Below are 72,089 nucleotides of genomic sequence, written 5' to 3' on the forward strand. Positions count from 1 at the left end.
CAAATCTCATTGTCTTCATATACAAAACAGGAGAATCACACCACCCCTGCCAGACTATTATGAGGAGAACATAATTTAATGGATTCTTAAATGTCTACCACCGTGCCCAGCATGTAGTAGGAACTCAACAAATAGCTAAAATTAGCCTTTGTAGGAGGCTGACAAAGGCTTTTACATTGCAACATGGTACAAAGGAATGAAATAACACCCACCTTTTCCCTTTTAAGAACATTTTTGCTTTTAAAATCACTGTGGGCCACCAGGGGAACTAGTTAGTTGTGGTCTACTCTGTCACCAGGTAGCCAAGCACTGAGTTAATCTGATGGTCATCTTGGAATCTCAGAGAGTTTTCTCTGGAACATTCCACCCCAACCAGGAGAGTGTGTTGCTCAGTTGTGTCGGACTCTTTGTGACCCCCATGGACTACACCACACCAGGCATCCCTGTCGATCACGAACTCCCGGAACTTGCTCAAAGTCATGTCCATTGAATCAGTGATGCCATCCAACCTTCTAGACCTCTGTCACCCCCTTCTCTTCCTGCCTTCAATCTTTTCAAGCATCGGGTCTTTTCCAATGAGTCAGCTCTTCACATTAGGTAGCCAAAATATTAGAGCTTCAGCTTCAGCATCAGTCCTGCCAATGGGTATTCAAGGTATGCTTTGTTAGGACACATTCAAGTTGGACTTTCAATATAAAGTATTTATTCTTTCAATGTGGACCATTTTCTAAAAAGAAGACTTTCTTGAATTTGTTACAATATTGCTTTTGTTTTATGTTTTGGTTTTTTGACTGCGAGGCATATGGGATCTAGCTCCTGGACCAAGTGTTGAACTTACAACCCCTGCAATGAAAGTTGAATCTCCAACCACTGGACCACCAGGGAAGTCCCTCAAGTTGGACTTTTTATTTCTTCTAAATATTTACTGCACTTTGAATAGCATGATTGAATTTAAGAACAAAGACAGGGAGCAAAGAGATTTTTGTCGCCAAATCCTTTCTGCCTCAGAGAACTTAGCAGAGACATTTCTGAATCCTGACAACTCTCAAAATCTTAATTTGAGAGGCAAGCTTTCCGGCAAGGTTGATGCGGTCCCTTGTAGAAACAGTCAGAATGAGAAAAACCAGATACAAAACCTCCCTTTCCATCACCTCCCACCCGTCCCCAACTCCAAGTCAGTGACAAACATTGTTCTAATTTATGAAAATATCACTTCCTGACAGAAAGACTTTCAAAAGATTCAAGGAATTCATGATCTTCAACTGGACCTTATACAACATTTTAATATTTGTTATCTCTACTATAGAGCTTAAAGAGGTTAAATTTCTACCAAAACCCTGTGAGGATTCAAACATCTAAGCACAAGATGCGAGTGGGAGAATGTTGCTTCCTATGGAACCCAGAATAGTTTAATAGCTTTGTGGAGTTGAGGCACTCAGGCCCCCCTCTTTCTTAACCCAGAAGGATGCTTGGTTGTACCCACCCACTCCATTTTTCTTCATTTTCTCAAACCTGGCATAGGTCCACCTTAAATTAATGTTAAACAGTTTTATTAAGGCAAATTGACTTCAATTTCAAGGCTCTCCAGGAGCTGGCATGCATTAGTAGGCTTCAGTGGTTTCCAATAGGTTCCAAAAGCACTTTTTGTTGTTTTAAACATTGGGGAATATCGAGGCTAGGGATATTAATACACAGGATGATTAAGGTACTGTTTCCTTTGTCAGTGGTTTAATTGTTCACAGTAGGACTGCTGCTAACAGGTGTGTTTCAAGTCCCATCTCTTCCCTCACCACGCTTTGCTGCCAGCTCATTCTGAGAGGTAAAAATCATATCAGCACAGAACTTCTTGGTCTGCTCAAGAAGAAAGGAGTCTCTACTGCAGCAGGATGGTGGACCCCATAGTGTTCTAACAACTGCACATCCTCATTTTCTCTCCATGAACAGACTCAGGCCAAATTCTCTTTCCATATTGAGCGATTAAGCCACACACAGGATGGCAGGATTGCAGAGGATCAGTGAGCAAGAGTTTCAGGATCTCATGCTGCATTAGGAACAAAGCATCAAAGCCAGCCGAGAGGCCTCACGGTCTAATCGAAGTCATTTTCCCAATCAGCTCAGAGTCCTGCTGGCCAACCACCATGCTGCATAAGAGTTCACCAGTCTAGCTAGAAGTCTTCAGTGAAAAGGGTGTGTGTGTATGAGTGTATGTGTGTGTGTGTATGAATGTGTGTGTTTACATGGATGAATGGATGTATGTGAGAGTGTGTAATTGTGTCTAGGTGGATAACAGATGATGGATGGGTGGATGGATAGATGGTTCTCTTTGTGTGTATGTGTCTTGATGACTAGATGGATGGATGAACATGTTAGTGTGTGTGTGTGTGTGTGTGTGTGTGTGTGTAGCTATATAGATGAATGGAAGATGGATGGGCAAATGTGAGTGTGTGCATGTATATATGTATACAAGAATGAATGCATGGGGGAAGATGAATGGACATGTGTATGTGTGTGTCCATGTGTGTCTATCTATCTGTGTAGGTGAATGGATGGATATGTGAATATGTGTTTGTGTCTAGATGGATGGATGGGTGTGTGTGTGTGTGTGTGTGTGTGTGTGTGTCTGTTGTGTGCATATACAGGAATGGATAGAGAGTTGCACATGTGTGCATGCGTGCTCAGTTGTATCCAAGTCTTTGTGACTTCATGGACTGTAGCCTCTCAGGCTTCTCTGTCCATGGGATTCTTCAGGCAAGAATACTGGAGTGGGTTGTCATTTCCTCATCCAGGGGATCTCACTGACCCAAGGATGAAATCTGTCTCCTGTATCTCCTACATTGGCAGGTAGATTCTTTACCACTGAGCCACCTGGGAAGCCCAGATAGACAATCAAATACACATGAATGAATATGTATGTATCCCCAAACACACACACTAGCTTTCAACTTTATTAAAAACCCATCACGTATGGGCCCCCACAACAAGATTTGCACACTAACAGTCCTTAGAAAACTGAGAAAACTATCTGAGAACTGCAACACTCAAGTAAGCTACTGAAGATGCCCCTTGCCTATGTATAGCCCCTTGGTACCAGTTTCTAAGTAATATGCTTTCCAGAAGCTCACATCAGGCTGGGGTCAACATGAGGCCCAACTTCCTTTCTTAGTAAGTTGAGTGTTTTCTGTGGTCATTCTCAAATTTCCGTAACTTGTTATGCTAATGATATTTGGGGTATGAGATTCTTGGAAGCACTGGAAAAGGTTCAGAGGCACATCTCCCACCAGCAACAAGGGTTGCAGGTCTTTCATCACTTGCTGCTGTGTCTTTGACTGTAATCTGGTTCCCTCTGTATTCAGCCAACCAGTGGCTCAGGATGATTGCTGGGCTCCAGCCACACATAAGCATGCCATCAACCCCACCCCCAAAGGATGGCACTACCATGAGGGCTCACACATTCTCTGACAATGACCTGAGAGGGGGATCAGTAAGCTGGGCTGGCAGGGCTGGGGACTGCCCTCTGGCCAATCCCAGGGGCACTCCTGAAGGACACCCCTACTCAACTCCCTATCACACCTCAGGTAAGTGTCTAGGGGCATGGTCTTGATCATTTGTGGAGCAGGGTCTGCCTGGAATGCAGCAAAATTGGAGGGTCTACCATGTACGCACTGGATGAGCATCCTTAGAGCTCAGAGAAGTGTTACAAAAGATGGTGAAGCAGCTTCTGGACCCAATACGCTTACAGTCCAAATGGGGGCAGAGGCACCACATGACCACTCATGACAATATTGCCTGAGGGTACAGTTCTGGGGGTGCACGGTAACTTCAGCAAAGGAGGCAGAGGAGGCACAAAGAAGGTGGGGTCCTGCAGCAAGCATGCATGGAGAATCTGGCATAAAGGAATTGGACACGTTTTGAGCAGATGAAGAGGTGATAGGAAGGCACTCAAGAGCAGGCACAGGGAAGCCATCCCCACAACATCTTAGGGGAGCACGGAGGCTGTTTGCCTGAGCTCAGGGAACTGGAGGGGGAGGAGGAGGGAGAGGAAGAGGGGGAGGAGGAGAGGGGGAAGAGAAAGAGGAGGGAGAAGGAGGAGGGAGAGGAGGAGGGAGAAGAGGAGGGAGAAGAGAGGGGGAGGAAGAGGAGGAGGGAACAGGTGGGGGCTGCAGAATGAATGGGAAATGAAGACACAGAAAATGAGACTTTTCCATCAGCCTCATTTCAGACCTTTCTGCACATCAGCATGACAGCACTGAAGATGGGAATCATTCACTCATTCCTGGGTGAGTCCAGCTTTTGCTCAAACATATTTCAGTCACCCCCACAGTTCAGTTCAGTTCACTTCAGTTCAGTCGCTCAGTCGTGTCCGACTCTTTGCGACCCCATGAATCGTGGCACGCCAGGCCTCCCTGTCCATCACCAACTCCCAGAGTTTACCCAAACTCATGTCCATCGAGTCGGTGATGCCATCCACCCATCACATCCTCTGTCATCCCCTTCTCCTCCTGCACCCAATCCTTCCCAGCATCAGGGTCTTTTTCAATGAGTCAACTCTTCGCGTGAGGTGGCCAAAGTATTGGAGTTTCAGCTTCAACATCAGTCCTTCCAATGAACACCCAGGGCTGATCTCCTTTAGGATGGACTGGTTGGATCTCCTTGCAGTCCAAGGGACTCTCAAGAGTCTTCTCCAACACCACAGTTCAAAAGCATCAATTCTTCGGTGCTCAGCTTTCTTCATAGTCCAACTCACATCCATACATGACTACTGGAAAAACCATAGCCTTGACTAGACAGACCCTTGTTGGCAAAGTAATGTCTCTGCTTTTTAATATGCTATCTAGGTTGGCCATAACTTGCCTTCCAAGGAGTAAGTGTCTTTTAATTTCATGGCTGCAATCACCATCTGCAGTGATTTTGGAGCCCCAAAAAATAAAGTCTGACGCTGTTTCCACTTTTTCCCCATCTATTTGCCATGAAGTGATGGGACCAGATGCCATGATCTCAGTTTTCTGAATGCGGCAATAGACACAGGACTCTAAATTATCCTTTCATCATGAAAAGCTGCTTCCCTAAGGAGCCAAAGCTACACCCACAGGTTGCCCACAAGTGCCCTCTGTGTTTCCAAGGGCACAGCTTGTGGGGGAAAGACTTGGAAACAAATGAGCTCCAAGCAGATCCCCCCCTCCCGCTCCAGACCACTGGGCCCTCCTGCCAGCCTCCTGCCAGCTGTCCCCACCCTTGCCTGCCATCAGCCCTCTCCCAACCAGGTGTCTCTTTATAAGGAAACAAACCTGCTGACATTTCCCAGCTCATATTCACAGCTTCTGATTCATCATGCATCCCCTCCTTAGGATCTGGGGGCCTGCAACTGTGGGTTTCTCACCCAGATTCCTCTCTTTTCTCCTTTTGCTGGCTGGCTTATCAAGTTTCTGCACCTCTCCCCACCCATCACCCTTTCACCAACTCAGTTCATTGTCAACCACCCAGAAACTTCTGTAGGGAACTGTAATCTGAACACACAGAGTGCTAAATGTTATCTCGCTCTCTGCTCTGGGGATGGATGACTGATGGAAGCCAAGGGCTGTTTCTTCCAGAATGCTCTTCACGCAACCATAAAAATAGCCCAGCCCACTTTGAACCAATATCAGCTCCCTTTCTTACAGATTTTAGGCACCACCTGGAAAGATGTGATGTTTCTCCTCAGGAAGCTGATAGGCACCTGGAACTAAGACCCATGATTGCCTGAGATGAAATCTGAGGGTGAGAAGGAGACAGGACAGGGCAGCAAGCTTTGGACAAGCTCCTCAGATGAACCTTGCATGCAAGCTGTCAGATGTGGACTTTGGAAATGGCAACTCAGGGAAGCTCCCTGGATGCTCTGTTTTAATCCATCAGACAATGGGTAGCTGGTGAAGGATTTGTACCATACAAATTAATTTCCATTTCCTTCTCCAGGGGATATTCTCCAACCAGGGATCAAACCAGTGTCTCCTGTGTCTTGTGCATTGGTAGGTGGATTCTTTACCACTGAGCCACCTGAGAAGCCCTATTTCTATTAAAAGGATTGCTCAAAATCTCTAGTTAGGGGACTTCCCTGGTGGTTCAATAGCTAAGACTCTGCATTTCCAATGTAAGGGTCCTAAGTTTGATCCTTGGTCAGGGAACTAGATCCCACATGCTACTACTAAAGATCTTGCAAGCCACAACAAAGATCAAAGATCCTGCATGCCACAACTAAGACCCAGAAGAGATAAATACATAAATAAATAGATGTTTTTAAAAAGTCACTATTTATGCTGTATTTTTAAAGACTTATACCGGGTGAGAGCAGAAGATGGCGGAGGAATAGGACGGGGAGACCACTCTCTCCTCCACAAATTTATCGAAAGAACATCTGAACGCTGACCAAACTTCACAAAACTACTTCTGAAGGCTGGCTGAGGACGTCAGGCTTTCACAAAAACTGCGCATTATCTTCAAAAGAGGTAGGAGAAATTATAAAAGATAAAAAGAGAGACAAAAGAGTTAGGGACGGAGACCCGTCCCGGGGAGGGAGTCGTAAAAGAGGAGGAATTTCCAAGCACCAGGAAACCCTCTCACCGGCGGGTGTGGGGGAGGATTTTTTATCTCGGAGGGCAACGTAACTGGGAGGAAAAAATAAATAAAATCGACAGATTACGTGCCTAAAGCAACTCCCAGCAAAGAACCCCAGACGCTCGCATCATCCGCCACCAGCAAGTGGGGGCTGAACGGAGAGGAGCGGGCGGCATTGCCTAGGGTAAGGACCGGGCCCGAGTGCCCCGAGGGCAATCTGAGGGAGCTAACGTGAGATAGTAACCTAAACTGTGGGACAGCGAGAGAGAGAGAGAACTATCCCGCGAAAAGCCCAACTCTAAGGCACTGCCGGCCCGCTCACAGAACAAAGGACTGAGCGATACCAGAGGAGAGCTAGCCGGCTGCGGACTGCGCCATCCCCCGCCGGACACAGCGGGCAGGCGGGGCCCGCCAGAGCCGGAAAGGGGCAAACTCGGCTCCAGAGAGGGCACCCCCTACCAAACTGCAAACAGGCTCCCAGTTTTTAAGCAAAGACTGCCTGAGATCCCGGAGGGTCGACAGCAGCCGGGAGGGTCGCAGCCAGAGACCAGCTCCCCAGAACCGACACAAAGCACACCGGAGCCGGGCGCGCCCGTAAACCGAGGCGGGGACCAGGGAGGTGATAAGCCGCACCGCCCCAACAGGGGACAGCGCCCTCGCCAAACTCCTGGCCGCCTGGGCAGCTCCGACCGGGAACGGCACAAGCCGCGGGCAAAATCGAGTCTGCGCCTTTGTGGAGTAACCGGGAGCCTGAACCTGAGCGGCTTAGTCCTGGGAAGTGCACGCAGCTCAGGGCCCGCTCCCCGGCCGAGTAACCTGAAGCCTGAGCAGGGTAGACGGGGAAAGCACACACGCCGTGAGCGGGGGCGAACCCAGTGCGGCCGAGACACTGCGAGCTTACCACACACACGCCAGAATTGCAGTGTTCCTTCCTCCCCACAGCACGATTGAACAAGCGAACCTAAAGAGATCACCTCCACCGCTTTGTTGCAGGGCGGAAATTAGATACTGAAGAGATCTCCAAACAGAAGCCAAATAAACAGAGGGAAGTGCTTTGGAAGGGACAGGCCAACAGATTAAGATCCCTGTAGCTAATACCGACTGCATTAAAAAGGACCTACAGATCTTGAAAAGTATAAGCAGGAATAAGGATCTATCTAAAACTGAGCAGATCCCACACTGCTCACAACAGCTCCAGAGAAAGTCCGGGATATATATATTTTTTACTATTATTATTTTTTTTAATTTTTTTTTAATTAAAAAAATTTTTTTTTTCTCTTCTTTCCTTTTTCTTCAAGTCCTCTATTACACCTTTAACTTTCATTTTCATAACCCACTATTAACTTGCAAAAAAAAAAAAAAAACCCCTATTTTTGAAGCAAACTACATACATATATCTTATACCTTTTGTGTTTTTTTTTTTTTTAATGTTTTTTTCCTGTTCTACATTTTTTTACTGTTTCTTTTTTTACTGTTTTACTGTTTTTTTTTCTTTTTACACTGTTCCCTTTTTTCTTTCTTTTTTTTTTTTAGATTGTAAGTTTTATAAGAGTCTAACCTCTACTCTAGATTTTTAATCTGTGTTTTACATATTTGATATCAACTTTGTACATTTAAGAACCCAATCTTTAGGACCCATTTTTACTCAGGAGTGTGATCACTGGCCTGATCACTCTCTCCCCCTATTGATGCTCTTTCTTCTCCCCCAGGGAACCTCTATCTCCCACCCTCCTCCTTCTCTTCTCAACCCAATTCTGTGAATCTCTGAGGGTGTTCTGGGTACCGGAGAACACTTCAGGAACAGGATACTGCCCAGATCTCTCTCTCCCCTCTTAATTCCTCCCTTTCTACTCATGCTCACCTCTGTTACCTTCCTCCCCCCTCTCTATGTATCTCTGTGAATCACTCTGAGGGTTCCAAACTGTGGAAAGCACAGAGGGAAGTGCTTACTGGCTAGATTGCTCTCTCCACATTTGAATTCCCCTCTTCCCCTCCTGGTCACTTCAACCCACCCCCCCCACCTCATCTCTCCATGTAACTCAGTGAACCTTTCTGGGTATCCCTCACTGTGGAGAATCTTTTCACCATTAACCTAAAAGTTTTATTATTGAGGCTGTATGGAAGGAGAAGTCTTGAGGCTACTGCAAGAATAAGACTGAAAGCCAGGGGAAACATTAATTAATAAGAGACCATCCAATAGCCTCCATAAATTCACTGAAACCAAGCTCCACCCAAGAGATAATAAGTTCCAGAGCAAGACATACCACGCAAATTCTCCAGCAACGCAGGAACATAGACCTGAGCATCAATATACAGGCTGCCCAGAGGCACACCAAATCCATAGACATCTCAAAAATTAATACTGGTCACTCCATTACACTCAAGAGAGCAGAAATCCAGCTCCATCCACCAGAACACCGACACAAGCTCCCCCAACCAGGAAACCTTGACAAGCCACCTGTCCAACCCCAACCGCAGTGAGGAACCTCCACAACAAAGAGGAACTTCATACTACCAGAATACAGAAGGGCCACGCCTAACACAGCAATCTAAACAAGATGAAAAGGCAGAGAAATACTCAGCAAGTAAAGGAAAATGAGAAATGCCCACAAAGCCAAACAAAAGAGGAGGAGATAGGGAATCTATCCGAAAAAGAATTTAGAATAAGGATAATAAAAATGATCCAAAATCTTGAAAGCAAAATGGAGTTACAGATAAATAGCCTGGAGACAAAGATTGAGAAGATGCAAGAAATGTTTATCAAGGACTTAGAAGAAATAAAAAGGAATCAATATAGAATGAATAATGAAATAAAGGAGATAAAAGACACTCTGGAGGGAACCAACAGTAGAATAACGGAGGCAGAAGATAGGATAAGTGAGGTAGAAGATAGAATGATGGAAATAAACGAAGCAGAGAGGAAAAAAGAAAAAAGAATCAAAAGAAATGAGGAAAACCTCCGGGACCTCTGGGACAATATGAAACGCCCCAACATTCGAATCATAGGAGTCCCAGAAGAAGAAGATAAAAGGAAAGGCCATGAAAAAATACTCGAGGAGATAATAGTTGAGAATTTCCCTAAATTGAGGAAAGAAATAGTCACAGAAGTCCAAGAAACCCAGAGAGTTCCAAACAGGATAAACCCAAGGCGAAACACCCCAAGACACATATTAATCAAATTAACAAAGATCAAACACAAAGAACAAATATTAAAAGCAGCAAGGGAAAAACAACAAATAACACACAAGGGGATCCCCATAAGGATAACAGCTGATCTTTCAATAGAAACCCTTCAGGCTAGAAGGGAATGGCAGGACATACTTAAAGTAATGAAAGAGAATAATCTACAACCCAGATTACTGTACCCAGCAAGGATCTCATTCAGATATGAAGGAGAATTCAAAAGCTTTACAGACAAGCAAGAGCTGAGGGAATTCAGCACCACCAAACCAGCTCTCCAGCAAATGCTAAAGGATCTTCTCTAAACAGGAAACACAGAAAGGATGTTTCAACACGAACTCAAAACAACAAAGTAAATGGCAACGGGATCATACTTATCAATAATTACCTTAAATGTAAATGGGTTGAATGCTCCAACCAAAAGACAAAGGGTTGCTGAATGGATACAAAAACAAGACCCCTATATATGCTGTCTACAAGAGACCCACCTCAAAACTAGGGACACACACAGGCTGAAAGTGAAAGGATGGAAAAACATATTCCATGCAAACGGAGACCAAAAGAAAGCAGGAGTCGCAATACTCATTTCAGATAAAATAGACTTTAAAATAAAGGATGTGAAAAGGGACAAAGAAGGACACTACATAAAGATCAAAGGATCAATTCAAGAAGAAGACGTAACAATCATAAATATATATGCACCCAACATAGGAGCACCACAATATATAAGGCAAATACTAACAAGTATGAAAGGGGAAATTAACAATAACACAATAATAGTGGGAGACTTTAATACTCCACTCACGCATATGGATAGATCAACTAAACAGAAAATTAACAAGGAAACACAAACTTTAAATGATACAATAGACAAATTAGATTTAATTGATATTTACAGGAGTTTCCACCCCAAAACAATCAATTTTACCTTTTTCTCAAGTGCACATGGAACTTTCTCCAGGATAGATCACATCCTGGGCCATAAATCTAGCCTTGGTAAATTCAAAAAAATTGAAATCATCCCAGCCATCTTCTCTGACCACAATGCAGTAAGATTAGACCTCAATTACAGGAAAAAAACTATTAAAAGTTCCAACATATGGAGGCTAAACAACACGCTTCTGAATAACCAACAAATCACAGAAGAAATCAAAAAAGAAATAAAATTATGCATAGAAACGAATGAAAATGAAAACACAACAACCCAAAACCTATGGGACACTGTAAAAGCAATACTAAGGGGAAGGTTCATAGCAATACAGGCGTACCTCAAGAAACAAGAAAAAAATCAAATAAATCAACTAACTCTACACCTAAAGCAACTAGAGAAGGAAGAAATGAAAAACCCCAGGGTCAGTAGAAGGAAAGAAATCTTAAAAATTAGGGCAGAAATAAATGCAAAAGAAACAAAAGAGACCATAGCAAAAATCAACAAAACTAAAAGCTGGTTTTTCGAGAAGATAAACAAAATTGATAAGCCATTAGCCAGACTCATCAAGAAACAAAGGGAGAAGAATCAGATCAACAAAATTAGAAATGAAAATGGAGAGATCACAACAGATTCCACAGAAATACAAAGGATCATAAGAGACTACTACCAACAGCTATATGCCAATAAAATGGACAACTTGGAAGAAATGGACAAATTCTTAGAAAAGTATAACTTTCCAAAACTGAACCAGGAAGAAATAGAAGATCTTAACAGACCCATCACAAGCACGGAAATCGAAAGTGTAATCAGAAATCTTCCAGCAAACAAAAGCCCAGGACCAGACGGCTTCACAGCGGAATTCTACCAAAAATTTAGAGAAGAGCTAACACCTATCCTGCTCAAACTCTTCCAGAAAATTGCAGAAGATGGTAAACTTCCAAACTCATTCTATGAGGCCACCATCACCCTAATTCCAAAACTAGACAAAGATGTCACAAAAAAGGAAAACTACAGGCCAATATCACTGATGAACATAGATGCAAAAATCCTTAATAAAATTCTAGCAAACAGAATCCAACATCATATTAAAAAGATCATACATCATGACCAAGTGGGCTTTATCCCAGGAATGCAAGGTTTTTTTAACATCCGCAAATCAATCAATGTAATACACCACATTAACAAATTGAAAGAAAAAAACCATATGGTTATCTCAATAGATGCAGAAAAAGCCTTTGACAAAATTCAGCATCCATTTATGATTAAAACCCTCCAGAAAGCAGGAATAGAAGGAACATATCTCAACATAATAAAAGCTATATATGACAAACCCACAGCAAACATTATCCTCAATGGTGAAAAATTGAAAGCATTTCCCCTAAAGTCAGGAACAAGGCAAGGATGCCCACTTTCACCACTACTATTCAACATAGTTTTGGAAGTTTTGGCCACAGCAATCAGAGCTGAAAAAGAAATAAAAGGAATACAGATAGGAAAAGAAGAAGTAAAACTCTCACTGTTTGCAGATGACATGATCCTCTACATAGAAAACCCTAAAGACTCTACTAGAAAATTACTAGAGTTGATCAATGAATATAGTAAAGTTGCAGGATATAAAATTAACACACAGAAATCCCTTGCATTCCTATACTCCAATAATGAGAAAACAGAAAGAGAAATTAAGGAAACAATACCATTCACCATTGCATCAAAAAGAATAAAATACTTAGGAATATATCTACCTAAAGAAACAAAAGACTTATATATAGAAAACTATAAAACACTGATGAAAGAAATCAAAGAGGACACAAACAGATGGAGAAATATACCGTGTTCATGGATTGGAAGAATTAATATAGTGAAAATGAGTATTCTACCCAAAGCAATCTACAGATTCAATGCAATCCCTATCAAGCTACCAATGGTATTTTTCACAGAACTAGAACAAATCATCTCACAATTTGTATGGAAATATAAGAAACCTCGAATAGCCAAAGCAATCTTGAGGAAGAAGAATGGAACTGGAGGAATCAACCTGCCTGACTTCAGACTCTACTACAAAGCCACAGTCATCAAGACAGTATGGTACTGGCACAAAGATAGAAATATAGATCAATGGAACAAAATAGAAAGCCCAGAGATAAACCCACGCACATATGGACACCTTATCTTCGACAAAGGAGGCAAGAATATACAATGGAGAAAAGACAACCTCTTTAACAAGTGGTGCTGGGAAAACTGGTCAACCACTTGTAAAAGAATGAAACTAGAACACTTCCTAACACCGTACACAAAAATAAACTCAAAATGGATTAAAGATCTAAACGTAAGACCAGAAACAATAAAACTCCTAGAGGAAAACATAGGCAAAACACTCTCCGACATAAATCACAGCAGGATCCTCCATGACCCACCTCCCAGAATATTGGAAATAAAAGCAAAAATAAACAAATGGGACCTAATTAAAATTAAAAGCTTTTGCACAACAAAGGAAACTATAAACAAGGTGAAAAGACAGCCTTCAGAATGGGAGAAAATAATAACAAATGAAGCAACAGACAAACAATTAATCTCAAAAATATACAAGCAACTTCTGCAGCTGAATTCCCGAAAAATAAATGACCCAATCAAAAAATGGGCCAAAGAACTAAACAGACATTTCTCCAAAGAAGACATACAGATGGCTAACAAACACATGAAAAGATGCTCAACATCACTCATTATTAGAGAAATGCAAATCAAAACCACAATGAGGTATCATTTCACACCAGTCAGAATGGCTGCTATCCAAAAGTCTACAAGCAATAAATGCTGGAGAGGGTGTGGAGAAAAGGGAACCCTCTTACACTGTTGGTGGGAATGCAAACTAGTACAGCCACTATGGAGAACAGTGTGGAGATTCCTTAAAAAACTGGGAATAGAACTGCCATATGACCCAGCAATCCCACTGCTGGGCATATACACCGAGGAAACCAGAATTGAAAGAGACGCGTGTACCCCAATGTTCATCGCAGCACTGTTTACAATAGCCAGGACATGGAAGCAACCTAGATGTCCATCAGCAGATGAATGGATAAGGAAGCTGTGGTACATATACACAATGGAATATTACTCAGCCATTAAAAAAAATACATTTGAACCGGTTCTACTGAGATGGATGAAACTGGAGCCCATTATACAGAGTGAAGTAAGCCAGAAAGAAAAACAACAATACAGTATACTAATGCATATATATGGAATCTGAAAGATGGTAACGATAACCCTATATGCGGGACAGAATGAGAGACACAGATGCATGGAACAATTTTATGGACTCTGAGGGAGAAGGTGAGGGTGGGACGTTCTGGGAGAATGGCATTGAGACATGTGTATTGTCATATGTGAAACAGAGCACCATTCCATGTTCGATGCATGTGACAAGGGCTCGGGGCCGGGGCAGTGGGATGATCCAGAGGGATGGGAGGGGGAGGGAGGTGGGTGGGGGGTTCGGGAAGGGGAACACATGTAAACCCATGGCTGATTCTTGTCAATGTATGGCAAAAACTATTACAATATTGTAAAGCAATTAGCCCCCAAGTAAAATAAATAAATTTATAAAAAAAAAAAAAAAAAAAAAGACTTATACCACGCTTAGCACTATAATGATTTTACTTCTTGAGTCTCTTTTAATTCTCAGAGAAACACACTCATCCTACGATGAAAATCCACTCAAAGGTACAAAGTTGTACAAATAGAGTCAACTGCATGCTAAGTCGCTTCAGTCATGTCCAATTCCATGCAACCCTATGGACTGTAGCCCGAAAGTCTCCTCTGTCCATTGGATTCTCCAGGCAAGACTACTGGAGTGGGTTGTCATGCCCTCCTCCAGGGGGAATCTTCCCAACTCAGGGACTGGACCCCTGTCTCTTGTGTCTTCTGTATTGGCATATGGGTTCTTTACCTGGGAAAAGAAAAATGTCAGCTGGGAAGCCCATGAACATGAATGTCATGCTCATGAATGTCCAGGTGGAGGTCAATTTCTCAGATGTTTCCTCCACCTCCAGAGATGAGTCTACTTGTTTACAGAACAAGGAGCCCAAAGGAGGAGACCATCACCAGACCTGTCCCTGGTGTCATCTTTTCTCCTGTACTCCAGCCTCTGTCTCCCAGCAGTTAAGACTGACAATTACCGTTTAAGAATTTAACTAGTTCAATGAATCCGTTGGTACTCAGCAACCGTCTCCTTCCCACTTTAGACTTCACTTTCCCATGACAAATACTCTGAGTTGATAAAATGGATTCTCAGAGGCTATATTTTAATCTCCATGTTTGTGCTTTAAATCAATAGCCTATACCCAATTTAAGCTCATTGCCTTATTAGCTGCCATGTAATATTGGTATGCAGCCCAGTGTTAGAGCTGACAGCTGATGTTAAAGAATGCTCAGAGGTTTTAGCTTTCTTTTTTTTTTTTAAGTTCTACAGCTGTCTGTCATGTGACTGGAGAGCTAATAACTTTGAGTCGCAGTATCATCCTCTCCAAGTTCATTTCAATACCGAACACCAAAATGCACTATTAAAACTCATTTCCATTTCTATCTCTAATGGTGCAGATTCCATTTCCTATGATTTTATTCTCATCTAAAAGCAAATCGTATTTGCATAAGGAAAGGGAAAACTCAGATTTTTTCTTTCTTTTAATTAAGAAAAAATATACATAATGGTTTCTAGGGGGAAAAAGTGCCACCCAAACACATCCGTTGAGCAAATCAAAATCCCCAAATCCTGATGTTATGGACTGAATTATGTCTCCACCAAAATCATATGTTGGAGCCCTAAATACCTGTACTTTCAAAGGTAACCATATTTGGAGATCAGGTCTTTATAGAGATAATCAAGTTAAAATGAAGTCATTAGGGTGGGTTCCAATTCAATGCGACTGGTGTCCTTATGAGGAGATCAGGACACAGACACACACAGAAGGACGACCACGTGAGGATACAGGGAGAAGATGGCTATCTACCCACTGAGGAGAGATGCCTTGGGAGGAACCAGCCCTGCTGACACCTGAATCCTGGACTTCCAGCCTTCAGGACTCTAGACAACACATTTCTGTTATGTAAGCCACTCTGTGTTACTTAGTTACAGCAGAGGTTACTGAAGTATGTGAAATTTCCTGATTGTGATAGTAACAGTGAAAAGTGAAGTGAAAGTGTTAGTCCCTCAATCGTGTCCAACTCTTTGAGACCCCATGGACTGTAGCCCTCCAGGCTCCTCTGTTCATGGGATTCTCCAGGCAAGAATACTGGAGTGGGTTGCCATTCCCTTCTCCAGGGGATCTTCCCAACCCAGGGATCAAACTAGGGTCTCATGCATTGCAGGCAGATTCTTTACTGTTTGAGCCACCAGGGAAGCCTGATGGTAACAGTAGGTAATATTCATTTATCACTTACTATATCCCAGAAAATATCCTAAGTGTTTTCATGTGTCATCTCATTTAATCCTAACCCCATGAAGTAAGTGTCACTATTTTCCTCAGTCTTGCAGATGAGGAAACTCATCCCTGGGATGCTGAGTCATTTGTTTAAGGCCATCCCATTACTGGACGGAACCAGGTGGCTAATCCAGAGCCCTTAACCAGGAAGCACTACCAAGTCACTCTGGAATCTTGAATCTTGCTGGATATGAAATAAAATCATGAAGCCAAGAGCCTGGCTCCATTAAAGCTCCATATCTGAGCCCAGGGCTTTTACTAATGACTAGCCACCCCAATACACACACACACACGCACGCATGCACACACACATTTCATCCAGAACAGAGATGAGCTGAGAGATAAGCTGCCAGAAGAAGGAGGGACACCTTGAATTGCCATCAGCTGCCCCAGGGCTGGCCTGCCCATTTTTCAGAAGAGCAGGAGAGCAAGGGGCTTGGACAGAGAGATAAGGACCTAAGAGAAGTCAGGGCCTCCAGGAACCTCAGAGATGCAGCAAGGAACAGATCACAGTTCAAGGGCAGGATGCCCAAGGCAGCAAGAGATAGGCAGAAACCTGGAGAGGGGCAAGTTCCAACTTCCCTGAAACTGAGTTTGGGGAGCCCTGTTGTTGTTCAGTCTCTAAGTCATGTCTGACTCTTTATGACCCCGTGGACTGCAGCATGTCAGGCTCCTCTGTCCTTCACTGTCTCTCAGAGTATGCTCAAATTCATGTCCATTGACTCAGTGATGCTATCTAACCATCTCATCCTCTGCCAGCCCCTTCTTTTGCCCTCAATATTTCCTGGTAACAGGGTGTTTTGCAATGAATCAGCTCTTCGCATCAGGTGGCCAAAGTATTGGAGCTTCAGCTTCAGCATCAGTCTTTTTAATGAATATTCAGGGTTGATTTCCTTTAGGATCGACTGGTTTGATCTCCTTGCTGTCCAAGTAAATATTCCTGATAAAATTAAGAAGGTAGAAGAATAGAGAGACCCATTCAAAAAGCAGACCACTTCTATGATGGAGAGTCAATTGTTCCACTCAACAGATGAGGCAACCAGGGAGTCAAGGTTGGACCATGTGCCCAAAGCCTGTGTCTGGGAAACAGCAGAGCTAGGGAGTGAGACTACATGTCTCCTCCTAGAGTTCACAGACGACAGGTCTGCTGCCTCCTTAACCAGCCAGAGGACAAGCATAGAATCTGGATAGGTAGAAGACAAGGAACCCTTGTGTTCTCTGTCATGGCAGGTCTGCACTCCGTTCCTCTCATCCAGAATAATAGTGTACATCCTGGAATACGGCCCCCTGGCTGGTTATCTCTCCAGCCTCCCATGCCTTTGGGAGCAGCCGTGTATAGTGTGATGCATCCGGATTCCAAATTGTGCCTTCAAGGAATCTCCTGCTCCTTGCTTCTCTCCCTGCCACCAATTGAGGACCAGAGTATCACAGTGACATTGGATGGATGCCCGGTAACAGAAGAGAGGTTTGAGTCCTGCACTTTGTGGGAAGGAAATGTATGAACTGTTATTTTGGCCAATATTATTTGACATCTCTTGTCTACAGCAGTCAAGTCAATATCCAAATGCATCTATAAAGACATCGGGGACACCCTCCATCACTTTTCCTTTTCCACTTTTGAAAGTTGTGAGGCTCTCCTGTGCACTTATAAAACAGCATATCACTTTCCAAAGCTAAAATGATTTGGAGCAGAAAATGCTTCCCCAGTTTGTCTCTCCAGCCAGTGAATAAATCTGGCAGATGTCTCTGAATTATAGTAAAAATGCTGGATCTACAGAGTAAAACCATCTTGGCATCATTCCTCAGAAGGAATGCATGTGTCTCCTGGAAACCCAGAACTCAAACGATTTCTCTGCAGGTTCTCTATCACATGTCAGCTTCACTCTTTATGCCATAAACTGCCATGATGAGGCTGTAAAAGGAGAAGGTGGGAGGTGTTTTCTGAGAGCAAACAGGGATGAAGAGAACTTGACTGGAAAGAGGGAATGGCTCCCCAAAGAGGCAAACTCAGTGAGCGGAATTGATGGAGACAATTGAAGATGCCAGGGGGCAAGATAATTGCAAAATGCATTGTGGCTCTGATAACAAACAATTTTTAGCAGGGAGGGTTCAGGAGTCCTGAGTGGCTTGGGGAAATCAAACTTAAGAAAACCGAAAGCCTTGGAAACCATCATGATGAACCATGGAGTCTGCCCTCCCCTGAAGGTCGAAAAGGGGCTGAAGGACAATCCAGCCCAGGCAGCCCCAGGCCTTGACACTTGGCTTTTAAGGCTAGCTTGGACTTTTTCAGAACAAAAAGATGCTCATCAAGGTCAAGGCACAGCACTTAGAATTAATACTACAGCCCAGGCAGAAGTAAGGAAGATGAAGTCACACAATATCTGCCAGACAATAAGTTCAGCAGAAGTGTAGATTAAAATAGACTCAGAGAGGAATGTCCTGGAGACTCTTGCATATGTTCACTGGGAGAAACAAACAAAAATATATTGGGCTATAATATACAAACTATATATATATATATATATATTCTTAGTTTTAGAGACAATGGGAACTCCTGAAATGAGGATGGTGGATCCATATTTGTGTCATGTCCACACAGTAGAATACACACAGCCATGGAAATGAAAGGAGTACAGACACGCAGATCAGCAAAGATGATTTGTGCTAAGCTCCTCCCTGTCCCCCAAAAACACCCCCCCAAAACCACAAGTTACAGAAGGATGCATACAGGTCGTTCTTGGTAAATATTTATCTGTGGATGGAGGGTCTATTATGTGTCAGGCACTCTTCTAAAGCAAGGTGTATAGATACACAGTAGACACAAAAACACACACAGCAGACACCCACACATGATCTTTGCATCCTGAAAGCTGGTGGAAATAAATACATATCACCACATTCTGGACAAAATAAATATGCACATGATTAAATATATAGTTGTTAGATGGAGATGGTGCCGTGGAGCCAGGAGTCAGGAAGGCAGACAGGGAAGGCCATCACCTAAAGTTCAAGTTGAAAGGTCTCATGGAGAAGGCAAGATTGAACCAAGAAGATGCCAGTTTGGGCCCCAAGATGTGGAGGAAAGACACAAAACAGCATGAGCAAAAGCCCAGAGATGGAGGTGTGCTGGGAATGCTGAAGGAACAGCAAGAGGCCTGCAGGTGGGAGCAGAGTGAACAATTTAGAAAGTGTCAAGACGCTGAGGTCTATGGATGGAAACCTGGGAGCTTGGAAGGCAGAGGAGGCAGATGGTGCTTGGAGACCTGCCACCTCAAGTAACTTGGCTTTAACTCTGTTGTAAAAGGGTCTTTGGGCTTCCGAGGTGACTCAGGGGTAAAGAATCTGCCTGCCAATTCACGAGACACAGGTTTGATCCCTGTGTCAGGAAGATCCCCTGGAGAAGGAAATGGTAACCCACTCCAGTATTCTTGTCTGGAGAATCCCATGGACCAAGAAGCTTGGCGGGCTACGTACGGTCTAAGGGGTCTCAAAGAGCTGGAAACGACTTGGTGACTAAACAATAGCAACAACAAAAAAGGGTCTTCAGTAGAGAGAATGCATGAACAGAAGGAGAGAAACGTAGATGTTTATCATGAAGACCCAAGGGAGAAGTGATGCAGGGGCACCATATGCGGTGTGAGGGTAACTGGCTCAAAATATTAAAAACTGGACTTCCCTGGTGGTCAAGTGGTTAAGACTCTGAGCTTCCACTGCAGTGGGCACAGGTTCAAGTCCTGGTCTGGGAACTAAGATCCCAGATGCCACACAGCTTAGTCAAAGAAATAGATTCTTAAAAAATATGCAGTACTAAGTGTATTGTTTATGGACACGTGGCTATTTAGTAATTCTCTAAAGAAAAGCAAGGGGCCAATAAGCGTCATGGAAGAAATTCATCTGGGAGGTAAGGCTGGGGTAAACGAAGGATCACCCATGCGGTGGGGGAGTATTCATCCTGCTTTGGGGAAATTTCTTTCACTATTTTTAACATGTCAGGTATACTGCACACTGTATAACATGTATGAGATTTCATAATTAAAAATGACAGTGCCATTAGTTGAAATCTCTAAGTACCTAATGTCTCTTTTAACGTAAGAACATAAAGCTCAAAAAATAAAACTAGAAAGTGTATGAATTCATGCTTTGGACATAAAATCAAGGAGTCAGAAAATATAAAAATCACTCAGTTTGACTATATGAGCATTAAAAGCCACATGCAGAGTCAAATGATGAGAATGAAACAAAAAAGACCAGAACTCCTGGGAGTGGTGAGCCCCTTTCTGTGGCGGGCGAGTACCCCCTCTTCGCAGCTCAGGAGCAGCACACATGGCCACCTTGTTTGCCCCTGTACTGTGCTCAGTTGCTCAGTTGTGTCCAGCTCTTTGCAACCCCGTAGACTGTAGTCCGACAGGCTCCTCTGTCCACGGGAATTTTCAGGCAAAAATACTAGAGTGGGCAGCCATTTCCTGCTCCAGGGGATCTTCCTGACTCAGGGGTCAAATCCACGTCTCCTTTGTCTCTTGCATTGCAGTCATCCTCAGGCATCTTTACCCACTGAGCCACTGGGGAAGCCCTGTTTGCCCCTGGTGTCTTGGCAAATCCTGGGATGAAGTGTAGTCATTGCTACTCAGGTTTTTGAAGGCATAGGAAGATGGGCTTGTCAAGAGATAGGTCTTGCGAGGGACGCTTAAAAATTACCAAGAACCAGCTTTCAGCAAAATTCCAGTTCCATAGAATTCACTCTGGATTCAGCTTATCTTTTTATAATTATTTCAATGCCTTTTTGGAGACTCATATGAAGGAATGGAAGATGAGAAAATATATTAAGCTGATAGATACTGTCAATGCTTTATTGATATACAATGCTTGCTTTAGACTGAACTCTCTCCAGGGTAAAAATCTTTATTTTAGAGCACGTATATTTGGAGTATTAGGACAGCGCATCAAAGTGGAGTGGACATTCACAGGGTTTGGACATTCACAGGGTTTGAAATTCCTTTAGCTCATGTTGTTCCAAGATATGGGTACTTTCCCGGCTCTTCTGTAACGTAAGCCAATAAGTGATGATTTCTCCCAAGTCCAGACTCCTCTTGAACTGGAGAAAGGGGTTGCTATAAATATTATTTGATAAATGATGTCAAGTTTTAATAAAAACAGATGTCACAAACTTTTAAGTGCTTTCATTTCTGGGTCCCTGGGATTTGCTCCAGTTTCATGTTGCCAACTCCAGAATGCTATTACCTTATACGATAAAGTGAGGTCTCGATTGAAGAAAGGACCTGATTGGGGATTTTCCCCACAGCAGAGAACTGCCTGCTCAGGGAAATTTTGCAAGATGTGGTTGTGGTCCACAAAATCTTTTCAGAAAAAAAAAAAATTGATTCAATTCAGGAGCACCATTGCCTTTGTTTTGGGTTTCCCTATTGCCTCAGATGGTAAAGAACCTGCCTGCTAGGCAGGAGACCCGAGTTTGTTCCCAAGATCAGGAAGATCTCCTGAAGAATGGAATGGCTACCCACTCTAGTATTCTTGCCTGGAGAATTCCATGGAGAGAGGAGCCTGGCAGGCTATAGTCCATGGGGTCACAAAGAGTTAGGCACAACTGAGCGATTAACACTTGCCTTTGTTTTGCAATATTAGCAAAGATTTTCTGGCCAAACACTCCTGAAATATTTATTCATAAAATATCATGAGTTTCATAAATAACTTTGTTTTCACTGGTTCTATTTTGTAAGATGCTAAAGATAATCTTGGTAAGTAAATAAAACACAGTTTGGAAATTTTTGCCTCTTTCAAACCAGATGCACTAAGCCTATTCAAGAAGCTGAAGAGAGAAACATTTGATGTACACCTTGGCTTATTTTCATATAGTTTCATACTCACAGCGTATGCTCCACATCCGGTCATGGTGGCCTCGGGCCAGCTACATAACCTGTCTGAGCCTTAATTTCCTCATCTGTAAGTAGCTGTGTAATAGTGGTGCCTCCACATAAGATGATGGAAATGCCAGATGATCCAGGGGGGTTTGTGAAGTGCCTGCCAAGGGGTCCGTTGATGATAGCCCTTGACCCAGCAAGCAGGTACTGGGTCTGAAGACTCTTTAGGTTGGCTGCCAAGTGACCACTGCCAGTCTCATCAGGTAGGCTTAGTGGGGCACTGGAACAAATCAGAACTTGCAAAAGCACAAGCTTTATCTGACATTTTGTTACTAAACAGCTCCCCTTCCCTCTCCTCCACATGTTTAGCTGTTGTTTTCATAAGAGGGAGACATTTATCAATCTTTCTTTCACTCAAGAAAATACAACCAACAGGTCTTATGGCATCCTGCTTTGGATATTCTCAATCTACTGGCAGTTATTGTTCCTCTTTTTCCTTTAAAAAAATGGAATGAAAGAGACTCCTCTACATGATGTCTTTGCGTTATTTCATTTTACAGAATTGTCATAAAGTTCCTAGTTTTTAATATGTGTGGTGACAATTCTTTTATACATTTCTACACACACACACACACACGTTTCTACATAACTGCAAGCTTATCTTTCACTTTTTTATCTAAATTCTTAATTTTTAAAATTTCTACACATCAACCTCCGTTCCCCACAGGTAACTTGGTGTACATTCATTCACACCTTTTTTGTGTGCTAATGTGATCATATCTGTGTTTATGTTTATACTGCTGCTGCTGCTGCTGCTGCTAAGTCACTTCAGTTGTGTCCAACTCTGTGCGACCCCATAGACAGCAGCCCACCAGGCTCCCCCATCCCTGGGATTCTCCAGGCAAGAACACTGGAGTGGGTTGCCATTTCCTTCTCCATATGTTTATACTAATACACGCAAAACAATAGTGAACTCTCACAGTGTATGTACTATGCTCTTGACACTACTTTCTCTCCACTCCCACTTAATCCTCAGAGCTCTTGGAAGTAGCTGCCACATTATTCCCACTTTTACACTTGGGAAATCAGAGGTACAGAGAGGTTAAGAAGGTGACCAACTTCACATAAGATTCAAATACATGCTGGCAGTATGACTGCAGGTCCTTGATCTAGAGGAGTTCTTGGTCATTGCTTATTTTGCAAATTGAGGTGATGTTATGTAAACTCTTCTGAGTCTTGATCTTTACATGCCACAAAAGATTGCAAAAACCCATCTAATTGAACTCATTATTTTTAATGGCTGCGTGATATTCCACATTAGTCTCATTTCATAATAGAGCCTCTGAGCATTTCCTTTGTTTAAAGCTTTTTTGCCCCTGTATACAACACTGCAAGTGAAAAGTGAAAGTGAAAGTCACTCAGTTGTGTCCAACTCTTTGCGACCCCATGTACTATACAGTCCATGGAATTCTCCAGGCCAGAATACTGGAGTGGGTTGTCTTTCCCTTCTCCAGGGGATCTTCCAAACCCAGGGATAGAACCCAGGTCTCCTGCATTGCAGGTGGATTCTTTACCAGCTGAGCCACAAGGGAACCCCATATGTAACACTGCTGAAAAATAAATATCTGGAACATTGCCTTAGGTAATGGTGCTTCTGCTTCTCTGAGACAATTTTTTTTTTTTTTTACGGGAGGAGAAGCCAATGTAATGGCTAGTCTTTACTGGAAAGAAGAAATTCCACATCATATTCTGAGTGAATTAGTGCAATGGCTCAGTGGGCCAGCTGGTGTGGCACCAGCTTGTAATGGGTTCCACAGCTGGGGCATCGCTGGGCCTTGCCTTTGTGCAGCCAGAACCAGATGACAGTACTGTTGTCTTCTTCACAGATGCAGCCCACTATCCACTTGTTGGTGATGGAGGGGACTAAATTAGGGTCTTCCTTGGTACCTGAGGTTGCCTTTGGGGCAAGTATATTGTATGGGTCCTGTCCCTTGCGTGCAGCCAGCATGACCTCCCTCTCCAGCCCAGTTGCCTCCTCTTCATCAGTAGGAACACCACCTCCAGACGCCATTGAGCGCACCACGGAAACTCCATTTGGACTGCAGGCCCTCAGGGCCTGGGAGGCCAAAGCTCCAGCTCCGCAAAGTAACCTTGACGCCAACACGCCCACTACAAACACCGACAATTTTTTAAGAACTATGAATGACACCAAAACTGATCCCAGAAGAAATAGAAAACCTGAACTGTCCAATTGACAAAGAAAAGATTGTAAAGGCCATTGAAGATGTACTCTTTGTAAGAAATGAGTTCACAGTGTAAGTCTAACTAATACGTAAAGAACAGATAATTTTGGTATAATTTACACTTTTAAATGTATATGGAAACAAGGGAAATAATCAATTATAACATCCTGGTTACCTCCAGCCCCTGTGGTGCCTTCATGCAAATCAGAAAGATCTACCCAACCTGCCCCTTGCCAGGCACCTCTGTGTACTTCATAATGCACACAGCTCCTCCAGATAGTGCAAAATGTAATGCAAAGAAAGACAATCACAGGCCAGCTCCATTTATCAGTGTAAACTGACTGCTCCAAACAGTATTTTAGCAAATTCATATATCTGGTGATATATCAAAAGAATAAAACTCAAATTTGTGTGGCCGAAAATACATGCATAATGACTAGGAAAAAAAAGAATAGGACTCTATAATTAAGAAGGGTTTGTTCTTAAAGTGGAAACATGCTTTATGTTTTGAAATTTGCTACCACGAAGACATTTGATGAAATTTTAGTGATCACTAGTAATAAAAATCCCAAGTAAAATATAAATAAAAGAAACAATATGATAAAGTTTATTTCTTCAAGACAAGCATCAGAAATCATTTTGAATGGTGAATAAATGAAATGGTATCTATTAAAATCAGGAAAAAGACAAGATAGTTGTTATCATCATTGTTATTGACCATTCTTCAAAGTTTCAGAGAATGTGAAAAGGTAAGGAAAAGGTAAAAATTAGGATAAAGAAGGAATTACACTCTCCTTCCCTATGTTATGATTGCATATCTAGAAAACACAAGAGATTTGACGGGAAAAAGTTAGTATTAGTAAGGTGTTTTTATTAGGTGTACAAATAAAAGACAAATAAAGAAAAAAATTAGTTTTTCTTGGTCTTATAAATAATTTTAGCAATAGAAAATTGCTATTGTTGTTCAGTGGCTAAGCTGTGTCTAGCTCTTTGCAACCACTTGGACTGCAGCACAGCAGACCTCCCTGTCCCTTGCCATCTCCCAGAGTTTAACAAAGTTCACGTCCATTGAGTCGGTGATGCCATCCAACCATCTCATACTTTGCTGCCCTCTTCTCCTCCTGCCCTCAATTGTTTCCCAGCATCAGGGTCTTTTCCAATGAGTCACCTCATCACTTCAAGTGGCCAAAGTATTGGAGCTTCAGGTTCAGCATCAGTCCTTCCAATGAGTATTCAGGGTTGATTTCCCGTATGACTGAAAACAGAAAATATAACTTGCTATATACTAGGCATGCTCTGAGTTCTTAAATGAGTTGATCCTCACCACAAAGCTAGGTGGATACAATTATTATTCCCATGTTCAAGATAAGGAAAGAAAGCACAGGGTGGTGAAACAGTGTGATCCAAACCAGACAGTCATGGAGGAGTCAGATAGGAATCTAAACAGTTTAACTCCAAATGTGCCTTTAGCCAAATCCTTCTGCTGCTTCTCACTGCAGAACAGAAATGGGTTAATTCAATTCAAACAGAAATAATCTACATGCACATTGCTAAAAAGTTCTGTGGTCATATTTATCTTCATTATAAACATACACACACATATTCTTTTACATAAATCATAAATGAATAACAGAATCATGTTATGCATGCTAAAGTTTTAAAATTCTCTCTCTTTCTCTCTATCTCTGTCTCTTCCCATCTCCTGTCTCTCTTTCCCTGGCACTCTCTCTCTTTCTCTCTCTCTCTCCCTGCCCCCCAACCATACTAGTGCCTCTACTTCCATTCTCTTTCTCCATCTACCATAATCACACCACTTCCAAATTATGTTAACCTATGTTTGTAAATTAGCGTCCATTCATAGTTCACCACTGACATACAGTTACATAAAAGCACACATATTTTCATGCATACTAAAATTTTGAATTGTTTTCTAAAGTGATGCCTTTATAACTAGTTTATTCTTTTAACCTCTGAATAACATTTCTTATTTTGTTAAAGTAATGGTTACCATTTTTCATCCATTCATTCCTTTCTTTAGAGGCATTAAACTGTTTGTTTTTTTTCCTAGTTTTTAACCACATGGAATAAATCTACAAAATCTGCCTATTGTCTGTCTACATATATGTATGTATTTGCATCTATCATCTATAATAATTACATATTATATAATTATGAATATATAACTTTAGGTACCAGCTTTTGTAGTTTTAGGTGATAGAATGGAATCTATATGCTTAATTTTAATTAGTCTTGTCAAATGCTTTCCAAAATAGCTGTTAAAATGTACATATCTAATAGAAACTGTTAAGAATATGTTCTCTGAAGTATCTTGCCAACAGTAAGTGTTAAAGTTCTCATTAATTTTTACAGTCAGATTGTTGTAAAGATACGCCTCCTTTTGACTTGAAATTGTCCAACGGCTGGTGAGTAAGAGAGTCTTTCCCTATTTATTAATTATTTGGCTTTGCTCATCACTGCATTGCCCACTAATACACTTGGCCCATTTTTGGTTGTCTTCCTGTTATTTGTCAGTTATTAGAGACTTTCATATTGTACTTATTAACACTTTGTCTGTCACAGACACAGTTAGTATTTTCGAAATCTGTTTTTACTTTTAATTTCTTGCCAGCAGAAGCTTTTTAAAAATTTAATAAAATCTATATTTTATCTTTTGGCCACTGGGTTTCTGATTGTGCTTAATAAATTCTTTCTTTCCTCTAGAAGTTTTACATATTTGCAGTGGTCATTAGTGCGTTTGTAGTTCATATATTTTTGTGGTATAAAGAAGGAGCTGAGCTTTATTTTCTTCCAGAAAGATGGCCAGTTGCACTAGCATCATTTATCAATCCGTCCTCTTCCCAGGAAAGTAAAATGTTCCCTACACTGAGATCTGCTTCTGGATTTTCTTTGCAATCTCTCCACCAGAGTAAATTGTGTGCAGTCTGTTTTGGTATCTGAAAAGGACAGATCAGCGCTGTTGATTTTTCTCAGTACCAATTCCTTCGCAGGAATTTGCAGGATATTTTTCTTCAAACTTCCAAAAAAGCTCCCACGACCAACCAACCAAACAACACCGAGCACAGTCTGTCTCTCTGTTTCCCCACTGGCCTCACCCTCCCTCCCTCCCTCCCTACTCCTTCTTCCCCTCCTTCTCCTGCACTTTCTTTCCCTCTTCTTTCTCTCTCTGTCCCTTCTCTATAAAAGTCTTGTCTTTTCTGTTGTTTATTTCCTTCAGGTGTTTTCACTATAATAAAGAAAAACTATTGTTTTGTATAATTCTCTTTTAGCAACCCATTTTATCAAATTTCTTTCTTAATTCAAGTACTTTGTTTACTTAAATATTAGTATCTTCAATTTTTTTTTTTTTTACTATGCAGCCACATCAGCAAAACAAACAAAAAAGGAATGTTTTATCTCTTTTCTAAGGTGTATGCTGGAGAAGGCACTGGCAACCCACTCCAGTACTGTTACCTAGAAAATCCCATGGACGGAGGAGTCTGGTAGGCTGCCGTCCATGGGGTCGCTAAGAGTCGGACACGACTGAGCGACTTCACTTTTCCTTTTTCCTTTCACACATTGGAGAAGGAAATGGCAACCCACTCCAGTGTTCTTGCCTGGAGAATCCCAGGGATGGGGGAACCTGGTGGGTTGCCGTCTATGGGGTTGCACGGAGTCGGACAGGACTGAAGCGACTTAGCAGCAGCAGCAATGTGTATGCTGATTTTTTCATTTTCTTATATCACTGCCTTTCCTACAATGACAAAGCAACATTGAATAATAATCGTGATAGTGAAAATTTCTTAGTTACCAATTTTAAGATAAACAGATGTAGTGTACGTCCATTAAGGGTAATATTTGTTGCTGGGTTTGGGCTTCCCTGGTGGCTCAGACGGTGAAAGGACTGCCTACAGTGTGGGAGACCCGGGTTTGATCCCTGGGTTGGGAAGATCCCCCTGGAGGAGGGCATGGCAACTCAGTCAAGTATTCTTGCCTGAAAAATCCCATGGACCAAGCAGCCTGGCAGGCTACAGTCACAAAGAGTCAGACATGACTGAGCAACTACACTTTCTTTTTTTTTTGGTAAATACTTTTTTCATATTTAAATAGTATTTGTTTAGTCATTTTACTAAGAGATTTTCATTATTAATGTTATCTAAATTTTAATAATTGCCTTTTTAGTATCACTGATTTGATCATAACTCTTTCCCTCCTTTATTTTCTGATAGAATTGATTTTGTTGATAGAGTTTGTAACATCCAGTCAGACTTTCATTGCTGGAACAAATCTCATCTAAATTATTTAAAGTAAAGTAAAATAAAATACTTATCTACTTGTTGACTTATTATTATAGTATCTAATTGTTTATAATTTATATTTCTGTAACTTCTAATGGAGAATAAAATTGGACTAGATTCTTCTCTTTTGAGCTTATCTTCATCAAATTTAGCATAATAAGTTCACTTGAATTTACTCCATCAATCTTGCTTTATTTCTTTTACTTTATTTCCTTCTCACTTTTACCTATTTACTTTTATGGTGTTATCAAATCACTGTTGACTTCTCTTTCCCCTTGTTCACTTGGGAGTTGTGTTTGTTTTTTTAATTTAATTTTTTTGAAGTATAGTTGATGTACAGTGTTACACCAATCTCTGCCGTACAGCAAAGTGACTTAGTTATATGTGGAATCTAAAATATCACACAAATCAATTTATCTGCAAAACAGAAATAGACTCACAGACATAGAGAACAGACTTGTGGTTGCTAATGGAAGCTATATTTGGATATTGTATTTGGTCCTTTTAATATTAATAAAAGCCCACAGTGAATCTCACTTCCCTGTAGCCATATCCAATAGCATTTCCATTAAGAAATGTGTAACAGAGCAGGGTCCTATGGGGCCTTTCTGGGACAGACCCCCTCCCCCATGTCCTCTGCCTGCCTATAAAAAAACCTTTAGCCAAAGGATAAATTTAATCAGAGAAATGAGAATATGTATAAATGAAGGAAAACAGTCAAATAAAACAAATTAATAATAGTTTATCCATTAAACAAAGTCAAGGACATTTAGTTCCTCCTCAAGGGCTTTAGACTGTATTCTGAACCATATCCTTCAAGATGCTTTACAGATACTAAAACTCTAACTAGGTGCAAGAAGTTAATTATGTGATGACCAACTTGTGTGTATGTCATAAATTGCTGTAGTTCTGAGAATTGGCCTCAGAGAAATAGCAAAAAACTGACCCTGGAACTGAAGGTGAATTTCACTTAAAACAATCAAGATGACACTGATCAGACCACCATCTGACTAATTTCAATATGACCATCAGAGCTAACTGTGGTATTCTACATGTAAACCCCAACCCCTGCCTGTGCACCCTTGAAATTTCCCTTTAAAAACTCTTCCTCCTGTTGGACAAGAGGGAGTTGGTTCTTTGGGTCATGAGTCCACCTTCTCCCCAGGATTGCTGGCTTCCTCAATAAAGGTATCTTTCCTTTTACCCAACACTTGTCGCTTGGTATTGGATTCTTGAGCAATGAACAGCTGAACCTGAGTTCAGTAACAGATGGAGTCAGTGTCCACATCCTCTTCCATCTGAATTGGACTCATGACTTCATTTAACCAAGAGAGTGGGGCAGGTGATGTGCAGATTATAGAGCTGAGAACTTAATAATCTTTGGAGTTTCTGCCTCTGCAATTTTGTCCCTGCCTCTGTGTGTAGAAGCTTCAGCAATGCTCTTTAAGAATGAGACACCCTGTGAGAACCTTCATGCACATGGAAGGGGAGAGATACAGGGTTCCCCAATTCCTCTGTAGCCACACCAGTGACCCCAGTCAACCTAAACAAGTCATGAGAAATGATCATTGTTTTAAACCATTAAATTTGGGGGCTGTTCTGCAGCAAGAGGTAACCAGTTCCGCAGTATTTTTCCATCTGCTGTATTCATAATCAAACAAGCATTTCCTCGTTATTGTATGAAAACAAGGTACCAGCTATTTTCTTCCACCAAAGTAGTATTACCCCATCTGACGAGGCAGATGTGAAATTCAAACACATTGATTTCCACCTTCTCCCTCCCCCTCGGATCTGCCAAGAGAGCTCCGTGGCAGTCTGTAAGTATGTTCACTCTAGTCAGCAAGCATGTCTTTTCTATTTCAGGATTCATATTTGGCAGTTATTTTACTTGCTTTACACATTTCCAGTCACTTTATCATTGTACATTTACATTTAACTCTGTGTGTGTGTGTGTGTACTTTCAAGGTTTTTGTCAGATTTAATATTAAAAACCCCAGATAGAGTCTCTAGTCCCAGCATGCTGGAGCTCTCTCTCACCTGTCAGATGAAGGGTTTCAGGTTTCCTTGGGGCAGTCCTTCTTCCTCCATATGTTGTCCATGTTATTCCAGCCTTTAGTTTCCACAGAAGCAAAAGAAGAGCCTGATACTAACCTAATTCCACTGTCTTCCTCTTTATTTTGTGAATGTTTAATTGGAGTGCTTCTACTCTAACTAGGCAGGTAACAAATGCAGAACTATATAATTTCAAGGGCTTGATTGAATGTAGAAAAGGACATCTCAGACTGTCCCGGGGCTACCCGGGAAGGGACTGGCATGGCTGGCTTCTTCAGGTAGATTTCAAAGAATAAGCTGACTATGTTAACATTGCAGGTTGACTTTGTGATAGAATGAATTATAATATGGCTCAGAGGTCATCCTCATGCTACTGAGCCATGCATAAGTACCTTTTTGTTGTTTAGTTGGTAAGTTGTGTCAAACTCTTTGTGACCCCATAGGCTGCAGCACACCAGGCTCCTCTGTCCTCCACTATCTCCCGGAGTTTGCTCAAATTCATTTCCATTGAGTTGGTGATGCTATCTTACCATTCCAGGTAGTTTATAATATACAAACAGAGAAGTGCAAAGATATCATTCTTCTAGAAGATGGTATAGAATACCCTCACACATAGAATGAATCAAAGCTTCTGTAATTTCTAGAAGGTTTATTGATGTACCTTTGGTATCAAGCTCTTGGATTACCTGGAATTGACTTGGGGGTATGGTGTGAGGTGAGAGGGAGTCAGTTCAGTTCAGTCATTCTGTCATGCTCAACTCCTTGTGACCCCATGGACTGCAGCATGCCTTGTTTCCTGTCCGTCACCAACTCCCAGAGCTTGCTCAAACACATGTCCATCAAGTCGATGATGCCATCCAACCAACTCAACCTCTGTCATCCCCTTCTCCTCCTGCTCTCAATCTTTCCCAGCCTCAGGGTCTTTTCCAGTGAGTCAGCTCTTCGCATCAGGTGGCCAGTGTATTGGAGCTTCAGTTTCAGCATCAGTCCTTCCAATGACTATTCAGGACTGATTTCGTTTAGGATGGACTGGCTGGATCTCTCCAGTCCAAGGAATTCTCAAGATTCTTCTTCAACACCACAGTGCAAAAGTATCAATTATTTAATGCTCAGCTTTCTTTATGGTCCAACGCTTGCATCCACACATGACTACTGGAAAAACGACAGCTTTGGCTAGATGGACCTTTGTGGACAAAGTAATGTCTCTGCTTGTTAATACGCTGTATAGGTTTGTCATAGATTTTCTTCCAAGGAGCAAGCAACATTTAATTTCATGGCTGAAGTCACCATCTGCAGTGATTTTGGAGCCCAAGAAAATAAAGTCTTTCGATTTTTCCATTGTTTCCCCTTCTATTTGCCATGAAGTGATGGGACCAGATGCCATGACCTTAGTTTGTTGAATGTTAAGCTTTAAGCCAGCTTTTTCACTCTCCTCTTTCACTTTCATCAAGAGGCTCTTAGTTCCTCTTCGCTTCTTACTGTAAAGGTGGTATCATCAACATATCTGAGGTTATTGATATTTCTCCCTGCAATCTTGATTCTAGCTGGTGCTTCATCCAGCCTGGTATTTCGCACGATGTACTCTGGATATAAGTTAAATAAGAAGGGTGACAATATACAGTCTTGACAGACTCCTTTCCCAATTTGGAACCAGTCCATTGTTTCATGTCTGGCTCTAACCTTGCACAGGTTAGAAAAAGAAATGCAAAACGCAAAGTGGTTGTCTAAGGAGGCCTTACAAATAGCTGAGAAAAAAAGAGAAGAAATGTGAAAGGCAAAGGAGAAGTATGCAACTTCTTGACCTGCATACAGATTTCTCAGGAGGCAGGTGAGATGGTCTGGTATTCCCATCTTTTTAAGAATTTTCCACAGTTTGTTGTGATCCACACAGTCAAAAGCCTTAACGTAATCAATGAAGCAGAAGTAGATGTTTTTCTGAAACTCTCTTGTTTTTTCGATGATCCAACAGATGTTGGCAATTTGATCTCTTGTTCCTCTGCACTTTCTAAATTCAGCTTGAACATCTGGAAGTTCTCAGTTCACATATTGTTGAAGCCTAGCTTGGAGAATTTTGAGCATTACTTTGCTGGCATGTGAGATGAGTGCAATTGTGCAATAGTTTGAACATTCTTTGGCACTGCCTTTCTTTGGGATTGGAATGAAAACTGACCTTTTCCAGTCCTCTGCCACTGCTTTTTCCAAATTTGCTGGCATATTGAGTGCAGCACTTGCACAGCATCATCTTTTAGGATTTGAAATAGCTCAACTGGAATTCCATCACACCCATTAGCTTTATTCATAGTGATGTTTCCTAAGACCCACTTGACTTTGCATTCCAGGATGTTTGACTCTAGGTGAGTGATCACACCATCGTGGCTATCTGGGTCATGAAGACCTTTTTTGTATAGTTCTGTGTATTCTTGCCACCTCTTCTCAATATCTTCTACTTCTGTCAGGTTCATACCATTTCTGTCCTCTATTGTGCCCATCTTTGCGTGAAATGTTCCCTTGGTAGCTCTAATTTTCTTGAAGAGATCTCTAGTCTTTCCCATTCTATTGTTTTCTTCTATTTTTTTGCATTGATCACTGAGGAGGGCTTTCTTATCTCTCCTTGCTATTCTTGGAACTCTGCATTCAGCTGGATTTATCTTTCCTTTTCTCCTTTGCCTTTCACATCTCTTCTCTTCTTTTCTCAGCTATTTGTAAGGCCTCCTTAGACAACCATTTTGCTTTTTGCATTTCTTCTTCTTGGGGATGGTTTTGATCACTGCCTCCGTTATTTTCCTTCACACATGGTTATTCAGTCTATCAAGTCCAATCATTTATTTAATTGATCCAGTCCACTAATTGATAACCTAATTTTCCCAGTCCATTAATTGAAGGGCTGTGATTCTGGACTCTTTTTTCTGTTCCATTACTGTATACTTGTCCATGAATACTATACAGATTTAATTGCTATAATTGTTAATGAGAATCATTGAGTTTATTGTTCAAGGTAGTTTTGGATATCATTAGGCCTTTGTGTTTTCATGTATAATTTAGAATCTGATCATCCATTTTCCCTTTCTCCTTGATATGTTTGGGTTTAAATCAGACATGTTGCTATTTATTTCCTATCTGTTCTATTCTTTGTTTTATTTTCTTTCAGATTATTTGAGTATTTTTGTGTTCTCATTTTATCTCCTCTATTAACTTGTTTTCTATACTTTATTTTATTAATTTTTGTTGTTTTTGTTGTAGGGTTTACAATATGCATATTTAAGTCATCATAGTGAATCTTCAAACAATAGTATGACACTTCACATAAAATAAAAAAAAATATAGACTCTTTACAAGAATATGTTTCTCTTTCTCCTTATAGTTTGTGTTGTGGTTGTTATATATTTAAATATATGTATGTTATAAACACATTTTTTATTATTCTTAAATTAAACAATGTTTTTTTAACGATATTTAAAAAAGAGGAAAGTGTCTTTTATATTCACTCACATATTTACCATTTCTGATGCTTTACTGAATTTCTTTGTATAGAGCTAAATTTCCTTCTGGTATCATTTCCTTTTCTCCAGAGAACTTCCTGTAACATTTCTTGTATAGTGATGAATTCTCTCAGCTTTTGTTTGTCTAAAAATGTCTTTATTCCTGCCTAGACATTTGAAAGACACTTTCATTAGGCATAGAATTCTAGGTTGACAGACTTTTTTTACTTTTAGTACTTCAAACAAGTGGCCTTGTCTTCTAGCTTGCACAACTTCTGACAAAAAGTTTGCTTACATACTTATTTTTATTCCTCTTTGCCTAACATATTTTACATAACATTACGTATTTACTTCTTTACATAACATTACATATTCCTCTTTACATAACAGCAGCCTTCCCTGGTGGCTGAGCTGGAAAAAAAATCTGCCTTCAATGTGGGAGACCTGGATTTGATCCCTGGGTTGGGAAGGTCCCCTGGAGAAGGGAAAGGCCACCCATTCCAGTATTCTGGCCTGGAGAATTCCATGAACTGTATACTCTGTAGGGTTGCAAAGAGTCAGTCATGACTGAGTGACTTTCATTATGTAACATATATCTTTACTTCAGCTGCTTTTAAAATTTTCTCTTCATGGCTAGTCTTCAACAATTTGATTATAATGTGCTTTGGTATAGTTTTTCCTTGGGGCTCACTGGGACTCAGAATTGTGGAATTTTGGTTTTCTCATATTTGGAAACCTTTCAGTATTTTGTTTTCAGATATTTTCTCTCTTTCTCTACCATATGTCTACAATTATAAGTATATTAGATAATTTGGTATTGTCCATAGCACGGGTGCTTTGTTAATTTTTACTTTTTCCCCCCTTTCCTTTATTTGTGCTAGTTTCTATTGCTATGTCTTCTATTTGTCTGATTTTTTTTTCTGAAGTATCTATTTGCTGTTTATCCAACCTAGTATATCTTTCATGGAAGTTATTGAATTTTTCATCTCTATAGCTTAAATTTAGACTCCTTTAAAAACTTTCATGCTTCCCCTCATTGTAACTCCTTCATTCTTGAACATGTGTAGCATACTTAAGTAGTCACTTTTAGTCATTTTAATGTCTTTACCTCCTAATTTCAACATCTCTATCACTTCTGCTTTTGGACTCTGTCGGGGTGAGTCTAGAACAGAATGCAGTCTAACTTTATTTCATTTGTGTTCTGAGACAATCATGTCTGAGAACGCTACCCAATGCTGTGTATGTGACAGTGTCTCTTCACTCTGGTTGGAAGAAACATAAACTATTTCCAGCCTTGTGTGTTGCAAGAAGGTTTTAGCTTATTACTTTTCAGCTTCATTTTTTCTCTCTCTCTCTCAGCCTTATGGGGTTCCATTCCACATATATGCCAGTCTGCACTCAGGATGCATATCTACGGGACCGTCTGCAGATCTCTGGGTCTCTCTATCTCTCTCTCTGCAGCTGCCTTCTCTCTGTTGTCCTGCCATACTATTTCCAGCCATCTCAGCTTCTGTGAACTCCAATTTCTTTATCCTCAATTCAATGAGTTTGTTGTGTTTTATTTGGATTGACCCTTCCTGTACTATGAACTGGAAAATGCCTCAGACTGTGCTGAGACCGTGCTGGCACAATCCCATAGCTTACTTTGTGTCCATTCTCTCAGGGATCACAGCCATGTGCTTCCTGTGTCCAATATCTAAAAATTGTTCTTTCATTTATTTTGTCTTTTATGGCAAGAGGGAAAATTCTTGTAGTAGTTAATTAATCACTGTCAACAATGGAAAACTCATCTTGTAATTTTCCTGTCTTGTAAAGTTCCTCTATGGTTTTGGCATCAAAGTTATGCAGATCTGATAACCAATTTTGATGGTGTTCTGTTTTCTCTGTAAAAGTTTGCACAATATTGCAGTATTGGAGCTATTTCTTTCTTAAATATTTGGAAGCATTTACTGTTATAGCCATCTGGTCCTGGAGTTTTCTTTGTGAGAAAGTTTGAATTACTGATTGAATTTCTTTATCAGTTATAGGGCTATTAATATTTTCTTTTTCTCCTTGTATCAAATACAGTAAATTTTGCTTCTAAAGAAATTCTTCCATTTAATCTACATTTTCTTATTTATTGGCATAAAGTTGCTCAAAATATTTTATTTTTATTTCTTATAAGATGATCTTCTTTTCTTTCAATCTGATAATGGTGATTTGTGCTTTGTTTCTTCCTCTCAATTAATCTTGATAGAGATTTATTCATTTTATTAGTCTTTTCTAGTAACTAATTTTTGTCAGTGTTGATTTTCTTTCTCTATATGTATACATGCCTGTATTTTTATTTTTATAATTTTTTTCTACTTCCTTCTATTTTTCTAACTTCTTGATATTGATACTTAGATCACTGTTTTTCAATACTTGTTATTTCTTTATACATTTAAGGCTTAATCTTTCCCTTTAGATACTGGTTAGGCTGATCCCATAGGTGTTCATATATCATATTTTCATAGTAATTCAGTTTTAATATATTTTAATTTTATTGTGATTTATTATTGAAGCCTGTTTTAACTGAGAAATGTAATGCTTGACTTCTAAACATTCAAGGAATGCTTTATTTATTATTTTGCTAATTGTTCCAAAACTTCATTGCACTCCAGTTAAAGAACTTATTCTGGAAAATGTTTTAATAGTTTAATATTTGTTGAACATTTGAGCAATTTTTGGTTAAAGTTTTAGATAAATTTGTCAAAGGTGTGCATTTTGTATTTGTTGGCTGAGTTTGTATTTATTCTTTGTGTTATTTAGGTCAAAATGCTAAATTAATTTTTAGTTATTAAGCACTCTTCTGATTTGTGACTCGGTAATTTTATATCTTTTTGAAATATTCTTCACTTAACTCTTCCATTCTTTCATCTCTCATTTTGGAAACTCAACTACAGATACGTTAGACCTTAATGCTTTTTTCCCTATGTACCCAGCACTCTTTTAAGCATTTAAAAAAATAAAAACTTCCTTGATTTCCCTAATTTAATCAGAATATTTTCTACTGCTTCATCCTTCGGTTCACTTATCCATCCTTCAGCTATTCTTGATCTGTGATTTTACCCACCTATTGATTTCTTAATTTTAATAGTTTTATTTTTGATCCTAGAATTTTCACCAAATACTTTAAAAATAGATTTTATTTGACAAGTTTTGAAATGCACCATGTTGCCATGTATATTGCTCATTCTATAAGACTGTGCATGATAATTCCAGTATCGTGATCAATGGTAAGACTTTAAACTGTCTGGTTTCTCTCTTGGATTTTGGTCCTTGTTTCTGTCCCTTGATGTCCCTTCAACTTTCATTTGAATGTATAATATTGTGCAGAAAGTGCTACAGCGACCATTTAGTATTGTAAATAATATTATTTTCCTTGGAAGACATTTAACAGCCAGGTACCTTAAACTGATATGTGGTTGAAGCACAAGCTGGAATCAAGATTGCTGGGAGAAATATCAATAACCTCAGATATGCAGATGACAGCACTCTTACGGCAGAGATTGAAGAACTAAAGAGCCTCTTAATGAAAGTGAAAGAGGAGAATGAAAAACTTGGCTTAAAACTCAGCATTCAGAAAACTAAGATCATGGCATCTGGTCCCATCATTTCATGGCAAATAGATGGGGAAACAATGGAAACAGTGAGAGACTTTATTTTGGGGGGGCTCCAAAATCACTGCAGATGGTGACTACAGCCTTGAAATTAAAAGACACTTGCTCCTTGGAAGAAAAGCTATAACCAACCTAGACAGCATATTAAAAATCAGAGACGTTACTTTGCCAACAAAAGTCCATCTAGTCAAAGCTATGGTTTTTCCTGTAGTCATGTATGGATGTGAGAGTTGGACTGTAAAGAAAGCTGTGTGCTGAAGAATTGATGCTTTTGAACTGTGGTGTTGGAGAAGACTCTTGATATTCCCTTGGACTGCAAGGAGATCCAACCAGTCAATCCTAAAGGAAATCAGTCCTGAATATTCATTAGAAGGACTGATGCTGAAGCTGAAACTCCAATACTTTGGCCACCTATTGCAAAGAAATGACTCATTTGAAAAGACCCTGATGCTGGAAAAGATTGAAAGTGGGAGAAGGGGACTACAGAGGATGAGATGGTTGGATGGCATCACTGACTGGATGGACATGAGTTTGAGTAAGCTCTGGGAGTTGGTGATGGATAGGGAAGCCTGGTGTGCTGCAGTCCATGGGGTCGCAAAGAATCGGACATGACTGAGCAATTGAACTGAACACCTTAAACCAACTAGTGGTCATGCTCATTCTGAACTGGAGTCAGTTTTATGAATGCTGGTTAATTTCTGTTTTATTCTTAGTTTTATTGACTAGACTTCAGAAGTTCTAGTGAAAACTTGATATGCTTACTACGAACACCCTGTCAAGTCTTGAAATTTACCTTTATCTCCTCATCAATAAGAGAATGTCAAAAGATCTGATCAGCTGCTTATCCTCTGGCTATTTTCTGTTAGATTCTCATCTTCTGGGCCACTGCTTACAAATTGGTAAAAGATCTCAAGGTGAAAAGTAATAGCAAATAGTCAGCCCCTTCCCACTATGTTTTTGTCATTATTTTTGCTCCTCAAGTCCTGGCTCCCTTGTTAGCTCTGCAAGACCTTTCCTAAACATATTTATTAATTTTATTAATTCAGCTTTTGTAGTTCTCTGTGGGAGCTTTTTCTAATTCAAGCTTGTGCATTAGAGTCAGAAGGCAAATCTCTTTTTTCTTTTTTGTCTATTTTATTTTTCCTCATTGAAAACATGTGCTTTTTTTTTTCTTATCCTTGGAACTAGGAATTTAACAAAGAGTATTTCCTTTTCCATTAATCCTACTTAGAACTTATTAACTTTTAAAATTTGATCTCCTTAAATCTTTCTTTAGCACATTCATTCATTCAATAAATAGATCAAACATGTCCAGCAATCTCACTTCTGGGGATATGCCCCAAAGAATTGGAAGTAAGGACTTAGATATTTGTATACCCATGTTCATAGCAGTATTATTTATAATAGCCAAAAGATAGAAATGATGCGATATTATTCAGCTTTAAAAAGAAAGGAAATTCTGACACATGATACAACATAGGTAAACCTTGAAGACATTATGTTAAGTGAAATAAATGACACACAAAAGAACAAATGTGTGATGATTCCACTTATATTAGCACCTACGGCAGTCAAAATTCAGATTGAGAGAAGAATACAGGCTGCCAGGGACTAGGAGAGGGGGAATGAGGAGTTCATGTTTAAAGCAGACTGTTTCAGCTTGGGAAGATGAAAAAGATCTGGAGATGGGTGGTAGTGAAGATTGTACAACACCATGAATGTACCTAATGCTGCTGAATTGTCTATTTAAAATGGCTAACATGAAAAATCTTATGCTATGGATATTTTGCCACAGTAAACTATTGTGCATGTCAGGATCTCACCAGTAAATAGATGTCAAACTTGAGCTGGAGGTCAGGGAGATTAAGGGAGCATGTACAAAGGTAAGGCAAGATAACAGATTCTCATGATGGTAAGGAACATGGGTTGGGGAGTATGGGAGGTTTGTTAGCACCACACAGCTGGAGAGGTGTACTACAGGAACCTGAACAGAGCTGTATGGAGAAGATGCCCTGGCAGCAGTTACTGTCTCTTGGTCAACTTCCCTCTGACCCACTGCTGCCCTCCCCACTCCTTGGCAGAATCCAACAGGAATAAGGGAAGTGAAAAAAAAAAAAGGAAGAAAGATAGAAAAGATCTAAGGATCATGTACTCGTTTCCTTCAGGTCAGTCCCCCGGAAAAGAGAAAAGTTGGGCAAAGGTGGAGGGCATATTGGGGAAAGAATGAGAAGAAATCCCACAGAATAGATCGTTTCTGGACACCATTGCCTCAGGCACTTAGATCAGAGCTGTGAATGAAGCAAAGATTCCTCCTTATGATAAATGCCTTCCATTTGTCACCCAGAAACTGACTTCTATGACTTACATAAGAATTATTTTATTATCTTTTTTACCTGATTTTGTTCTTTTTCTGGAACTCTTTTATTCTTATATTAGTGTTTTGGATGGATATTCCACATCTCCTATTGTTTTTGTTAATATTTCCAATTCTGGCTTTTTGTTGGATCTTGAGAAATTCCTTTCATCTTCCAGCCCAAGGGTTGGCAAACTTTTCTGAAAAAAGTCAGGTGGTAAATATTCTAGGCTTTGTGGGCCATGCAGTCTGTCCCAACCACTCAACTCTGCTGTTACAATGCAAACGCACATAAGTTGATGGACATGATGATGTTCCCATAAAACTTTATTTACAAAAACAAATAATGGGCCATATTTGGCCTGTGACTCCTACTATGTGACCTCTCCTTTAAGCCACTAAGTTGGGTTCTAACTTTCATCTACAGAGTCATCTAATTAAAGAAACATATTTTGTTAATTTGTTGTTTTCCAGAAGGTCTGCTTGCGGTGTAATTTAATCTCCTTGTTGTTCTTTGTTGTTTTATGCAGGTTGCTGTCCTGTGTCTCAGCTCCCTAGAGGCCACCAATCTGGGGTGCTCTGTCTATTCCTCACACTGGGTGCAGATCCTTCAGATGCATTATTATTTTTCTTTAACAGCTCACGGCTGCAAATGCTGGGCAGCAGGTGGCAAGGCATCAGCTGCCTATCTGGGAACCAAGCACAAATCCAGGGCTGTTTCATCACAGCCTTCTTGGGCTCCAAGGTTGGAGTTTCTGGGGCTGCAGTCCCTCTGCCCTTTGTTTACCTGTTCCCCAGCCCTTTGTGGATCTGGGTGCCAGCATGCCTCAAGGGATGACACCCCAGGCTGTAGCTCCTCCTTTCTCAAAGGAAAATGTGCTGATCAGTCCTCATCCCAGGGTCCCTCTGACAGGCTGTTTTCAGCTTAGAAAGCACGATATTCCGCACAACTTATCACAACCAAGATCCCCAAGGCATCCTCCTTGGTTTCCCACTCCAGGTCCCACATACCTGCCAGTCTGGAAGCTTCAGAAGTGGCCTTCTGCAGCTGGATATCAGCTGGGATGGTGAAATGGCAGCAGGAGAAATTTCTACATGGCACGTGTAGAAATTATGTAGGTAGCCATCATTTAACGCCATCGTTAGCACCAAGGTATCAATCTGTCTAAACACTGTGAGTTTTCAACTGGCAGAAGCCAAAGCTATTCAGAGCCAGAGTTTTTGGTCATCAGCATGAAGAAACAAGGACACGGAATGAATGTGGTAACGAGGTTCACACAGAAGAAGCCAGGTCCAGACAGTGAATGTGTATCCTCCAGACAGCCTGAGGAATGTACAGAGAGTGATCCTGGAGAAAGAACATTCCTGGGCAGAGTCTGAATCTCAGGTAGTTTGCCCACCATGCCACTGATGGACTTCAGGCCATGTGGCTGTCATGCTCTTTCCATGACATGAGTATGACCCTGGGCAGGGCTATGGTGGTATTAGGGCTAAAAATGACCATTGAGATCATCAGCCACATCTCTCCCGGTCCTCTGGTACTTTTCTCTTACATCCTCTTCTCCCTCTACACACACACATCTCTAGAGCATCTCAACACCATGGAGTGGCCAGTATGGACTCTTAGCTTCTACCTATTTAGAAATGTCTTGCACACAGGAGCAATGGTGCTGCTGAAATAACAAAGGACATATCAGCAAAAGGATTTCTGGTTCACATTATCTTTAGAGAGTGACAGATGCCCAGGTTTCTGACGTGGGTGTTTATGCAAGAAGACATTAAAAGACTAAATATGACTTTATTTTTGACAACAGACTCAATTCCCCATTCAGTGTCAATATGCTGGCATTATTATTATTTTATGAAAACAATAATTCACAGTTTGCTGAAAGAGAATAACAGTATTGATCTTCTGAACAGTGCATTTTATTTTCCATAAAATTTTTATGGAGCATGACAAGCCATGTGCTGGCTCTGATCTCTTCTGCACATTAGTGTACAAAGCTTTTGCAGATGTACAAATTATGAGGGCTGTGTTAATAAAATCAGCTATGATAGCTTAAGAACAAAAAGTAAACATTTCCCCACTGGAGTTTTGCTCCGAGCTTATTGGTTTTTGAGGTTTGTGAACTGACCTACAAAGAAAACAGTAATCTCTCCTTAGTGAACAGAGAGAAAGCAATGTGTTAGCAATCACCAGCAACTGTTTCTCAGAGGCTTCTTAATAGTATTGCAGATAAACATTTCAGAAGCAGTTGAGCATGAGCAAGGATGTGGGGTGATTCAGACAGACCACAGCATGTCTCCCTACTCTGAGATAATATCTGTCTTCGTATAGGAGTATTTCTAACATTGCTCAGCAAGTGATGTCCTTAGAAACACTTCTCTGAGGATCTTAAAACCACTGCATTTCTCTCATTTCATTAATTTCTGCTTAGAAATTGTTATTCTGACTGGTCCATTGGCCATCAGAGAATGCAGCTTTTTGGATGATCTTTCTTAAGTCTCCATGTTCTATGTTGTAAACTTCAAGGATTCACTGCTGTCATTAGAAATGATGTGTTTCAATAGCTTTCTTTCTCAAGAACAAAACAACAACAACAAAAGAGTTACCATGTCAAAGTCTTCGTCTGACTGTATATAGATATATTCCCAAACAAAAGCATTTATGACTAATATCTGGAGAAGGATCATGAGTTTAATGCCCTCTTTAGCTGGCCTCCTTCACCCTGGCACAAATATAAATAGCATGTGTGCGTTTTCCAAAAACAGTCAATTCTCTGACACCAACTGTGTTTCCAATAATTCAATTCACTTCTGTAACTAACTACCTGGAATCACTTAGACCCTACAGGTTTGTTGTTGTTCAGTCGCTCAGTAGTGTCTGACTCTTTGCAACTCCATGGACTGCAGCACGCCAGGCTTCCCTGTCCTTTACCACCTCCTGGAGCTTGCTCAATCTCAGGTCCACTGAGTCAGTGATGCCATCCAACCATCTCATCTTGTCATTCCCTTTTCCTCCTGCCTTCAGTCTTTTCCAGAATCGGGGCCTTTTCCAATGAGTTGGCTCTTCACATCAGGTGGACAAAGTATTGTCTTAGGGACAGACCCTACAGGTTAAGGGTTTAATTCCACAAGACCTCCCCTCACTTCAGATGTTAACTGCAAATGGAGTCCTCAGGTGACCTGAACTTCTCCTAAGCAGAATACAAATTTGGGGATTACTACAATGCCCTCTCAAACTCAACAACTTGCTAGAACAACTCCAGAACCCAGAAAAGCACTGTTCTTGCTCCTACAGTTTTATTATAAAGGATACAACTCAGGAACAGCCCAATGGGAGAGATATAAGATATGAGAGCAGGTGACTATGGAGCTTCCATGCCCTCTCTGGGCAAGTCACCAGCACTTTAATGTGTTCATTGATCAGAAGGTCTTAACTTCACTTTGGATTTTTAAATTGAGGTTTCATTATATAAACACGATTGATTAAGTTATTGGCCATTGGTCACTGAACTCAATCTCTAGCCCCTGTATCCACGGGGTTGGACTGAAAATTCTAACCACTAATCACTTGGCTGATTTTCCTGGTGACCTGTCCTCATCTTTATGCTGTCTAGGGGCTCACCATGAGTCATCTCTTTAGCATACAAAAGATACTCTTATTAATCAAGAGTTTTAAGATCTCTGTATCAGGAACTGGAGACAAAGACCAAATATATATATTTTTATACCACAGTCTTCCAACATGTCAGGAGGAGGAACAGGAAAATGCAGTATCCATCTCAGCCTCAGAAGCATGTTATCTCCCTGAGTATAGTATTACAAAACATACATGCACACTCAGGCATTAGCACTCTGCTGGACACAGAAACTGTCTTCATGTCATCAGATGAAATCAGGGTAAGAGATATCCTTATGAGTTCTTGAGCTGAGCCTACTTCTGTCAAGGAAGCCATCAGTCTTCCAGTATCTTTCATTCTCTCTCCCCTACAGGAGTTGTAATTAATACAGAATGAACTCTAACCTGACTCCTTTTTTTTCCCCACAAAACTCCCAGAATAACAAATTCACTCATCATTTTCTGATTATTAAATTATGGCATTAAAGAGATTAGCCTCAAGCATCTGTAGAGCAAGTTATACTGGACCGTGTGGAAAAATCCCACAAGTCACTTCCAAAGCTGTAACACACTCATAGTGAGACATGGATGGAAAAATGTTCTCAGTAGGTTGCTGTTATTGTTCAGTTAGTCATGTCTGACTCTTTGTGACCCTGTGGACTGCAGCATGCCAGGCCTCCCTGTCCCTTATTATCCTCAAAGTTCACTCAAGTTCATTTCCATTGAATTTGTGATGCCATCCAACCATTTCATCCTCTGTCACCCTCTTCTCCTTCTACCTTCAATCTTTCCCAGTATCAGGGTCTTTTCCAGTGAATTGGCTCTTCACATCGGTGGCCCAAGTATTAGAGCTTCAGCATTAGTCCTTCTAATGAGTATTCAGGGTTGATTTCCTTTAGGATTGACTGGTTTGATCTCCTTGCTGTCCAAGAGACTCTCAAGAATGGGTAGAAGGTGAAAAATCCCATAGCACCTTGAAGTTTTAGTCTCAATCCTACAGAGACTTGCTAGTAAAGTAATGCTCAAAATTCTCCAAGCCAGGCTTCAGCAATACATGAACCATGAACTTCCAGATGTTCAAGCTGGTTTTAGAAAAGGCAGAGGAACCAGAGATCAAATTGCCAATATCCACTGGATCATCGAAAAAGCAAGAGAGTTCCAGAAAAACATCTATTTCTGCTTTATTGACTATGCCAAAGCCTTTGACTGTGTGGATCACAATAAACTGTGGAAAATTCTGAAAGAGATGGGAATACCAGACCATCTGACCTGTCTCTTGAGAAACCTGTATGCAGGTCAGGAAGCAACAGTTAGAATTATTGGACATGGAACAACAGACTGGTTCCAAATAGGAAAAGGAGTACGTCAAGGCTGTATATTGTCACCCTGCTTATTTAACTTATATGCAGAGTACATCATGAGAAACGCTGGGCTGGAAGAAACACAAGCTGGAATCAAGATTGCCAGGAGAAATATCAATAACCTCAGATATGCGGATGACACCAGCCTTATGGCAGAAAGTGAAGAAGAACTAAAGAGCCTCTTGATGAAGGTGAAAGAGGAGAGTGAAAAAGTTGGCTTAAAGCTCAACATTCAGAAAACTAAGATCATGGCATCTGGTCCCATCACTTCATGGCAAATAGATGGGGAAACAGTGGAAACGGGGTCAGACTTTATTTTTTTGGGCTCCAAAATCACTGCTGATGGTGACTGCAGCCATGAAATTAAAAGACGCTTGCTCCTTGGAAGGAAGGTTATGGCCAACCTAGATAGCATATTGAAAAGCAGAGACATCACTTTGCCAACAAAAGTCCGTCTAGTCAAGGCTATGGTTTTTCCAGTGGTCATGTATGGATGTGAGATTTGGATGGTGAAGAAAGCTGAGCACCAAAGAATTGATGCTTTTGAACTGTGGTGTTGGAGAAGACTCTTGAGTGTCCCTTGGACTGCAAGGAGATCCAATCAATCCATCCTAAAAGAGATCAATCCTGGGTGTTCATTGGAAGGTCTGATGTTGAAGCTGAAACTCCAATACTTTGGCCACCTCATGCGAGGAGTTGACTCATTTGGATGGCATATCCGACTCGATGGTCATGGATTTGGGTAGACTCCGGGAGTTGGTGATGGACAGAGAGGCCTGGCGTGCTGCAATTCATGGGGTCGCAAAGAGTCGGACACGACTGAGCGACTGAACTGAACTGAACTCAACTACAGAGACTTGACACAACCCAAGTTGGCCATTGGACACCTCCCCAACTGGCAGTCAACTGCTATGCACACTTTAAGATCCTCTTCCAAGGACTCCTCCACTATGAAGCTTGTCCTGAAACCCCTGGCTGAAGCTGAATGTCTACTCTCCCCTTTGTCTTTCTCACTGTCTTCCTCTTTATAATGGCCAGATGTGTGCAGGTATTACCTTTACTCACCCTCTCTTAATTGTGAGCTGCTTAGGCACAGGACTTATCACATTTACTTGCCCCTTGAATGCTGGTAGTGAAACTGAGGATCTGGAAGAACAGAGGGACATGTGGAAGCAGGTGAAACCCTTTTCATCACCATTCTTGACCATCTCTTGTGTTTGCTGGCACTGATGAGTCTGCTCTGCAATACAGAGTGACTCATGAAACAGGTCGAGAATATTAACATTTAGTTGGAAATTTGCAAGTTTGTACAAAATACTGAAAATAATCAGTTTGGGGAAAACATAAGTTTGAAAAACAAAGCTAATCTAAACATCAAAACAATGTTGACTCAGAAGAATGAATTTATTTTGGAAGCCAGCTATTTCAGATTTAATTGTGTTGATTTGTCACTTTTCTCCCCCATTTCCTTTTCCATGGTGCTTTGCTGAAAAAAAGGCTCAGCGATGCCTAGGCTTTGATTTATCTTGTATGGCAGAAGATCCCCATGCTTCCAAATTACAGACCTCACAGACAACTCTTACTTCAAGTGCAATTAGAAGGACTGGAACATCCCGTTCGAAATTTCATCTTCATACTTCAAAGAAATTAGTTTGATGAGTGATAGCAATGGAATGAAGCTAATAACAAAAATAATTAATGCTGGAAAATATTTCATAGGCACAGAAATTGCTCATGTGCCTTCTTTATATTGAAAGAAAGTCAGAAAGGGAATAAACCAGGAGGCCGAATTGTACATCCCAACTCCCAATAGTTTGCCCACAGCAGCATAATTAAGAGATGCCTCCTGACACCTCTCTGCTTGGACCAGCATTTGTAAACAGTGAGGCCATTTGACTAAATTCACATAATTGCTACAGAAAACATGGCCCAGACTTCTAAATATCACCAGCACTCAGGAGGAAATAACAATTAAGAATGATGAAAGGTTGGGTGACGTATGTGGGGAAAAAGAGGTTCTTCATCTCCATATCTCATTCTTCAACTTACTCGACCAAACTTGGCAGGTTTTTCAAGGGGGGATTCCAGATCATGTTGATGAGAATGATGTGAATTACTTCTGTTCTACCAACTTAAGCTGCATGGCCCCAGCAGAGTGGGGGCAGCTGAGCACAGAAGCACTTGCAGTACAAACTTCCACTGTGTTTGTTCTCAGCACAATCTGAGAGGCAGCTTATTCTCATGCCCTAAAGAAGTCTCAGGACCTCTTCTTCAGCCTTCATTACAGACTCTAGGTATCTCCAATCTCTTGTAAGAGGTTCTAGTCTCCTGAATCCCTGATACTTTGTTAAACTGTTCTCTATCTTCAAAGCCCTAGTCACTCACTCTGATTGACCCAAGTCTTTGTCTCCTGGCCCACTTCTTGTATTTATCCTTCATCGCAAATCCCACTTACCTCTGTATCCCTTGCCTTCTGTATGGACTGCATTGTGTCCCCAGCCCCCTCTAACTCACAGGATGAAACTCTTACCCTCCCCTCACCCCTGAAGTGTTTCTGTATGTTGAGAGAGGACCTTTAAGGAGGTTAAATGAGGACATAAAGGTAGAGCCCTAATCTGAAAGAATGTGTGAAGGTGTTAGTCGTTAAATCATGTCAAACTTTTCTGCCACTGCATGGACTGTAGCCTGCCAAGCTCCTCTGTGTATGGAATTCTCCAGGTAAGAACACTGGAGTAGGTAGCCATTTCCTTCTCTGGGGGATCTTCCCTACCCAGGGATTAAACTGGCTCTCCTGCATTGGAGGCAAATTCTTTACCATCTTAGCCATGAGGGAGGTCCAACCTGAAAGAATGGGTGTTCTTATATATAGAGAGAGAGATAAAGAGAGAGAGAGAGAGGACGCTCATATTCTCTCTTTCACCTCTCATGCACAAAGAAGAGGCCATGTGAAGACATACCAGGTAGGTGGCCATCTGCAAGCCAGGAAGAGAGTCTTCACAAGAAACCAGCCCTAACAGCACTTGATCTGGACTCTGACCACCAGAATTGTGAGAAAACAAATGTCTGCTGTTAGAATCCTCATCCTGTGATCTTGCCATAGCAGCAAAGCTGATCAGGTCTCTTGACTTATATTCTCCAACCATTCTCAGCTTGTACCCAATTTTACCCTTTAGGCATTGTTGTCATTGGACTTATTTGGCACTCAATCACTTCTCAAAACTCCCTCTATGGTCAAAGCCTTTTCCTTCTTCCACCTCCTGTATTCAGTGTGCCTCAAGTTCTCAACAGAACTTCTGGTCTACTTACCATTCCTAATTCCTCCCAACTCACTTTCTTCTCCCTTCTTAATTTTCTCCCTCTTTGCAGATTCCTCAGCTCACTATTTTATTAACAGTCTCACCAATGCCCTGAATTGTCTCATCTTTGGCCAGAGAGCCCCTTCTTTTGACACCTATGTCCTTTTGACATGAACCATGGGTCTTTGAAATCTTTCTTGCCTTCAAGAACAAGGTGTCCCAGACATGTACAAATGTTTTCTACTTCATACCTGGAAACACTCCTTTCTGTAAGAATATCTGGTTCCTTTTAGGGGGAACCACTGAAATTAGCAGGCAACCACAATCTGTATGGCAGGATGTTTCTTACTTTTGGGTCATCATTGCTCCAAAGCCTTTTCACTGGACAGAGTCAGAAAATGCATGTTTTTGGAAGGAAGAAAAAAAAAGGAAAAATATCCTTTACACTGATCCGTTCCGTTCAGTAGCTCAGTCATGTCCAACACTTTGCGACCCCATGGACTGCAGTACACCAGGCTTCCCTGTCCATCACTAACTCCCAGAGCTTGCTCAAGCTCATGTCCATCCAGTCATTGATGCCATTCAACCTCCTCATTCTCTATTGTCCCCTTCTCCTCCCACCTTCAATCTTTCCCAGAATCAGGGTCTTTTCCAATGAGTCAGTTCTTCACAACAGGTGGCCAAAGTATTGGAGTCTCAGCTTCAGCATCAGTCCTTCCAATGAATATTCAGGACTGATTTCCTTTAGGATGGACTGGTTGGATCTCCCTGAAGTCCAAGGGACTCTCAAGAGTCTTCTCCAACATCACAATTCAAAAGCATCAATTCTTCTGTGCTCAGCTTTTTTATAGTCCAACTCTCTCGTCCACAAATGATTATGGGAAAAACCATATCTTTGACTAGATGGACTTTTGTTGGCAAAGTAATATCTCTACTTTTTAATATGCTGTCCAGTTTGGTCATAGATTATCCTCCAAGAAACAAGCGTCTTTTAATTTCATGGCTGCAGTCACCATCTGCAGTGATTTTGGAGCCCCCCACTCCCCCGCCACAAATAAAGTCTCTCACTGTTTCCATTATTTCCCTATCTATTTGCCATGAAGTGATGGGACCAGATGCCATGATCTTCACTTTCTGAGTGTTGAGTTTTAAGCCAACTTGTTCACTCTCCTCTTTCATTTTCATCAAGAGGCTCTTTGGTTCTTCTTCACTTTCTGCCAAAAAGGTGGTGTCATCTGCATATCTGAGGTCATTGATATTTCTCCAGGCAATCTTGATTCCAGCCTGTGCTTCATCCAGCCTGACATTTGTCATGATGTACTCTGCATATAAGTTCAATAAGCATAGTGACAATATACAGCCTTGATGTACTCATTTCCTGATTTGGAAACAGTCAGTTGTTCCATGTCCAGTTCTAGCTGTTGTTTCTTGACCTGCATACAGATTTCTCAGGAGACAGGTCAGGTGGTCTGGTATTCCCATTTCTTTAAGAATTTTCCACAGTTTGTTGTGATCCACAGAGTCAAAGGCTTTGGCATAGTCAATAAAGCAGAAGTAGATGTTTTTCTGGAACTCTCTTGCTTTTTCAATGATCTAATGAATGTTGGCAATTTAATCTCTGGTTCTTACACCTTTACCAAATCCTTGAACTTCTGGAAGTTCACAGTTCACATATTGTTGAAACTTGGCTTGGAGAATTTTGAGCATTTTGTTGCTAGTGTGTGAGAAGAGTGCAATTGTGTGGTACTTTGAACATTCTTTCGCATTGCCTTTCTTTGGGATTGGAATGAAAACTGACATTTTCCAGTCCTGTGGAAACTGCTGAGTTTTCCAAATTTGCTGGCATATTGAGTACAGCACTTTAACAGTGTCATCTTTAAGGATTCAAAATAGCTCAACTGGAATTCCATCACCTCCACCAGCTTTGTTCATAGTTATGCTTCTTAAGGCCCACTTGAGTTCACATTCCAGTGTGGGTGATCACCCCATTGTGGTTACCTGGGTCATGATGATCTTTTTTTGTATAGTTCTTCTGTGTATTCTTGCCACCTCTTCTTTATATCTTCTGCTTCTGTTAAGTTCATACCAGTTCTGTCCTTTATTGTGCCCATCTTTGCATGAAATGTTCCCTTGGTATCTCTAATTGTCTTGAAGAGCTCTCTAGGTTCTCTCATTCTATTGTTTTCCTCTATTTCTTTGCATTGATCACTGAGGAAAGCTTTCTTACCTCTCCTCGTTATTCTTTGGAACTCTGCATTCAAATGGGTATATCTTTCCTTTTCTCCTTTGCATTTTGCTTCTCTTCTTTTCTCAGCTATTTGTAAGGCCTCCTCAGGCAACCATTTTTCCTTTTTGCATTTCTTTTTCTTGGGGATGGTCTTGATCACTGCCTCCTGTACAATGTCACGAACCTCCTCCATAGATTAGATCTGTCTATCAGATGTAATCCCTTAAATCTATTTCTCATTTCCACTGTATAATCATAAGGGATTTGATTTAGGTCATACCTGAATGGTCTAGTGATTTTTCCTACTTTCTTAATTTAAGTCTGAATTTTGCAATAAGGAGTTCATGATCTGAGCCACAGTCAGCTTCTAGTTTGTTTTTGCTGACTATATAGAGTTTCTCCATCTTTGGCTGCAAAGAATATAATCAATCTTCTCCATCTTTGGCTGCAAAAAATATAATCAATCTGATGTCAGTATTGACCATCTGGTGATGTCCATGTGTAAAGTCTTCTATTGTGTTGTTGGAAGAGTGTGTTTGCTATGACCAGTGGCTTCTCTTGGCAAAACTCTGTTGGCCTTTGTCCTGCTTCATTTTGTACTCCAAGGCCAAATTTACCTGTTACTCCAGGTATCTCTTGACTTCCTACTTTTGCATTCCAGTCCCCTATAATGAAATGGACATCTTTTTTGGATATTAGTTCTAGAAGGTCTTGTAGGTTTTCGTAGAACTGTTCAACTTCGGCTTCTTCAGCATTAGTGGTTGGGGCGTAGACTTCGATTACCATGATATTGAATGGTTTACCCTGGAAATGAACAGAAATCATTCTGTCATTTTTGAGATTGCACCCAAGCACTGTATTTTGGACTCTCTTGTTGACTGTGAAGGCTACTCCATTTATTCTAAGGGATTCTTGCCCACAGTAGTAGATATAATGTTCATCTGAGTTAAATTCACCCGTTCCGGTACATTTTAGTTCACTGATTCCTAAAATGTCGTTTTCACTCCTGTCATCTCACATTTGATCACTTCTAATTAGCATATTTAAAAGCAGAGACGTTACTTTGCCAACAAAAGTATGTCTAGTCAAGGTTATGGTTTTTCCAGCGGTCATGTATGGATGTGAGAGTTGGACGGTGAAGAAAGCTGAGCACCGAAGAATTGATGCTTTTGAACTGTGGTGTTGGAGAAGACTCTTGAGAGTCCCTTGGACTGCAAGGAGATCCAATCAATCCATCCTAAAAGATATCAATCCTGGGTGTTCATTGGAAGGTCTGATGTTGAAGCTGAAACTCCAATACTTTGGCCACCTCATGCAAAGGGTTGACTCGTTGGAAAAGACCCTAATGCTGGGTAGGATTGGGGGCAGGAGGAGAAGGGGACGACAGAGGATGAGATGGTTGGATGGCATCACCGACTCGATGGTCATGGGTTTGGGTAGACTCCGGGAGTTGGTGATGGACAGAGAGGCCTTGCGTGCTGCAATTCATGGGGTCGCAAAGAGCTGGACACGACTGAGCGGCTGAACTGAACTGAACTGAATTTACCTTGATCCATGGACCTAATATTGAACGTTCCTATACAATATTGCTCTTTACAGCATTGGACTTTATTTCCATCATCAGTCACATCCACAACTGGGTATTGTTTTTGCTTTGGCTCCGTCTCTTCACTCTTTCTGGTGTTATTTCTCCACTCCTCTCCAGTAGCATATTGGGCACCTACTGACCTGGGAAGTTCATCTTTCAGTGTCATAACTTTTTGCCTTTTCATACTGTTCACATACAGTGTTTATACTGGTATTTCATAATCAATTGAATCCACTCATTTCTAACATGTTAAATGTCACCCCTTCCCATCTCCACCCAGTTTCATTGGTAAACCTTATTTTGTTTCTGCAAACCTTCAGAAAAGTCTGTTTTTACTTACTAAGTCAATTTATTTACACACATGCATATTTACTCCTCCATCCATTTTGATCTAGTTTACCTTCCACCACTCAGAAAGCTAGTTTTTATTATTTTAACCGTGCTCCTCAAGCCAATGGACCACTTCTAATTTTCATCTTGTTAGAGTATTTGGTGCTATAGACCCTCCCTTCTTTCTGCAACATCCTCTGTTATTCAGATTTCTTTCTTTCTTTCTTTTACTGCCCTTGTAAAATTCTTCTTTGTCTCCTCTAATTTGCCATGAAATGTTGGAAGTACCCAAGGTTTGTTATCAATTGCCCCACTCTCTCTCACCAATTCCTCTCTCCAGAAGAGCTCAGACATGCCCACAGCTTCAATGACTCCAAATTTCTGTTTCCCAGATCTCTTTTTTTTTCACTCTATACACATAGATCTCTCTTCTCATGATGCACAAAAACATTTCAAACCTACCATGTCCAAGAATAGCTTGATTCTCTGCCCTACCACCACGATCCAATAGCACTGTTCATTTTCCAAATAAATGGTATCATCTTCTCTCCTGATGCCTAAACTAGCTTCAGCTTGGTGATTTCAAAGGATCCTGGCTTTAGATTCATCTTCATGCCTTTGAATCCGAGCTGTATCACTTACTCACTGTGTCTCATGGTTTTTATTTCTAAAATGTGAGTAAAAATTGATCTTACCTCATAGGGTTCTTGTGAATATTAAATGATATAACACACTACATGTTACATGCTCAGCATAAATCTGGCACATCCTAACCTGTGGCTCAATGGTAAATAATCCACTTGTGATGCAGGAGATGCAGATTCAATCCTCAGCTGGGGAAGATCCCCTGGAGAAGTAAACGATAATCCACTCCAGTATTCTTGCCTGGAGAATCCCACAGATAGAGAAACCTGGCAGGCTATAGTCCATGGAGTTGCAAAGAGTCAGACACAACTGAGCAACTATACAACAACAACAAAACACTCAATACATAACATATGTTGGTACCTTGGCCACATCTCTCTCCTTTACCCTTTAGCTACCACATCTAGCTATCTATCAGAACAAGTATTTCTTACAGTGATGGACTGGGCATCTCATTTTTGTCTCTGCAGGATTCTTTCCAATATCTCCTTCTGCCTCTCACGGGGTACTTATTCCAAGAGTCTCCTGTACTAAAGACCATGTCACAAAAGTGGGAAAATGACCTAAGAACTTATCAGAGACTGCTGAGGGAATGTGCTAGAACTATCAGGAAAGAGATGATTTTCATTGGTTTTATTGTGGTTCTGTGTTCAAAAACTGTAAGTCTGATATGGATCTCAAGCAGTCAGTGGTCATTGCATGCCATGAAAATGGAATGATTCTGACAAAGAATAAAGCCAACACTGAAGAAAACTGAAAGAGATTAAAAATAGAGAATTGAAAATAAATATTAAATATATTTAATATAAATCAGTTATATTAAACAACAGCCAGTGACGATCCATTTTTTTTCTATACATTTCCAGTTGCAGTGTAATCAACATCTTCATTTTAAAAACATTACATGTAAAATGCCCCTGAGGAATAAAGACTATGTATTATTACCAACATCAGTTGGATCATTGAAAAAGCAAGAGAGTTCCAGAAAAACATCTAACTCTGCTTTATTGACTATGCCAAAGCTCTTGACTCTGTGGATCACAACAAACTGTGGAAAATTCTTAAAGAGATGGGAATACCAGACAGATTTCCTGAGAAATCTGTCTCCTGAGAAATCGGACAGGTCAAGAAACAACAGCTACAACTGGACATGGGACAACAGACTGGGTCCGAATCAGGAAAGGAGTACGTCAAGGCTGTATATTGTCATCCTGCTTATTAAACTTTTATACGGAATACATCATGACAAATGCCAGGCTGGAAAGCACAAGCTGGAATCAAGATTGCTGAGAGAAATATCAATAACCTCAGATATGCAGATGACAGCACCCTTGTGGCAGAAAGCGAAGAGGAACTAAAGAGCCTCTTGATGAAAATGAAAGAGGAGAGTGAAAAAGCTGACTTTAAAACTCAACGTTCAGAAAATGAAGATCTTGGCATCTGGTCCCATCACTTCATGGCAAATAGATGGGGAAATAACGGAAACAGTGAGAGACTTTATTTTGGGAGGGCTTCAAAATCACTCCAGATGGTGACTGCAGCCATGAAATTAAAAGACACTTGCTCCTTGGAAGAAAAGCTATGACCAACCTAGACTGTATATTAAAAAGCAGAGATATTACTTTGCCAACAAAGGTCCATCTAGTCAAAGTTATGGTTTTTCCAGTAGTCATGTATGGATGTGAGAGTTGCATTATAAAGAAGGCTGAGTGCAGAAGAATTGATGCTTTTGAACTCTTAAGAGACTCTTGAGAGTCCCTTGGACTGCAAGGAGATCCAACCAGTCAATCCTAAAGGAAATCAGTCCTGAATATTCATTGGAAGGACTAATGCTGAAGCTGAAACTCCAATACTTTGGCCACTTGACATGAACTGACTCATTTGAAAAGACCGTGATGCTGGGAAAGATTGAAGGCAGGAGGAGAAGGGGACAACAAAGGATGAGATGATTGGATGGGATCACAGATTCAATGGACATGAGTTTGAGTAACCTCTGGGAGTTGGTATAGACAGGGAAGCCAGGTATGCTGCAGTCCTTGGGGTCACAAACAGTCAGACAGGACTAAATGACTGAACTGAATGGACTATTGCCTTATAAAAAGAGAAAGGAAAGACTGCCCCACCCAGGGTCATCTAATTCCTAGAGATTTGCCTGCCAGCACATTTTTCACAAACAAACCAATCAGTCCAAAGCCCTCCTCTCCACCAGCCTCCTTTATCTAACTTTTATATGTTAAGCACCGACCCTAAATCCATTCAGGTCCAGTCATCAGATAAACTATATAGACCAGAACCCTTGAGATAATTCAAACTATCCAATCCTAAAATTGCATGCCATGCTTCACTCATTTCTTCCTGTGTAAATTGCAATTAAGGCTCTAAACTATGCACTCCCCTTGCCCCTCCTGCCTCCTGACCAACCCTGGTGCCCATGTGGCCCTACATGGCATGGGGTGTGTCAAATACAAACTGGTACTTGCCAAGAGCAATTGCCAGTGACTGAAAAACAACAACTAAAGCATTTGCTATCTAGTCTCTGCTGAGATTGAACCCAGTGACCTTCAACACCCCCTGAAGGGAACTCAGGGTAGAGAGTGAGGCTCTCTCTGCTTTAGGGAACCTGGTGGAACAGGTCTTTAGATAATTAGATATTTTCAGGAACTGATTTCATGATCCCAATCCTTGCATCTCTTCATGTCTAGAAAAACACTGAATCCCTTCACAGTGACATCAATTCTTTGTGACTAGCAGAGTATCTTTTGTAAAGTAAGTGCTTGATTTCACTGACTTCCTTTCACTGAAATCTTGTATGTTGACCTTCTCCCACTACCTCTTTGAAGCAGTCCGTCAGAGCTATCTGAGCTGTCTCCCAAGCTGCAGTCCTCATTTCACCCCAAATAAAAGTTAATTTGTGTTGTGCATCTTTTTAGTCAACATGTGGCCCCTCCTCTTGGGGTGAGTAATAAACTCTTCTTTCAAAAACAGCTGTCTCTATGTCTGACATCTCACGCTTGATGAAAACAAATTTTAGGGACTTCCCTAGCAGTCCAGTGGTTAAGACTTCACCTTCCCTAAGATGTGTGAGTTTGATCCCTGGTTGAGGAGGTAAGATCCCACGTGCCTCATGGCCAAAACCCCAAAACATAAAGCAAAAACATTATTGAAACAAACTCAGTAAAGACATTAATAAAGGTCACATTAATAAAATAAAGTTCTAGGTACCATCAAAACAGCCTCATCTTCCTGCTTTTCCTTAAACCCAAAGCTCATTGATACCTGTGCCCTCTGCACCACAGTAAGGAACCAAACATTAACAAGTCATGCAGTGAGTTCACTCTTCTGAACCTGGACTTCCTTATTTACAAAGAGTTGTCAAAATATCTAAGGGAGAACATGAGAGAATGCCTGGGACAGAGGAGGCCTTGTGGTTATTGTTCTGTTCGGTCACTAAGTCGTTGTCCAACTCTTTGTGACTCCATGAACTTCAGCACACCAGGCTTCCTGTCCTGCACTGTCTCCCAGAGTCTGCTCAAATTCATGTCCATTGAGTCAGTAATGCCAGCCAATAATCTCATCCTCTGTTGCCCCTTCTCCTCCTGTCCTCAATCTTTCCCAACATCAGGGTCTTTTTCAATGAGTCAGCTCTTCACATCAGGTGGCCAAAGTATTGGAGCTTCAGCTTCAGCATCAGTCCTTACAATGAATATTCAGAGTTGATTTCCTTTAGGATTGACTGGTTGATCTCCTTGCTCTCCAGGGGAATCACAAGAGTCTTCTCCAACACCACAGTTCAAAAACATCAATTCTCCAGTGCTCAGCCTTCTGTATGGCCCAGCTCTCACATCCATACGTGACTACTGGAAAAACCATAGCTTTGACTACATATATCTTTGTTGGCAAAGTGATGTCTCTGATTTTTAGTACACTGTCTAGGTTTGTCCCATGTTTTTTCCCCAAGGAGAAAGTGTTTTTTAATTTTGGGGCTGCAGTCACCATCCACAATGATTTTGGAGCCCAAGAAAATTAAGTTTGTCACTGTTTCCATTGTTTCCCTATCTATTTCCCATGAAGTGATGGAATTGGATGCCATGATCTTCATTTTTTGAATGTTGAGATTTAAGCCAGCCTTTTCACTCTCCTCTTTCACTTCCATCAAGAGGCTCTTTATTTCCTCATCACTTTATGCCATGAGAGTGGTATCATCTGCATAGCTGAGATTGATGATATTTCTCCTAGCACCAGGAGAAAGGCCTTGTGGTAGAGTCGAATAAAATCATGAACTCCATGTGTAAATCAGTAATTTGATGGGTCTTGGATTTATGAATAAATGAATGAATCTGTTGTTTTCCTGGTTCCTGTGAAAAAATACCTTCCAGTTAAATTTTTTCTTCTGCTACAGTTTTTGGATTCTGGTTTCATGCATTCAATTCAAAGGACTAAGATAATAAGTACACCGCTAATTATTCAGTTTGCCCAACATCTTATATGGTAATGATTCATTATTTCATTCAGTTGAAAATAAGTGCAGAAGTATACAAAACTGACCAGCAGGTGAAAGGGTAGAAGGAATTACTAGTAAAGCTTGCCACTTAAGACATACACCACCACCTCTTTCCTTGTCTTTCTTTCCTATGGTGTTATTCTTACATAAGTGGTTATTACCACATAAAACACATTGAGATTATTTCAATTAATTATGTTTGCTACATTGTTTCAAAAGCTTATTCTACCATTTGCTAGCAATTAAACAGGCTTTTATGTTAAGTATGCCGCCTGAGGGTATGTTGAATAGGACTGCAGATACAGTAATTGAAATTAAACTTCCACTTGGAAGAAGTCTGTCCTTTGGAAGTCAAGTATCTTTGAGGTGGTGATTTAAAAGAGTTTGAAAAGCATGAATAATAACATGAATTAGTTACTAGGGTTACCAGAGACTTCTAAAGCTTCAAACTCCTCTCTTCTTAGAATAAAAGAACATTTTCCACCTTGCAAGCATAGTCTTACCAAGGAGAATCAGAGGGGTTAATGATAGGTATTTTCTGCCAGCAAAGGCTTACTGAGGGCACACACTGGATTGTGGTATTGTGTTGGTTCTGTAGAAGATACAAAGTGGTGTCTCCAGTGAGGAGGAGATATTTAGACACTTAACGTGTCAAAACGGACATGGGCCAATTGGAACACACACACAGGACTTATCACTGAAGCAGGTTTCTAGAGACCTACCTCTGGGCAAGGATTAAGTCTGGGTTAGCTGGGTGCTGGGGAGACCCACACATGGCATATCTCCATTAATCCAAAATACAATTTTAAGAGTAATTTCCTCTTGACCTATGAATTATTTAGAGATGAGTTGTTTAATTTCTAGGCAGTAGGGGATTTTCTACTGATTCTTAGCTTAATTCCATTGTGGTCAGATAATGTACTCTGAATTATTTTAATAATTTTAATCCTATGAGATTTGTTGAGGCTTCTTTATGGGGCACCGTATGGTCAATCTTCGTAAGTGATCCCATGCACTTGAAAAAGAAATGTGAATTCCGTTGTTGGGTTCAATGTTTTCTGTATATCAATTGGATCTTGTATTGGTTGTTCCATACAGATCTATTTTCTTCCCAGGTTTTATCTTCTCATTTTATTAATTACTGAGTTTGTCAAATTGTCCACATTGGTTATGTGTTGATCTTCTTTCTTCTAGTTCAGGCTATTGTGGATTCGTATATTCTGAGATTATTGGGTTACCTGCATATTTAGGTTGTGATAACTTTAAGCTTGATTAATCCCTTTAACATTATGAAATATCTTGATTTTTAGTGGTGCTAGTTGCCTTACAGTTTACTTTGTATAATGTTAGGTATAGCTCTGTAAGCTTTTTTTCATTGATATTTACAATGGTTAGTTTTTCCCTTTTATCTTTACTTTCAATCTCTATGAGCCCTCATATTTAAAGCATATTTCTCTTCTAAGTAGCATACAAACTTTTTTTCCTAGTTTGATGATCATTATCTTCACCTTGCTTGAGACATGGAGTCCATTTATATATTGCATAGTGACGAATACAATTGGATTATATCTGCCATCCTACAACTTACAATTGGACTTGATTCATATTCCTTGTTTCTACTTTCTTGTGTTACTCAGGATTAGTTAAATATTTTATTAGTTCTTCCTTCTTTCCCCCTAATATTTTGTTATCTAGTAGATACTGAGTGATACAGCAAATAAAGACTCTTGGACTAATACTTAGAGGGAAATTTCTGGCCTTAAACACATATACTGAAAGAAAAGAAAGGTTGAAATGTCAAAGATCCAAATTTCTGTCTGAAAAAGATTTAGAAAAGAAGATTAAGTCAAAGCCAAAAAGAAAGTAGAAGACAGGAAGTTTTAAAAAATAAGTGCTGAAATCACTAACCTAAGGAAAAAACATAGTAGAAAAAAAAATAATGCAATCAAATCAAATGATGGTTACAAAATGTCAGATAAAATGAAAGAGTGATGCCACAAGTCCATTAGCCAAAACAGATGAACAAATGGAAAAAAAAAAATCTGGAAAGAACTCAAAAAGTTAGAATCAATTTTGTGGAACTCTAAAAATTAAATGAAAGCCTATAGAAACCATGGTAATGCTTCACTACAAAAAACAGAACAATTCCCCCCCCCCAAAAAAAAAACCAAACAGAAACCAACTGAATCTCAGCAAGAATAGCAAACTTTGTGGTGTTTAGTTTACCCTGATTCTATCTCCTGCTCCTACATTCAGTGGTAATTCTAAAGAAAACAGTTCACAATACTGGTACAGGTACCAGTCAGTACCAGAAAGAGTTGAAAAGACCTTATCCACAAACAATTGTGATTGTTTGTTTTGACCTCTCCGTTGGCTCCCTGGAAAACTGGCTCAAAGGGCTTGTCTTTGGAGCTTCTCCCAGTGCTGAGGTAGAAACTACAGGACTGCTGAAAACTTCTAGAGACAGATGAATTCGTTGCTGATGTCTGAGGCAATGAAAACAGCCTACATGGGCACAAGTGACAAAGAATACAGACTTTACAAAATTGTTTCATTAAGGTCACTAAACAAACAGATAATTAAAAAGAAGTACTACAAAAATTACCAGTGCAAACCCTGGGGAGGGGACAGAGTGTGAATTACAGACTTGTCATATTATAATATCCAAAACATCTGGTTTTCAACACCAACAAGAAATATGCTGCTGCTGCTGCTGCTAAGTCGCTTCAGTCGTGTCCGACTCTGTGCGACCCCATAGACGGCAGCCCATCAGGCTCCGCCGTCCCTGGGATTCTCCAGGCAAGAATACTGGAGTGGATTGCCATTTTCTTCTCCAGTGCATGAAAGGGAAAAGTGAAAGTGAAGTCGCTCAGTCGTGTCCGACTCTTAGCGACCCCATGGACTGTAGCCTACCAGGCTCCTCCGTCCATGGGATTTTCCAGGCAAGAGTACTGGAGTGGGGTGCCATTGCCTTCTCCGCAACAAATATGAGGGATCAATAAAAATTAAAAAGAATAGTCCACACATTGGAAACAGCAATTAATAAACACTGTCCCTGAGTAAAGACATTGAAACTACTAGAAAAATATTTAAATGAGCCATTTAAATATATTGAAAGAACTCAGGGAAATCATACATAAATAACCAATGGAATATATGAAAATAATGCTTAATTAAATAGATAATATCAACAAAGAGACAAAAATTATAGAAAAAATTAAATGGAAATTCTGGAGTTGAAAAAATAAAGAAGTGAACACAGCCTCAGAAAATGTGGGACACCATCAAATGTACTATTATTTACGCACTAGGAGGTATAGAAAGAAGCAGAAAAAATGTGGGAATAAGTAATGGCCCCAGATTTCCAAAATTTGATGAAAAAAACATTAATTTACACATACAAGAACCTCCAAGTCTGATAAGCACAAAGAGATTCACACCAAGGCACATCACAATTAAATCATCACATACAAGTTATTCTCAATAAGATTACAATTGATTTCTCATCAGAAATCATGGAGGCCACAAGTCATTGGAATGACATATTCGTATATTCCATATTCAAACTCAGAATTCCATATCCAGCAAAATTATCTGTGAAAAATGAAAGAGAAATGAAGCAGTCCAGATACACAAAAGCTAAGAATTTATTGCTAGCAGTCCCAACATATAAGATATACTAAAGTTAGTTTTTCTTAGGCTGAGAACACACAGTAATTCAAATCAACCAGGAAAAAAACCAACAATAGCAAAGAGCGTTAGTGAAGTTATTTATGTAAATTTAAAACAAAAGCATGAAGGTAAATATTTTATCTCTTCTCATTCTTTAATTGTTTAAAGGCAATTGTAAAAATCATGTATATGTGTATGACTATATGTTATATATATAATTGTATTACGAGATCTATAAAAATATATAAAGGTAATTCATTTAACAATAACTATACAAATGATGTGGGTGAGAACAAAGCTTCACTGAAGTAAGAAAATGACACCAGATGATAACTTAATCTACAGGAAAATGAAGAAAATCAGAATGGTAAATAAAAAGACTAACATGGAAACTTTATAAATATAAATATTATTTTCCTTTTTATCTCAGTTTCCATGATAGATATAAAATTATATAAAGTAACAACTACACAATGTATTGCTGGGTTTGTAAAATATATAGATGTAATATGGATTACAATATTTCCAAAAGAAATATTTCCCAAAGAAAGACAACACCAAAAATGCTCAAACTACCGCACAATTGCACTCATCTCACACACTAGTAAAGTAATGCTCAAAATTCTGCAAGCCAGGCTTCAGCAATATGTGAACCATGAACTTCCAGATGTTCAAGCTGGTTTTAGAAAAGAGAGAGGAACCAGAGATCAAATTGCCAACATCTGCTGGATCATTGAAAAAGCAAGAGAGTTTCAGAAAAACATCTATTTCTGTTTTCTTGACTATGCCAAAGCCTTTGACTGTGTGGATCACAATAAACTGGAAAATTCTGAAAGAGACGGGAATACCAGACCATCTGACCTGACTCTTGAGAAACCTGTATGCAGGTCAGGAAGCAACAGTTAGAATTATTGGACATGGAACAACAGACTGGTTCCAAATAGGAAAAGGAGTACGTCAAGGCTGTATATTGTCACCCTGCTTATTTAACTTCTATGCAGAGTACATCATGAGAAACGCTGGGCTGGAAGAAACACAAGCTGGAATCAAGATTGCCGGGAGAAATACCGATAACCTCAGATATGCAGATGACACCACCCTTATGGCAGAAAGTGAAGAAGAACTAAAGAACCTCTTGATGAAAGTGAAAGAGGAGAGTGAAAAAGTTGGCTTAAAGCTCAACGTTCAGAAAACTAAGATCATGGCATCTGGTCCCATCACTTCATGGCAAATAGATGGGGAAACAGTGGAAACAGTGTCACACTTTATTTTTGGGGGCTCTAAAATCACTGCTGATGGTGATTGCAGCCATGAAATTAAAAGACGCTTGCTCCTTGGAAGGAAGGTTATGACCAACCTAGATAGCATATTTAAAAGCAGAGACATTACTTTGCCAACAAAGGTCCATCTAGTCAAGGCTATGGTTTTTCCAGTGGTCATATATGGATGTGAGAGTTGGACGGTGAAGAAAGCTGAGCGCCGCAGAATTGATGCTTTTGAACTGTGGTGTTGGAGAAGACTCTTGAGAGTCCCTTGGACTGCAAGGAGATCCAACCAGTCCATCCTAAAGGAGATCAGTCCTGGGTATTCATTGGAAGGACTGATGTTGAAGCTGAAACTCCAATACTTTGGCCACCTCATGCGAAGGGTTGACTCATTGGAAAAGACCCTAATGCTGGGAAGGATTGGGGACAGGAGGAGAAGGGGACGACAGAGGATGAGATGGTTGGATGGCATCACCGACTCGATGGACATGGGTTTGGGTAAACTCCGGGAGTTGGTGATGGACAGGGAGGCCTGGAGTGCTGCGATTCATAGGATTGCAAAGAGTCAGACACAACTGAGCGACTGAACTGAACTGAACTGAATATGGATTATAATGATTGCACAAAAAGGGAGAAGTGAGAATATAGTTAAGTTGGAATAAAATTTCTAAATCTCACTGGAATTGTTGGCATAAATTTGAATCTGATTCTGATAACTTATCATGAATATAATAAGCCCCAGAGTAACCACTAAAATAATTCTCAAAAACATAGTGAATCAAGCTCTAAATGAAGCAAAATTTCACACTAAAAATTATTCACTTAATACAAAAGAAAGTAGTACATAGCAAATGAATGAATGAACTATTTAAAATCCTAAAAGATAATGCTGTTAAATTACTACACTCAATATGCCAGCAAATTTGGAAAATTCAGTAATGGCCATTGGATTGGAATATGTAAATTTTCATTTCAATCCCAAGGACAGGTAATGCTGAAGAATGTTCAAACTGCTGTACAGTTGTGCTTATTTCCCATGCTAGGAAGGTAATGCTCAAAATCCTTCAAGCTAGGCTTCAACAGTACGTAAACTGAGAACTTCCATATGTACAGGCTGGATTTAGAAAAGGCAGGGGAATCAGAGATTCAAATTGCCAAAATTGCTCAGTTCATAGAAAAAGCAACGGAATTCCAGAAAAACATCTACTTCTACTTCATTGACTATGCTAAAGCCTTTGACTGTGTGAATCTCAACACAATGTGAAAAATTCTTAAAGAGATGGGAGTATCATGTCCCTCAAATGCACAGTCTAAGAACTAACTGCAGGGTTTTAATTCGTTGTACCTTTCACTTCCAGAGTGGTTCCCCTTCTTTGTTTATTTTGGCTTCCTCTGTTTGCAAGTCTCTTCAGTGTCTAATTTCTGCCCTGACACAGGAGGGCAAAGGTGGCCACTTATTTAGGCTCACTTGTTCAGTTGTATTGTGGGTAGAGATGGACACTGGGCATACACACTGGACCCAGAATTAAAAGAGACACATGTGCCCCAATGTTCATTGCAGCACTGTTTACAATAACCAGGACATGGAAGCAGCCTAGATGTCCATCAGCAGACAAATGGATAAGGAAATGTGGTACATATACAAAATGGAATATTACTCAGCTATAAAAAAAAAGAACACATTTGAGTCAGTTCTAATGAAATGGATGAAAGTGGAGCCTATTATAAAGAGTGAAGTAAGTCAAAAAGAGAAACACCAATATAGTCCATTAATGCATATATATGGCAGAGAAGGCAGTGGCACCCCACTCCAGCACTCTTGCCTGGAAAATCCCATGGACGGAGGAGCCTGGTAGGCTGCAGTCCATGGGGTCGCTAAGAGTCAAACACGACTGAGCGACTTCACTTTCACTTTTCATTTTCATACATTGGAGAAGGAAATGGCAACCCACTCCAGTGTTCTTGCCTGGAGAATCCCAGGGATGGGGGAGCATGGTGGGCTGCCTTCTATTGGGACGCACAGAGTCAGACACTACTGAAGCGACTTAGAAGCAGCAGCATATATATGGAATATAGAAGGTAATGATGACCCTATATGCAAGACATCAAAAGAGAAACAGATGTAAAGAACAGAGTTTTGAACTCTTTGGGAGAAGGCAAGGATGGGATGACTTCAGAGAATAGCATCGAAACATGTATATTACCATATGTAAAATAGATGACCAGTGCAAGTTTGATGCATGAAGCAGGGCACTCAAAACCATTTCTCTGGGAAAAGCCAGAGGGATGGGGTCGGGAGGAAGGAAGGAGGTAGATTCATGTTGGGGAGATACATGTACATCTGTGGCTGATTCATGTCAATGCATGGCAAAAACCAACACAATATTGTAAAGTATTAGCCTCCAATTAAAATAAATAAATGAAAATTAAATTAATTTTTTTTAAAAGGAGATGGGAATATCAGACCACCTAAACTACCTCCTGAAAAACCTATATGTGGGTCAAGAAGCAACAGCTAGAACTGGATATGGAACAGCAGACTGGTTCAAAATTGGGAAAGGAATATATCAAGGCTGTATAATGTCACCCTGCTTATTTAACTTATATGCAGAGTACATCATGAGAAATGCCAGACTGGATGACTCACAATCTGGAATCAAGATTGTCAGGAGAAATATCAACAACCTCAGATATGCAGATGATACCTCTCTAAAGGCAGAAAGAGAAGAAGAAATAAAGAGTCTCTTGAAGGTGAAAGAGGAGAGTGGAAAAAGCTGGATTAAAACTCAACATTCAAAAAAATCAAGATCATGGCATCTGGTCCCATCATTTCATGACAAATAGCTGAGGAAAAAGTGAAAGCAGTGACAGATTTTATTTTCTTGGGCTCCAAAATCACTGTGGATGGTGACTGCAGCCTTGAAATTAAGACACTTGCTCCTGAGAAGAAACGCTATAACAAACCTAGACAGTGTATTAAAAAGCAAAGATATCACTTGGCCAACAAATATCCATATAGTCCCAGATATGGTTTTTCCAGGAGTCATGTATGGATGTGAAAGTTGGACCATAAAGAAAGCTGAGCACCAAAGAATTGATGCTTTTGAACTGTGGTGTTGGAGAAGACACTCGAGAGTCCCTTGCACTGCAAGGAGATCAAATTAGTCAATCCTAAAGGAAATTAAGCCTGAATATTCATTGGAGGGACTGATGCTAAAGCTGAAGCTCCAATACTTTGGCCACCTGATGTGAAGAGCTGAATCATTGGAAAAGACTCTGATGCCAGTAGAGATTGAAGGCAGGAGGAGAAGGGGACAACAGAATATGAGATGATTGGATGCACCACTGACCCAATGGACATGAGTTTGAGCAAGCTCTGGGAGATGGTGAAGGTCAGGGAAGCCAGGTGTGCTTCCACCCATAGGGTCACAAAGAGTTGGACATGATTGAGCAACTGAACTGAGCAACAGCAAAAGACAAATATTAGAATCAAATGTACAAATAGGTTAGGAGAAAAAGTATAGAAAATTATATACATGCAAATAGCAACAATAAGAAAGCTGGAGTGATTATACTAATGTCAACCAAAATTGACTTTAAAACAGAAAATGTTGCTAGATCTAAAAAGGAATATTTTATAATGATAAAAAAGTGAATTTGTAATAATAGATATAACAATTATAAATATATATGCACCTAACAGTTGGAGAGTGAAAAAGTTGACTTAACGCTCAACGTTCAGAAAACTAAGATCATGGCATCTGGTCCCATCACTTCATGGCAAATAGATGAGGAAACAGTGGAAACAGTGTCAGACTTTATTTTTTGGGGCTCTAAAATCACTGCTAAGGTGATTGCAGCCATGAAATTAAAAGATGCTTACTCCTTGGAAGGAAGGTTATGGCCAACCTAGATAGCAAATTTAAAAGCAGAGACATTACTTTGCCAACAAAAGTCCGTCTAGTCAAGGCTATGGCTTTTCCAGTAGTCATGTATGAATGTGAGAGTTGGACTGTGAAGAAAGATGAGTGCCGCAGAATTGATGTTTTTGAACTGTGGTGTTGGAGAAGACTCTTGAGAGTCCCTTGGACTGCAAGGAGATCCAATCAATCCATCCTAAAGGAGATCAGTCCTGGGTATTCATTGGAAGGACTGATGTTGAAGCTGAAACTCCAATACTTTGGCCACCTTATGCGAGGAGTTGACTCATTGGAAAAGACCCTAATGCTGGGTAGGATTGGGGGCGGGAGGAGAAGGGGTCGACAGAGGATGAGATGGTTGGATGGCATCATTGACTCGATGGACATGGGTTTGGGTAGACTCTGGGAGTTGGTGATGGACAGAGAGGCCTGGCGTGCTGCGATTCATGGGGTCGCTAAGAGTCGGACACGACTGAGCAACTGAACTGAACTGAACTGAACTGAACAGTTGAACAGTATACAAAAAGAAAACAGTAACAATATTGAAAGAAGAAATAGACAAACCAACAAAAATAGTTGAATATTGCTCTTCAAATAATGAATTGAGCCAGTAGTAGGTCAACAAGAACGTAGAAGATTTGAACAAGAATATGTGCCCTCTAGACCTAATGACGCTGTGGAGAACTCCACCTAAAAAAAGCAGAATAAACATTCTTCTCAAGAGCACATAGAACATTCTTCAGAGTAGACCATGTGTTTGGCCATGAAACAAGAATCAATATGTGGAAAAGGACTGAAATCATAGCAAATATGCCTGCCAATCATTATGGAGTATAATTAGAAATTAATAACAGAAAGAAAATTTGAGATTAACAAATATGTGAAAATTAAAGAACATAGGAATAAAAAAGGTTAGTTTAATATCTAAGAGTTAATTGCCATAATATACCATATCAATAGACTAAAGAATGTAAATCGCATGATCTCAATAGATACAGAAAGACATTTAACAAAATTCAGCACTCTTTCATGGTAAAAACAAAACAAAATTCTGCACACTAGGAAGAGAAGAGAACTTCCTCAACATGTTAAAAGTTATCTTTAAAAACTCTACATTAAAAGTATACTTACTGGTGAAAGACTGAATTATTTTCCCTAAGATGAGGAAGAAGACAAATTTTTACTCTGTCAATTCTAGTCACATTTTACGGGGTGTTCTAGCTGGGAAAATTAGTCAACAAACAGAAATAAAGGACAATCAGATTGGAAAGGAAAATGCAAAATTATCCCTATTTGCAAATGACATGATCTTGCATATAAAATACTAAGGTATACACTGAAAATTTATTAGAACTAATAAAGGAGTTCAGCAATACTTCAAGATGTAAGAAAATCAATATACAAAAATCAATTGTATTTTATGTGGTATCAATGAAAATATGAAAAAACTAATTAAGGAAATAATTTTATTTACAGTAACGTCAAAAAGAATAAAATACTTTAGAATAAATTTATGCAATAAAGTGATAGGCTAGTACTCTTAAAAGGTCAGTTTTCATTCCAATCCCAAAGAAAGGCAATGCCAAAAAATGCTTAAACTACTGCACAATTGCACTCATCTCATATGCTAGCAAAGTAATGCTCAAAATTCTTCAAGCCAGTCTTCAACAGTACATGAACCGTGAACTTCCAGATGTTCAAGCTGGATTTAGAAAAGGCAGAGTAACCAGAGATCAAACTGTCAATAACCGATAGATCACCAAAAAAGCAAGAGAGTTCCAGAAAAACATCTATTTCTGCTTTATTGACTATGCAAAAGACTTTGACTCTGTGGATCACAACAATCTATAGAAAATTCTTCAAGAGATAGGAATACCGGACCACCTTACCTGCCTCCAGAGAAACCTGTATGCAGGTCAAGAAGCAATGGTTAGAACTGGACGTGGAACAACAGACTGGTTCCAAATCGGGAAAGGAGTATGTCAAGGCTGTATGTTGTCACTCTGCTTATTTAACTTATATGCAGAGTACATAATGAGAAATGCTGGACTGGATGAAGCACAAGCTGGAATCAAGATTGCCGGGAGAAATATCAATAACCTCAGATATGCAGATGACACCACCCTTAAGGCAGAAAGTGAAGAAGAACTAAAGAGCCTCTTGATGAAAGTGAAAGAGGAGAGTTAAAATTAAACTCAACATTCAGAAAACTAAGATAATGGCATCTAGTCCCATCACTTCATAGCAAATAGATAGGGAAACAATGGAAACAGTGACAGACTTTATTTTTTTGGGCCCCAAAATCACTGCAGATGGTGACTGCAGCCATGAAATAAAAAGATGCTTGCTCCTTGGAAGAAAAGTTATGACCAACCTAGACAGTTTATTAAAAAGCAGAGACATTACTTTGCCAACAAAGATCTGTCTAGTCAAAGCTATGGTTTTTCCAGTAGTCAAGTATGGATGTGAGAGTTGGACTATAAACAAAGCTGAGCACCGGAGAATTGATGCTTTTGAACTGCGGTGTTGGGGAAGACTCTTTAGTCCCTTGGACAGCAAGGGAATCCAACCAGTCCATCCTAAAGGAAATCAACACTGAATATTCATTTGAAAGACTGAAGCTGAAACTCCAATACTTTGGCCACCTGATGCAAAGAACTGACTCATTGGAGAAGACCCTGATGCTGGGAAAGATTGAAGGCAGGAGGAGAAGGGGACGACAGAGGATAAGATGGTTGGATGGCATCACTGACTCTATGGACATGAATTTGAGTAAACTCCGGGAATTGGTGATGGACAGGGAAGCCTGGTGGTATAGTCCCTGGGGTCAGAAAAAGTTGGACACGACTGAGCAACTGAACTGAACTGAATGCTCTTAAAACTTTAAAACATTGTTGAAAGAAAATAAAGATCTAAATAAATGGAAAGACATCCAAGTCATGAATGAAAAGGCTCAATATTGCTTAGATGGCAATATTTTCCTAATAGATTTACAAATTTAACGTAATCCTTATCTAAATTCCAGCTGACTTCTTTGCAGAAATTAACAAGCTGATGCTAAAATTCATATGAAAATTCAAGGGCCCCAGAATAGTCAAAACATCCTGAAAAAGTAGGATAGTGTTTGGGAATTCACACTTCCTAAATTCAGAATTTACTACAAAGCTATAGTAATTAACGCAATGTGGTACTGGCCTAGAATGGGCACTTATCAATAGTATAGAATTGTGAAAAACAAAAAGAGCCTTCACATTTTCTGACTTTTAACAGGAATGACAAGATTAATCAATGGGGAAATAGTAATCTTTCCAATAAATTGCACAGAGAAAACTGGATATCCACATGTAAAGGAATGAACTTTTACCTCTACCTCACACCATATACAATAGTAAATTCAAAGTAAGTCCTAAATATAAGAGCTGAAACTACAGACTCTAAGAATAAATCATCATGACTGTGCATTGCACAATATTTCTTAGATACATCACCAGAAGCACAACCAACTAAAGAAAAACACAGATAAAATAAACTTCATTAAATTAAGAATCATTTTCTTTTCTTCAAAGAACACTGCCAGTTAAGTAAAAGGACTATTCATAGAATGGCAAAAAAATTCAATTTAGACTTAAGATGAGGGATGAAAAACTTTGAGTTTACTTGAGACCTTTGAATTTTACCTGAGTTCATACAAAACAACAATGGTTAGGAAATCCCCCAACCGTTTTGTATTTCAGGAAATGGTTAGCTACAAATAACCACTCTTTTCCATATGACTTAGCTAATACTTGAAGAAAACTTGTTTGTTTACTAATGACAAGGCTAGACACAGCCCCTCAAAATTGTCATTTGTTTTCTTATAAATAATTGGTTAAACTGTTTGGCCACACTGATTAATCTGGGATTAATGCTTGCTAACTTTACTTGATTAAATTTGAATTAGGCTTCTCTCTTCCCTGACGACCCTGGGCCTTGACCCATCCTTGAGCTTAGACAAGCACTGGAACATACAAAAATCCTTTTTGAGAATTGACTGACCACAGAGAAAAACATTTCAGGCTCAACTGTCCGGTCAAACCATCTGCTCATCCCAGTCTCCACAACTGGCTTTTTCTATCCTTTCCTATTCCTCCCTGTAAAGTAAATCCCTTTCTACCTGAGATGCTTTAAGATTCATGGTCAGAGAATTTTTCCTATTAAAATATCTCATCTGGGCTTCCCTCATAGCTCAGTTGGTAAAGAATTTGCCTGCAATGCAGGAGACCCCGGTTCAATTCCTGGGTCAGGAAGATCTGCTAGAGAAGGGAAAGGCTACCCACTCCAGTATTCTGGCCTGGAGAATTCCATGGACTGTATAGTCCATGGGGTCACAGAGTCAGACACAACTGAGCGACTTTCACTTTCTCCCATTACAAAATAAATAAAGTCATTCTTCACTAATGTCCAATCTTTTTTTTTTTATTGACGTGTCTATATTTAGAACTCATACAATTCAATAATAAAAAGATAAATAACCTAATCCAGAAAATGGGCAAAGAGCTTAATAAATATTTCTCCGAAGAAGGTATACAACTGGCTGGTAAACACATATTGGACTTCCCTGGTTGCCCAGAAGGTAAAGAATTCACCTGCAATACTGGAGACCTGGCTTCAATCCCTGGGCTGGGAAGATATCCTGGAGGAGGGCATGGCAACCCACTCAAGTGCTCTAGCCTGGAGAATCCCCATGGACACAGGAAACTGGCTGGCTACAGTCCACGGGGTCACAAAGAGTCAGACATGACAGAGCGACTAAGCATTTATTTACTGCTGCTGCTGCTGCGTCGCTTCAGTCGTGTCCGACTCTGTGCGACCCCATAGACGGCAGCCCACCAGGCTCCGCTGTCCCTGGGATTCTCCAGGCAAGAACACTGGAGTGGGTTGCCATTTCCTTCTCCAATGCATGAAAGGGGAAAGTGAAAGTGAAGTTGCTCAGTCGTGTCCGACTCTTCGAGACCCCACGGACAGCAGCCTACCAGGCTCTTCTGTCCATGGGATTTTCCAGGCAAGAGTACTGGAGTGGGGTGCCATTGCCTTCTCCAAAGCACATAAAAAAGATGCATGCCATCATTACTCATATGGGGAATACAAATCAAAATTATGAAAAAATATTATTTTATACCCTTGAGATAGCTACAATCAAAAGTTAGATAATAGTAAACGTTAGTGGCAACGTGAGGAAATCCAAAACCTTAGACACTGCTAATGGGAGAGTAAAATGGTGTAGCCAATTTAGAAAACAGCCTGGTAGTTGCTCCAAAAGTTACACATGAAAATTGCCATATGGCCCAGCATTTGCACTCCTGGCTATTAACCAAGAGAAATAAAAATGTGCATCCACACCATAACACATGTGTTTATATCAATATTATCTATAATAGCTAAAATGTGGAGCCAACATAATGTTCATGTACTGATGAGCAGAGAAAATTAAATATGCTATGTGCCTATGATGGGATATTGTTCAGCAATGAAAGGAAATGAAGTACTGATACATGTTACAATGCAGATCAACCTTGA

The 72,089-nt window shown here is 40.3% G+C and overlaps 1 pseudogene across 1 annotated transcript; it reads right to left on the reverse strand.

Annotated features, from left to right (window-relative positions):
* Positions 1 to 23,748: 23,748 nt before the first annotated feature.
* LOC145505168 (cytochrome c oxidase subunit 5B, mitochondrial pseudogene) lies at positions 23,749 to 41,246 on the reverse strand (annotated as a pseudogene). The gene is made up of 3 exons (XR_014052903.1): positions 41,118 to 41,246; positions 40,398 to 40,431; positions 23,749 to 24,212 (listed from the first exon to the last, which is right to left on the reverse strand). The product of XR_014052903.1 is annotated as a cytochrome c oxidase subunit 5B, mitochondrial pseudogene (transcript).
* Between the last annotated feature and the right edge of the window lie 30,843 nt (positions 41,247 to 72,089).

Source organism: Giraffa tippelskirchi, chromosome 5 (genome assembly GCF_054371585.1).
Source record: "Giraffa tippelskirchi isolate mGirTip1 chromosome 5, T2T-mGirTip1v1.2.pri, whole genome shotgun sequence".
In the NCBI taxonomy this organism is placed as follows: domain Eukaryota; kingdom Metazoa; phylum Chordata; class Mammalia; order Artiodactyla; family Giraffidae; genus Giraffa; species Giraffa tippelskirchi.